This window comes from Uranotaenia lowii, chromosome 2 (genome assembly GCF_029784155.1).
Source record: "Uranotaenia lowii strain MFRU-FL chromosome 2, ASM2978415v1, whole genome shotgun sequence".
Lineage (NCBI taxonomy): Eukaryota > Metazoa > Arthropoda > Insecta > Diptera > Culicidae > Uranotaenia > Uranotaenia lowii.
Genome location: NC_073692.1, coordinates 330,968,069 through 331,040,157, shown reverse-complemented (window position 1 = coordinate 331,040,157; position 72,089 = coordinate 330,968,069). Strand labels below are relative to the sequence as shown.

The following is a 72,089-nucleotide window of genomic DNA, read 5'->3' as shown; positions in this document are numbered from 1 at the left end:
TAAAATTGAGTTCGATCACTTAGGGCTTTCCATGAACTAACTTAATATCTCTCTATAATCTCCTTCATTCAAGTACTGGATCAACGAATATACGACCTCAATTGGCCTAGGGGTGTTCCATTCGGGCGTGGAGGTATTCGGGACGGAATTCGCCTACGGTGGTCACCCGTTTTCGTTTACCGGTGTGTTTGAGATATCGCCCCGGGAGCACGACGAGCTGGGTGATCAGTTTCGTTTCCGGTAAGTGACCTCAACCCCAAGTTTATCTTCTGCTTCCTATGAAGCAATTTTAAATCTCCATCCACAGACAAAGTATTCAGATAGGCTGCACAGATTTCACCGAAGAGGAAGTGCGCCGGATCGTGGAAGAACTGGGGAACCAGTTCCGTGGCGATCGGTACCATCTGATGAACAACAACTGCAATCACTTCTCGGGAGCGCTCACACAGGTTTGTTTTGAAAAATAAAAATAGAGTCAGAAACGTGTATGGTGCTAACAATTGGTTTATCGTTTCAGATTCTCTGTGGACAAGAGATACCAAGTTGGGTGAATCGCTTAGCCCATTTCAGTTCGTGTGTACCCTTCCTGCAACGCTGCCTACCGAAGTATGTGGATCCATTTTAACGTTTCATTTGAATGTTTTTTAAACAAAATTTTCATTTTTTCCAGGGAATGGTTGACCCCGAATGCCTTACAACAATCAATATCAGCCATACAAGATCGTGACTCGGACACCAGCCCGTTTTGAGAATAGCTTCTATTAGATAGTGCTAGTAATTCCGATAAAGCCACAATAGCACCCCTCGCGTCTGGTTTGACACCAGCAGCAGTAGCAATCGAAATCCCTAGTGATCCAATGGCGGAAATATTCAGAAAAACATCTTCACGGCTCGATCAGTAGCAGTAACAATGACAAAAGCAAACTTTTGACCTAACAAACAAAAAAAAACCACCATCAGGAACCGAGCAATTCCGGAGATATAGCGACAATGAGTGTGTTCGCGTTCTTGTAACATTGATGATATATTTTACGTTTTATCTTTTACATTTCTGTATGTGTGCTAACAACCCACGTTTGTGTCGGATTGAAAAATCTATTAAATCGATAACTAATTACATCTAAGCGCAGTAGCATAGTCCTGATTTCAGTTAGTTGCACCAATAAATAGTTGGTTTATATGCTTCGTGTCATTTGTCACTGAGTTTCCGTAATCTCCGTCGTGTTCTTTTGGACAGTTTCCGGTAATTTGTTTCAAATGATAATGGTTGATGAAATTTTGTAAATTTACCAAACCAAAAAGTGTACGAACAGGAAAAAAGGTATTCGTAGAATTGAAACCTGATTGACGAAGAAGTGGTTAATCCAAATTTAAACAACATCCAGTTATAACGATTCAAGCATAAAACCTTATAAATAAAGTTGGTAAAGTTTATATTATACTAAAAAAAAATTACGACTACATTGGTTGATGCAAAGAGTAAAGATTTAAACACTGTTTTCAAACGGCAACTAATATTAACGTTATAAGTAAAAAAAACGAATCTGAGGAAGCATAATAGATGAAAAACTAGACAAAAAGTAAGAATATTGGAACTCATTAGTGTATGTTGTAATAATAATATGGAAAACAAATAAAAAGTCTAAAGTAGAGGATAGATTTATTCAGAATACAACTGTAGACAATGAATGTCGTTCTTTGATAGGGTAGTAAATCTACTGGAACGACATCTCTTGCAAAGAAGCTATACAGTGAGGAAATGGGAAAAGCTATGTTAAAGAATCCTGAACAGAAAATCCTTATACACTTCCTGCATAAAAGAAGACTAAATACGAACACTAAGCTGCACAAGCAGTGTTATATAAAATTCCCAGGACGCGAACATTTTAACCTACAATGCAGTTTTGCTCCACTTTTAGAATCTTATTTGTTTTCTTAAATGTTTTTTTTTTAAATACAAAGATTTTTTACAAACAAATTTATTTTGCCAATATGCTGTCGAACAATATAAGGAATTTAAAAACAAGAAAAACAAAAACAATATTACAAGTAAGAAAATCTGAATCCAGCACCAAATGAAGATTTATTTTTATGACGACTCAAAACTTTTCTCCGAAACGAAATTTCACAAACTTTGTACTCTGAAGCTACTGTTTATTCTTCATATGGCAATACGAACAAAAATTAAAAAAAAAAAATAAACAAACGATATTATACGTTTACCCTCCCCCTCAAAGGATAAAAGAGTGAGTGCAATGTTTTCCTTTTGTAAAAAGTGATTATTCCGAGCGCGAAATAAGTCAACTTGAAGAACAAAAAACAAAAACAAAAGAACACAATAGCAGAACCTACTAAAATGCCATTTTCCTCCACTCTCTGTTTCACTATTGAAAATGTAAAAAATAAGTGAAAAAAATAAATGATATTATTGAACATAAAAGTGTTGTTTTTATTTTTTTTAACAAAAGTAACAAATTTGGAGCTTCCCGTAAATAAATTAATCCGTTTCAGCGTTGCATCATATCGCTTTTTTAAAACTTTAATACATTTTTGATATTCCATGTGATAATTGCAAATTTTAACGGCTTTAAACTTCTGAGAGTAATTTGCGTCCTAACAATTTATTTGGGGCAAATTGTATAATCTTCATGAACGTAAAATGTTTAATTCTTGTGTTTTATCTGTCTTTGTGTTTATAATTTTGAAGTAACTTATCTTCTTAATTTTTTAAGACAATATTTTAAACTTTAAATGAAAATTAGGATTAAAATTTTTTATCGACCAAAACCGCCACTTTTTGAGGTGAATTTCAACATAAAGGTGCATTTACAGTTCTTTCGAACGTGAAAATGGTAAAACTTATATTCTTCAAAAACTCGACTATGCTGCATTTCATGGCTGCGAAACTAGATGGAATAGATGCGGAATGGTTGGAAGATGGTTTTTGAACTGATTCCCTTGTTCAAAACCCCTTAAAATTGGTTTTATTTCAATTCCCCCGATTTTCACTGCGGAATATTTTTTCCGCGTTCACTGCCATTCCGCTCGAAGTGTAGACGCACTGAGCGAACGTGAAAACGGAAAACGAACAAGCGAATGGCAATGTGCATTCTGAAAACATTTTTCACCGATGACGGAAAAAATTTTGCTCCATAAAAATTAGTTTTTAAATTGCAAGCACATTTAGAGGCAATTAAAGGCCTAAAATAACGAGCCTATAGTAAACAAAGGCAGACCTACAGCAGGGTTGCAAGCACATTATTTCGAAAAGGATCAGATTGCGCTTCTTTGTTTACTATAGTTTCTTTAGCCTAAAATACTACGAGTTTGAAATGAACGTATACGATATTTTTTTTTTAATTGAAAATCCGCTTGGGCATAATTTAATTGCACCTGTTGGAAGAGTTTCTTGACGAATAAATGTACCTGTTGGAAGAGTTTCTCAACAAATAAATGTAAATGAGGATCATCGAATGGCCAGGGTCCATAATGAAATTTAAAAAAAACCTGGATTCCGCTTTGTTCAAATATGTGCTTTAGAAAAGGTATGGAAATAATTGGAAAATATAATAACGTCCTTTCAATAACCTTTTCAAAATAAACAAATCGCTATAGCTCGTTACTCCTTCATTGATAAATACTTTTTGAGAGTACTTTAAATTCATAATTTAAATTTAAATTCATTGTATTCATAAATAAGGATTTTTGGATTATTTTCTTATCTTTTTCAAAGCTGAATATGTTTTGAAGAAGAACAATATGTTTTTTTATATTTTTTTTTTTTGAGAAATTTGAATTTAAATTTGAGCACCGATTCGACTAGTATCGATCAGAACATTGGTTGAATGATCTGTCATTTACCGGTCGAAACCATATTTCTACCTGTCATTGAACAAACCTCTGGCTAATTTTGAAGATTTGACCGATTTGACCGATTTGACAGTTCACTGCGGAATATTTTTTCACTGTGGTGAGTTCACGTTCACGTTCGCGTCCGAGTTCACAGGAACTGTAAACCGGGCTTAAAAGGTTCGAACTTGGAGAGGAATGATTCAATACGAATTATTTTGATCGAAATCGAGCGATGGAAGTGGAGTGCAAGAGTAACTTGTAAAAAAAATAATTTGAAAAGTTGTTGCAAAATTTTTTAGTAACACCCTAGCAAAAAGCTCATTTCGCATCGGATCCCAAAGCTTTTCTAAAGCCTCCAGAGAGCTTCGGGATTGACGGACCCCTTGACATTTTTTGCATTTGTGTTGGTTTTGTTTTCGAAGCCTGCAACTTTTGAAATGTCAAAACAGCTGGCTGCATGCTTCCAATGGTGTGCGTGAGTTCGAGCGAGATAGGTAAAAAAGAAACGTCACATTTTCTGTTTTTCCGCTCACACTCGGCTGCTGTTGGTGTTGGTGCGTTGGTGTTTTGGTGATGCGTACGTTACTTGTTTGTGGAGTAGTCAGAAAAATATTGTAATCTGTTCGTAAAAGTGACTTTCCCAGTTTTGTAAAACTTCAAAATCTTTTTATTGCTTAAAATTATAATAAGGGTAAAAAATTATGATCAAAAAAATTTAAATCTTCTTTTAAAAACAAAATAAATATTTGAAAAATTAATCCTTTACATACTAATGAGTAAGTCACGCTCGTTTTGAACCGCTAGGAATGTATCGATGTGTCATGTCAGCAATCTCTCTGGCGAAGGGTTTCAGGGAATAAGAAGTCTAGAAACAGCAGCAGCAGCAGACATTAGTCCTGGAGGAAAGTGCCAAGGAAAAAACCCGAACAATATTGTGCTCGATTCGGGAAGTAAATAAATGGCAGCTGGTTTTCCAAGCTGGTCCTGCGAAATCGACTGCCATTCGGTGTTCAAATCGTGTGTTCGGAATTGTCGAATCTGAGCGAGATCAGACACGACATCGTCGTAAATTCCGGAAGTGGTTGCGTGTTTTGATAATCGCGTGTGATTCCTTTCTATTTTCTGCCGTTTGTTACAAACCCAAAAGTTTTTCGTTCTTCCTTGTGCTCTTACCTGATATTCTCATCGACTCCTGTTGCTTCCACCAAGGTCAAAATATTCAGTTTTTGAGAACAACTTTCGGAGATCCGGGTGCAAGTGAATGGTTACAAAAAAAACCTACTTATCCGCTCTATGCTATATTGTCTAACTGAGCTCAAAGGTGAAATTAGTGGTCGTGGCATTAAAGTGCTTCGGGGCTCCGGGGGTATCCTTCGTTTTAGAGAATGGTTCAGAACCACACTGTTGTCCGCTAGTTCGGTTTCTTCACAAATAATATTTCACTGACAGCACGAAGTATTTTTAAACTAAACTCTTAACACCTTATTTCTGCCACACACCAAAACCCTCAGAAGAAGATGAGAAAAACGGACAATCGGATGAACATGGGTGAGCCGGAAGTGCGGGAGCTCAAACTCGGTGCTTCATTCACCAATCCTGCACCCCGAACCGTGTACCATACGCTCAAGTACGATTTCAAACCGGCCAGTGTGGATGTCAACAAGACGGCCACTCTGGAGGTTAGCACCAACAAACAGGTCACGGTAACGGTGCCTCATCTCGGTAAGTGGTCCACAAAATTTTTTGTGTCCACTTCTTGTATTGTACAACTCTTTCCCCTTTCTCCTTCCGCAAAACAGATGGTTCCGGTGTGCCGAATACAGTCTTCAAGGGCAACCAGAGGGATTACAGCAAGAAGGAATGTGTGCTCATTTACGATAAGATTACCGGCGAGTACACCCTCGAGCGGCTTCACAGCAATGTGCAGGTGAAAAAGACTCGGTAAGTGGAGCGGAATTCGATCATACTAAATCAGAGTTGTTAACTCAATTTCTACAAATTCACTTTCTCTAACAATGTTTGATAAATATTTTTATTTTTCAAAGAATATCCCATCACTTTTATAAATCATCTTTTAGATAACAGATGTAAAACCTTTAAAACACATATGTACATCGATTTAGCTATGAGTTTATTTAATAACTCTGAAGAGGTTTTAACGAGAAAGAGAGAGTCGAGGCCGTTTCAGTTAAAATATAAAAGTTTTCTGCATTCCATTTGGAACATGTCACTAGTCATGAAACTACATGAAAATGTACCAATCCCCCAACTGCAGCGGTAAAATACCAGTTCTTTCTTGTAATACAAAAAAAGGAACGAAAGGCATGAAAGACTGATAAATTAAAATTTACATTTTGACATTTTTGATATTTTGGCGTATAATCAACTCATTTTGATATTCCTTCTGAGAATATTTCATAAAGTCATAGAGTTTGATCCGATAAATTTGTTTTAAAGAAAAACATAATTTTATTACAAGAATTTTTATCGTAATCGGACGATAGGCCCAAAATTTGGCACATGTTCAAATTTAATATGTGCCATTTACGCGTCTAACAGTAATAAATTGTTTTTAGATATTTTTCAACCATCTTTGTTGCTTTTGCCCCGCAATCATTCAGATTGATAACTTTTTCTAAAATATTGAGCATTTATTGTGTTCTTTTAAATGCATTTTATTTTTATTTATTGGCAAAACGTAATGTTTGAGTCTTTTTTGTTCCAATTTTTGAAAACGGATCGGGAGAGCAAACATAAAATCGGAAGGCTACAAATGATCACAGGAATTTCGAAGTTTGTTAGTGCGATCTTTTTTTTTCTTTTCAAGCAGGAATAAAGGTGAAGGATGAATATTCTCAGCAGTTTTTTTTTATTTAATTATTTCATCAAATTTGGAAAAAGACTAGTTCTGAAAAAAAAAATGAAGGCCATAACAAGTAAACAATTTTTTTTGAATATTGATTAAAATGAGGTAAGTTGAATAAAAAAACGAAGTTGGCTTCAATTTTTCGGCAAAAATTTTTTTTTTCGATTTTTCCTGGTCGGGGGTCTGTGAAATTAGGAAGGGAAAAGATTTTTTTTACTGGTTGTTTAAAAAAACCAGGTCTTCAAAACAAAATTTGAATTTGAATGTGTACAGAAAAAAAGGATTTTAAGTCTTGAATTTTAATAACGATTGAACGTCCAACGCTGAGGAGACTGTGATTTCCTAAAAATATATTTTTCTCACTTTAAGCTCCTGAAATTTTTTAATTGAATTATTTTTGACGAATAGTAACAAAAGTTCGTACAGAAAGGGGCTTATCCTTGAAAACGGTTAAATTATTTTTACAAACTATAGAAAGACCTTCAAACATTTTCGTTTCGAATAAAAAAGGGAAACAAATTATGTTTCTGTTAGTAAGAATAAATATTCGTAGCAAAAACTAATTAATTGAAGTAAATTGCACAAAAGCTTGTATGCAACAAAATTACATACTGTATCATTGCACAAAACCTATAAATAAAGTAATTTTTCATCGAAAAATTAAATAAAACAAATAATACAAAAAAAACATGAAACATCCATCTTCCGCAATTTGTATTTTGCTTTTGTAATTTTTCGGATATTTGATAAATTCTTCGAAATTTCCATAAAATACTTCAAACTTTATGTACTCCCCTCTTCTGGTTTTCCGGTAGTTTCGAAGGGGGGGGGGGGGATGACAAAAGAAGAATGTGATATTTGTTCCGGCCTTAATTGAAAAGTGTAGCGGAATTGAGGGTAAAAACAGCCATAGCTTAATTTTCCAGAGCGTACGGTGGCTCAAATAGCCTTCATTCGATTTCTCAGAAAAATACATAACATTAGTCTCAATTGGTTTACAATTTTCAAGTCCGAACATGCTTTTCTGCAATTTTTTATAAAAAAAAAAGGAATTGATGTTAAAACAGCCATAATTCCATTTTCCGATGCGTGCGGTGGCTTAAATAGCCTTCATTCGATTCATTAGATAAAAAATTGAGGGCATAGTAAGCACTCCTCTTTTCTACAAAAGTACGTATTTTCTTAAATAAATTTTCATGAGGATTAGTCATAAGGTTTACCACCCTTGAAAAAGGTAGCTCATTTTCGAAGTCTAATAACTTTTCTATCTTAACTCAAATCGAAATGCAGTCTTAGAATGAAATATTTGTCATAATGTAGTTCTCGAGAAAATTTAAGCCTGCAGCGCATAACATTTCACAAGTTTGAAATTTCCCATACAAATTTGGGACAGTCCAATGTACACATTGTTCATCACTTTTCACCATCATTAAATTTTTGATTTTTCATTGTAATCAATTTTAAAACGCGTGACTCGGGGCGTATAGAGCACCATTGATCGGGGCACGATGAGCATTTTCAGCCGTAGAATCTTAAATCTAGCAGCGAATTCAACTCGATGAAGTCAACTGAATTATAGAGCTATAGCTTGACTAGTTTCATCTGACGATTTGGATTTTGGCTTTTTCATTTACTAACAAGCTTTTTCTGAACTCTATTAAAAATGTAGAAAAATTGGAGGTTAAACAGTCATAACTCCAGTTTCCCATGCGTGCGGTGGCTTAAATAGCCTTCATTCGATTCCTCGAAAAAAATCACCCAAAATAAGTCTCATTTTGCTCCAAATTTTTAAGTCTGAACATGCGTTTTATAAACTATATTAAAAATGTTGAGGAATTTAACTCCATTTTTCGGTACGTGCGGTGACTAAAATAAAAAACTAAGGTTCAAAAATATGAAATCCGAATTTCATAGTTAATTGAAAAATAAAGGGGAATCAAGAATAAAATCAACCATAACTCCATTTTCCGAAGGAAGTGGTGGCTCAAACAGCCTCCACTTGATTTCTCGAAAGGAAAAAAACACAAAAAGATTGATCTATTTTTGTAAAAAAAAAACTCGTGTGGCGTCTGAAACTATGTCCAATTGATTTTCCGGAAATTTTCACTAAAAGAAAGTATATTTTCATATATAGGGTGTGTGTAGGAGGGAAGATATTGAATTTCGTCGCGGTTTATTTACTTTTTCTCCCCTGCCTTGCTTCAAAAGGTTGCTCACTAGACCACTGCAAGCTTTGTATGTAAAATTCAAGTTCTTAAATTGTTACACCTCCCATAACTTTTTTTTGTTGTTTTTGCTGCCAGAAATAGCATTAAAATTTTTGAAAGCGATCCATTCAGTTCTGAATTAGCGCAACGAGTTTTAATTTTGTATGGAAATTTGTATGGGAAAACCAAATTTTTATTCAAAAATCGCCAGAGATGTACTGAGAGTTCCAAAAAATTTTACTTTGGATGGAAAATATTTCTTGATTCTTGCAGAACTATTCATGTCAACAAAGCAAAAACCTAACTTATACCCCAGAAAAGTTATTCGATGTTATAAAAAATATTTTTCAAAATATTTTTTTTTTTAATTTTTGCGTTGTTTTCTGCTTATTTGCAAGCTGTGTAACGGTAGGATGGAAATAAAAAATTCCAAAAAACTGCTTTGCATTGCCAGAGAATTTATTGCAAAAACATTTCATGCTATCATTAACAGCTCTAGCAAGCGAAATCCGCAATTTTTAAATACTTTTCAATGGATTCAGATTTTTTATTTTGAAATGGTTATCACTTTTTTCATAAACTCTGAGCTGTTAGCAAAAAATAAAGCTTAAGAATAGTCAAAACCAAAAATCAAATACCGACTTCATTTCAAGCTCATATGAATTTAAAGAAATTCGACCCCTCAGGATATACAGTCGCTTCCAAAATCTCATTCAATTCCAAAATCAAACACCATGATATCCTTAATTATCATATTTTCGCGGAATCACTTTTCCGATTTTTTGTCCGCCTGATCTCCCACAGTGCAACGGTGCCAGCCACAGCTTATCAATTTGACTGAACCATACGACGCACGCAGGAGTATTTAACCCCAAACCCTGGCCAAAACTTCGAAATTAAACTTTAAATTTTTTTAGGTTTTTTGGTTGTTAGATAGTTGTTGCATATTTGTATTGTCGATTTTAAACCCACTTTTCCTTTTAAGAGATCCATTTTTAGTTAATGGATCTCTTAAAAGGAATATTCTTCCACTGAGATTCATTTTAACAAATATTGTTATATTCCTTCATTACATTTCCTCGCATTAAATAATCATTTTGAAAGTTCTCAGCATTATTAAAACTTTGCTCGCGTTTTCAAGTATATATTAAGTTTTTTCTTGTTTTGCTGCCAGACATGCTGAGAACAGTTAGCGTCCATTACCAGGGGGCTCAAATCGAGCTTTTTGGTGTGGGGGAGTGTGGTGGGCCGCTAAGAAAATAAAAAAAAAAAAAAAACCATCGGTATAGTGAGTTCGTAATGGCATAATTCGAAACATTGATGTTTAAAAATTATAAATTTTGTCTTCCAACAAAATTTGGCATAAACACGTACACACAAAAAAAAAGCATAGTAAAATTACTAAATCCGTGGTTTAAACGAACAACAGGCGACCATATTTTTGAGTCAAATATGTTTTGTTGTTTATAATACCTTACGCATAGCTATTTTACCATGTGCTCAATTTGGCTGCGTATAGTAAATTCGACTGCGTTTTAGTGAAATTGTCAATGAAATGATGCATTGTTTTACTTCGTCCCTAGTAAAATTAATATGTTTCATGATGAAACTAGTATGTGTTATGATAAAGATTAGGAGGAGCGAGGAGCTTGATTTAAATAGTAAAATTACTATGTATGTTTGTTTGTTTATTTGCATGCATGCATTATGACATTATTTGGAACATGAAAATTTACACTTCCGACACACGTCGGTCAATGTTAGTGTGTTCTCCCGATGCTCTGGAATGATTTTCAAAGTTATGTAACTATAAAGCAGCTCAAAATTAGTTTTTTTACAAACGGGTTTGATGATTAATGATCCTGAATTAGTGTAAACAACAAGAATGTTTACCATAGTAAAATTATCTTACGCACTTATGTTTTTGAGTCAAATATGTTTTGTTCTCAAAAGTACGATGTGCGTAGTATTTTCTTGATATGAATTGGTGCCACAATGTCAAAATTACTATGCGGACGGTAGTTGTGATAGAAATTATGATGAAATTATCATGATCATAGTATTTTCGACAACAAACATTGAGAGTTATCGAAAATTACCAGGTACATAGTAATTTCAATATTGTTTCATGCGCACTTTCACAAAATCGATGTTAAACTTTTCGTGGTTGAAAATACTATAGCGCTGAAATGGTAAAATTATCATGACAGCGTCTTTGGGATGACCACTCAATTTTTTTCCGTGTACAATCACAGACTGCGTAGCACGCAGAGAATAATGTGACAACGAACAAAATTTCTTCCTCAAATCTTCAGTTTTAATATGACCAACGAATTGTGGCTGAAATTGCGACTATTTCTTTATAAACACATGTAGTAGAGCAGCTGAACAAAATTGTGTAATGTTTTTTAACAAACTCATATTGTTTTTTTACAAATTAGTGTTTAAGTTTATCTTCCGGGCTTCGCCGGGAAAAATTTCACATATCATACGAATGCTTCTAACTTCCTTAAACACGTTTTTTATTGGGTTTGATTTCTTTGTTTAAAGAATGGTATTTTTCATTATTTCTGAGAGTTGATCGGCTGGTTTACTTCGAATTTGCTTGAAAACAAACATTTTATAAGGGTGCAGCGAATGATCCGAAAAGGGCAAAGTTATGAAATCTGAAATTATCGTTAAAAATGAGTTGTGTATACTTGAAAACAACGAAAAAAAGATTTTAAATCATTTTAAAAAGAAAAACAGGTTTTGGCCAACTTTTTCCATAGAGTACACCTATGTGCGACGCTTTACAAACCAATCTGGGATGCAGAGGACACATTTGATCTGGAGTTACTCAATAAGGCCGGAACAAATATCAGTTTCTTCTTTTGTCACCCTTTTGGGGATGAATAACACGAGAGTGTTAAGATCCCAGAAAAAAAATCTTTTGTTTGTGCCATACCCCCCCCCCCCCCCCCCTCTCCCTTCGAAATTTTCAAAAACACGAAGGGAGAAATAAATGAAATTTGAAGTTTTTTATGGAAATTTCGAAAAATTTATAAAATATCCGAAAGATTACAAAAGCGAAAGACAAATCACTTTTTATTTTCTTGGTTTTACCGAATTTTTTGATAAAAAAATACTTGATTTATAGGTTTTGTGCAATGATATAGTATGCAATTTTTTTGCATACAAGCTTTCGTGAAATTTTATTAGTTTTTTGCATTATTTTTTACTATCCCCCCCCCCCCCCTTCGCGATGTTCCAACTCCGAGTGACAAAAGAAGGATTTGAAATTTGTTCCGGCCTAACTAGTTCGACTTAAACAATGGTCTTAGAACAGGACTCAATAGTAAGTTATAGCAAGCTGTAGGTAAAGTTTTTATTATCGTTTAAACGAGAGAGATGCTGTATATGAGGCTAGCTAGGGCCAGTTCTCGTATCGTTGTTCCGCGTTCCGACACCTTCTGAGGCGTCCATTGCTCAACATAATGATGAGTACTGTTTTTATTCCGATTCCCCGGAGTTTTCTTCATGGCGGGGAAAATCGGAATAAAAACAGTTCTAGGGGGTTTTAAACAACAAGACCAGTTTGATTTTCATCTTTCAACTATTGCCCATCGATTCCACCATGTTACAAAATGTAGTTTAGTCTTCTTGGCAATCAATGCGTCTAATGAGGTATATGGAAATTCATCGGTCGTGACGTGGATGAGTTGCGGGTCCAGGATAAGCAACTACCAGCTAGGCGTAGAACATCACGATTATTGGTGAAACCGACCTTGATTTGCCAGGAATGCAGGTCTCAAATGAAGATATACTTACGCAAATTTCAGAGCTGATATACACAGAGTCGATCCTAATTAGAGGACACGATCACTTGGATAACGGTCTATAACTAATACCGTATTTGTTTATTTCGAGTGTTGCACTAGTGCACCACTAAGTGCTGTCATCTTGTTTGTTTGTTCGGACAGTGTTGCATTGGTTTTGACCAGGTGTCGCACTGCCATCGGACGGTAGTGCCCCGAAAATTTTGTCAATGTTGCGAGGGAGCGTGTGAGTGAGTGAAGTAGCAATACACTGGCGACAATTTGTGTTTGTTTTTATCAGGTTAAGTACAACACTGAACGAGGGGATAAAACAAATACGGTATAACTTTCCTGTGTTGGTTATTCTTATCAGCAACTTATTATTACCGCATTCGTTTATGCTCAGTTTTGCACCAGGTCACACCAGTTATGCATTTTTTGCTGTATTTTTGTTCGTGTATGCGCTCAGTTTTGCACCGATAGTGCCTTAGTTTTTGGACGGTGCATTGTGTCTTGAGCACTTTTTATGTTCGAAGTAAGATCTGTTCTCAATATCGTCGAATTTGTTAATGGTCAGGTCCTCGTATTGATCAGACCTTAAATCAGTTGCATGATTCTATTATGTTGATTTATTATGATTTATTATTATGATTTATTATGATATGCGTGTCTGACCTTCATTTCCGGAATAAATTGACGAAATCTTCTGTATCCTTAGTGTTTCATGTAGACTTTTGTACGTCTCGGTGGTCGAGTGGTTAGCTGGTCCACTGACGGCATGGGTTCGATTCCCATCTCGGTACTGGGTGTTAAATGTTAATATTAAGTTGCCCACGTCATTAATTCAGTCTGTAAAGCCTATATCGGCGTAGACGGTGTATGTCTTTTTAGACAAGGTTTACTAAATTTTCAACCCGTTTCATGGTGAAGGGAATGATATTTGCAAGCTGTATCCAAGAAGACGAAACTTCAGAGGCACACCAAAGATAATATATTCTGTTAACGAATGGTTTCATTCTATCTACTTGAAGTCATTAAACTAGCAAAGCAGTTTAAAATGAAAGCCAGTTTTGTTTTTGAGATAGAAAGGAGTACGTACATAGGTACAAATTTGTTGTGGGATTTTTGCATTTGTAATTGATTCAAAAGATATATTTTTTTTTCATTTTTCTGTTCCTTAAAGTTGTTGAAAGCTGATGACAAATCATACTCTTTCAAAAACGAAGTTCTCAACTCTTATCAAAATCCTTCCTTCTTTCAGAACCGAAAACAAAGTGGTTCAACCTCCACCGCCGCCGCCCCAGATCAAGGTCGAAAACTCCACCGCTCGACAAAGTTCCAAAACCAAGATTACGACCGGCTCCCGCAAGAACACTCCCATCAGCTTTGTGCCAAAAAATTCGCCATTGCAACACTCGCCTTCCTATCCGAACAAGAGTCCCCTGGCCGCGCCAGCGTAAGTTTAGTTGAGTTTTCAATTCTTATAGATTGAAATTTATATTTGTTTTGTTCTTGTAGCTGGAATGCTAATAATACTCAGCAAACTTTGCCTAGTATCCCTATTATCGGGCTAGACGATGGCAATGATTTTATGCCGGTACCCACGTCTTCGCAGTCCCACGGAAGTGGAAGTGGTCACAATACCAGTGGTGGCAGCAATAGCAGCGGCAGCAGCAGTAGCATGAACAACCATCATCATCACCACCAATTGAGCAACAACAGTAACAGTAGCAGCAACAGTCACAACAACAACAGTCATCAGCACAGCTCTATGATGGCAAATAGTAGCAACAGCAGCAGCAGCAATAATATCAGTCATCACAACAGTGCAGTTGGAGGTGGAATGGGTGGACTTCCGGTACTGCATGGTTCTGGAATCGGTTCCTCATCGGGATCCGCCAACAGCTTGGGCCTCGGTAGTAGCAATAGCAACAACAGCAGTGGCAATGTGGGTCACCACAATCATAACCCGTACAATAATCATCACGGGGATAACAACGTGGAGATCAATCTGCCCACGAGGGCACACAATACATCGCCTAGTGATACTGGATTCGTAAGTTGATCCATTGAAAAGATACACAAACTTTGGACACTTAACTAAATTTGTTTTCAATCTTTCAACAGTCGACTGGTTTGTTGAGTTCGTCCAGTTCGGATTCCAGCGGCTCAAGTGGCTCTAGTGATAGCGGTTCGGAATCGGATAGTTCCGCCGACGACAGCAATGTTATGCCGGGTAAAGGTAAGTGACATGTAACTTGCATGATTTCGTACCATTAATTGTATAGCACATCCTAGAAATTCTAATCCTATTTTTTGTTTGGTTTAAATATAGACTTCTATATTTTTATTTTTAAATCAAATATTGAATTTTTACATGATTATGATTTGAAAATGTTTGTACCTTTTACAATCAATCTACAATATTCAGCAAAATTACACTGTGCAACATTTTCGAGGTCTCGTCTGGATACAATTTGATTAATTATTTCCATTTTTGGCAGCTGTTTTCGGAAGAAAATAAACTGGTTCGGTTCAGGGTGGATAACAGGGAGGGGTAATTTCTAAAAGTTTTTTATCTAATGTTTTGATGAGTACCAATCCAACTTTCCCCCTTAACGGTGGCCTGTGATGTATGCCTTCCAGTTTTGAATGTGACCTTTCACCATATTGTTTTTAATATTTGTTGACAATATTCTACTATTTTCTGCCGTGCGAATCCGTCTAGAGAACGTAAATATTTATTTACATGGTTTTCCGCCTCACGAAATAACCTGATGAACAATATTCCTCCAATTCACTCGGTCCATGGCAACCGTTCTCCAATTCCTCGGGCACCCCACGTTCGCCAGATCACGCTCCACTTGGTGTAACCACTTCGCTCGTTGCGCCCCCGCTCGTCTTGTTCCTACCGGATTCGTAGCGAACACCTGTTTTGCAGGACAGTCATCCGGCATTCTCGCAACATGTCCCGTCCAGCGTATCCGGCCAGCCTCCACCACCTTCTGGATACTGGGTTCGCCGTAGAGTCGCGCGAGCTCGTGGTTCATCCTTCGCCTCCACACTCCGTTCTCCTGTACGCCACCAAAGATGGTTCTTAACACTCGTCGCTCGAATACTCCAAGTGTGCGCAGGTCCTCCTCGAGCAATATCCATGTCTCGTGCCCGTAGAGAACAACCGGTCTAATGAGCGTCATATACAGGTTACACATCGTGCGAGGGCTAAGTCTTCTCGACCGCAGTTGCTTGTGGAGTCCACGATGTAGGCACGATTTCCGCTGATAATTCGCCTCCGGATCTCACGGTTGGTGTCATTGTCTGCGGTCACCAGTGAGCCGAGATAGACAAAGTCTTCGACTATCTCCAGCTCGTCGCCGTCGATCGTGACCTTTTACTACTGGACAAGCGGGTTCGGTCGGTCTCGGATCCGCAGGCCAGCATGTACTTCGTCTTGGACGTATTAATCATCAACCCAATCCTTCCTGTTTCGCGTTTCAGTTTGCGGTAGATCTCCACCACCGCCGCAGATGATCTGCCGACTATATCAATGTCATCAAAGCAGATAAGTTGACTGGATCTGTTGAAAATCGTGCCCCGCATTTCGCCCACCGCTCGTCGAATAACACCTTCTAGCGCCACGTTGAACATCATATAGGATAGACCATCACCTAGTGGAGGACCCCTGTGCGATTCGAATGAACTCGACAATTCACCAGAAATCCGAACACAGCACTGCGTTCCATCCATCGTTGCCTTGATCAGTCTAGTCAGCTTCCCGGAGAAGCCGTTCTCGTCCAAGATTTTCCATAGCTCGTCACGGTCGATCGTGTCGTATGCGGCTTTGAAGTCGATGAATAAATGATGTGTAGAGATTTGGTGTCCATGGCTTTTTGGAGGATTTGCCGTATTGTGAAGATCTGGTCCGTCGTAGACCGTCCCGCCATGAAGCCGGCCTGAGGACTTCCCACGTTTTTTTTTTGCTTGTGGCGTTAGGCGGCGAAGTAGGATTCGGGACAGTACTTTGTAGGCAGCATTTAGGATAGTGATCGCTCGGTAGTTCTCACAGTCCAATTTGTCGCCCTTCTTGTAGCTGTTCTGTGTCCCAGATCCGGAACATCAACCGGTCGACCAACTTGTCCAAGCCCATTTTGATGAGTTCAGCTGTAATGTCATCCTTTCCAGCCGATTTGTTGCTATTCGTTGGGAGTGGCTCCTCTACGTCGCGCCGGCGAAGTAACTGTAGTACACTTTAACACTGTAGTAGCTTAAGTACACCTTAGGTCAGATTTCTTCGAATAAACCTGTTTGAGTTCTTCAGTATAGACATAAGAAGTAACACGGAATGAGTTTTCGCTCTCCTATCATTTTTGTGGAATATCCCCTTAGTCCTAGTCATTTACTTGTTGAAGTCGAAATAAGTTTGATCTACTTGTTCGAAAGTAATCAACCAATCGTCCAGCTTCAGCCAAAATCGCTAATAATCGAAAGATGGTTTAAAGAACCTCATGGCTGAATGAAACTATGATTTCGATTAATTCCTTTGAAAAACCCGAATACTATGTAGTATTGTACTAGTTACTCGCTAGCATCCTCAGAGGATTATCGACTAGCAAGTAGCTAGTGAACTACTAGTATTTGGTTTTTTTTGTAAATACTGTGACGCTTTACTGCATCCATTTGATGAATTTTAGAACTCAACTGGTAAAGAATCAGTTGGGGTTTGAGTTGAAAAATATCTAATAACAAATCGAGCTTTGTAGTTTTGTAGTGACCAAACGGTGTTTGATCAATTTACACTTTAAAGTCTTCCTCCCATTGCTTGACCCCCTTTAACAACAAAACGGTAATGCTCATACCACCAACTGAGAATTCGTTGGCTTTGTGATGCTATAGATACAGTTACAGCAGATTATCGAGTCTTACATGGGAGCTGTTTCTGATCGAACGGCGCGTGTCGGCAATGGCACGTTGAATTATTCTATCATTCCTGACAAGGTTTAGTTTAACCTTGCCAAGTTACCTCGATCGACATATTTACTTGTTGATGCATTTTGAACATCGCTTACTCAATCATTCACAAACACCTGCCCTTGGATCATTGTGTATAATGTTCGTTGTTGATATACGATCATGAATGTATCGGAAGGAAAATCTGTAGAAATATCAGGATCACATGTTCAAAAAGCCGTAGCACAGGGAATGCATTTCATTGTAGTTACTCAGTAATGATGGGAGCTTCCATAAATCGCTCCGAACTGATACATTAGACTAAGTCGATTTAGGGTGATTTTTGAATTTCTCAAACCCTGGGGTCTCAAAAGCTTCGTTTTGGTTCAAAACTCATCCATGATTTGCCATGAGCTTTTAGGTTTGTATGTGAAAATTGAATATTTTGTTCTGAAAAATCAACATCACTTTTGATTCTTCTGAGGAATCGAACCCGCTTATGGTTTTTGTGCCAATTTATAAATTCCCCAAAGGACATTTTCCGCTGAATAACTTTGTCGAAGACCTTAACTTTGTATCTTATTAGGCAATAAAAATATTAGTTGTTTAGCCGGGGACGCACGTACCGGAACACGCTCTCGTCCCTGTTGCAACTCGATCACCTTCCATGGCACCAGTTTGACGACCTCCACTGGGATCTGGCACGACGATCTCCAGTGGCTACCGGCCCGCCGACCTCCCAATGTCTCTGGCCCGACGACCTTCCATAGCTTGCTCTGGTCGCAGTGCTCTTCCTGCAGCTCGAAGTTTCCCTTCCACCTCGACATCTTCCCTGAGGCCTGACTCTTCTAGTGGTCCAGCTCGACTCGACTTCACTTGGCTTTCCAGTCCGACGATCTTCCGTGGAATCCGCTCGCAAGTCCTCCATTTTCTCCTGGTCCGACGACCATGATGGTCTGACTGGTTCCTGACTTTCCATGATACCGGCCCGTCAACCTTCCAAGACTTCTGGTTCGACGACCTACCGCTCCTAATGGCTCCAGCCCAAAGACCTTCCATGGCACTGATCCGACGACCTCCAAGATGCTTCGGTCCGACGACCTTGTTGGTTGCAGCTCGACGCTCTTATTTTGGCCCAACGCCTTACCAATGGCACGACGACCTTCCGCTGGCTCCTGACTCGCCGACCTTCCAAGGATCCGACCAAACGACACTCCATGACACCTATCCGATGACCTCCCGTGTTTCGTGGCTTGTCGACCTCCATCTGGCTTCCCAGTTCGACTACCTTCTAGTTGGCTCCTGGTTCGACGACCATCCAGTGGACCCGGCTCAACGACCTCCATATGGCTCTGCATCGAAGACCTTCCAGTGGCTCTTGTTTCTGCCTCGATGACCTCCCGATGGTTCCTGGTTCGTTTTCCTTCTATCGGCGCTGGCTCTTCTTGCCACTGTTGATTCCGCGGATTTGTTTCATCGTAGCATTCGTAGGACAAATAACAACAGTTTCGTAGTGGACAGTTTTTGGGTATGGTGGGCGGCGGTGTCTTGTAGAGAGGGGATATAAAGAAAAGTCGTGTTGTGACAATTAGGGACAGCTCAGATAATTTTGGGTGAGGAATTTGATTTTTCCAAGGCCTCCAGCAAGATTTCTCTCTGTTAAGAAGGTCTTAACGAACTAATCAACTGCTTAGTTCACAATTCAGTTGTTTCATTCTCACGTCATACTAGGTAGTTTGCTAGGTTGGTTTTTAAGGTAGGTTTAACTGAACGTTTGAGGCTGGCCTCGTTGATTGTGATTTTCAGAAATCCTGGAAGAGCTTTGTACTTCATCTTGTTGAAGTATTCAATGGACTTCTTCATTTTCTCTGTATTTACTCTTCTGTGCATCAGGTTTCGTTTCGACCTCGTAGGACTTAAACTTAGGAGGATCTTAGACGTTCATCGAAGCTAAGACCCAGGTATCTAAAAATTTTGACTTGCTCTATGATAGTCGTATCAATTAGTAGCTGACTATAGTTGATAGGAAGCCGATGAGTTGACTCAGTTGTGAGGTTGAAAATCATTAAGGAAGGCAACCAGTATCGAGATGCTCGATAGCTGGTAGTCTGCGTGCTTCTTTACCATATCATGTATAGAAGTACCTACATATTCCAAATACAGAAGCGTCCTTGTCATGCATGATTGTTTGTAAAAATTTCGTTGAAAATGAAAAATTGACTGCTACGATTATTTTGCCTCTCAATGTAGTAAAGCATGGCTCATTGAAAATGGGTAATTTTCGGACCTTTGAATTACAACCGTTGCGTCCTCTTTGAGCGAGTTCTCGAGGTAGCTCAATTTTATGACATCAGAGTCGTAAGACAATTGCATCTGATTTTTCACGGATGTGGACTTTCTACGACAATTGATTAGGAACGATTTAGCTGGGCAAGACGAATATTTATTTTATAACGAACGAATAAAAGGTACAGCGCGACGGTTCGGATCAAGTAGATTTACTCGCCTCCTGGAGAGATAGAAAAGTTGATTGATTGATTGCGTTGACCGTTTGTAGGGATTGCAATGACACCGGATTTTCAGACTAACAGCATCAGATCTTGAAATGTGTCCTTAAATTGTCAACCACTTTGGCTAGCGCAAGTCGATGTATAGCAAACCGGTGTAGCAACTGAACAACCTTTTATCTAAAGGTGTATCGCATGAACTCTCAGTGCCGGTAAGGATAGCTTCTTCCCCCTTTCGGTCGTCTTCAGTTGAGAAAGTTCACGGCCTTCAACTTGCCACATAATCCATTTTCCGGACAGGCTGTAGCATCTTTTTAGGCACAGAAGAATGCTACTTGCTTATTGCTTATTGCAAGCTAAAAGAGAAGTTTTTCCAGACTATGACCTCCAAAAAAATTTGCACAGTGATTTTTAGATGAAGTTTTTTAAAAATAGGGTTTTAAAGTTTATTACTCATTAATATCAATTATTATAAAACCTTTCTTTATGTTGCACATTTAGATTGTTTTTAAATTTTGATTCATTGATTTTATTGAGTTGTACTCTTTTCTGAGTAATCGATTCGATGACTTGGGTCTTTGTTTCTCACCATTCATAACGAATTTTGGACTCCTCTCTGGTTAAAAAAATCAAAATAGAATAGTCTAATGTTATTATTAGATTAGTTAAATAGCTACAACTATGTTATGTATAATTGGCACATTTTCTAAGACATATTTCTTTATTTCTATTTTTGATCTTTCATGCGTCTCTTCCAAATGGTCCGTGGTTCAATTCGCGAATTGGATTTCCATCAACTATAATGCACCTTGTAATAAACCACTGTTCACCTATCGGGTCACATGTATATTGTTGCGTTACGGTTCACACATTGCCAACATATCAATCACCACAGTAACAGAATCAATTTTCGACATAGGTCCCGCCCGGTCGGACACGCTCAGCACCGATATTCTTACGAAAGATCTTTGCCTTTCGGAGTCCAACTCCGACTCGGATTAAACGAGGAAATAAAAATAAATCCTGGCACAATACCTTTAAAAGTCCCAGCTCTCCCAGCTTGTTAAAAATTGTTTTCCAGTTCTCACAAGGCTGTAAGGCTCCTCATTATTTTCGATGTGAACAAACTACCAGCAACTATTTGACTGGGACTCAGTGAAACCGAGCTATGTGTACATCTAGGTGTTTATAATGAGAACAGGTTGCGGTGGTTGTAAAACGACAATCGACCCAGGAAAAAAAACGAGAGAGAAAACGTGCGGATTGTAAAGACATATAAACCGATTTAGAAATAGTCTGCAGATATGGGCCAGAACCCAAATTCTGGAACAATATTTTTGTAGCGAAATTATTTATATTGAGATGATAATATACAAAACGGAGCTGAAGATTTGGATCCTAAACTCTGGATGATTTGGAGGCTCTGGCTCAATGAGTTGATCGATCGTTGATGGGCGAAAAGCCATCGTCCGTCGACCAGGTGTAGGGGCTACACAACCGTGGCGCGTGTAACAGTTTTATCCGAAATAGGTTTGTTAGAGTAGTCGCTGCCAAATAAAACTGAGAAAAAAAACGGAAGAAAAATCGTTGATTTTGTAGTCAGTTTCCACTTCTTTCGCTAACAATTCTCTCATTTTCTTTGGACAGGAACTCATTTCGTTTCATGTTATTTTATTTTAGGCTTTTATTTTATTGTTTTCCTCATTCTCTTAGTTCACATATTTCTCAAGCTATTTACGGCTAGTTTTTTTTACGTCTTAGTTACTAAATATTTAAAAAAGAAGTTTGTTTGGAATTTCAATCCAGTTCAATCAATATTTAGACTGTCAGTGTTGTTGTTAATCTTAGTGATGCAAATTTCAGCATGAAAAAGTTTACTCTTACTTAGTCAGCAAAAAAAAACGGACCATACGATTTTCTATTAGTGATTATATAGCTACATCCACAAGTCGGATTTATTTCGTTAAACTTGCACATTGCGCAGCAAATGAAGAAAAGAATATTAAGAAGGCTTGTACGAGTGAAATTTGTATTGTCAAATGCTAAATTTATTACTTACCATGCATTAGTAACTACAAGACAGCAGCGAATAAAATATGTTAACAAATTTGAACACATTTTTATGTTTTAAGAACAGAAAAGAAATCAATCATTGGTAAGGTTAGATCCTTCTCCATTTTGAACGAAATTGGTCGGGTTTAAAGTGAATCCGCAGAATCTTTGAGGAGGTCTGCAATATTTCTCTCAAATTCCGCAATTGTAAGAAGATTCGTATAGAAATAAACTAGAATTCCCGGGAAACTATTCATCTTGTCACGACTCGAGTGAGTCGTTCGGTGACGACGTGTTCTAGTCTGTAGTGACAACTTCATGAATCATCCGTGGCCAGTAAAGAATTACCAGCGTCATGTACCTAATAGTCCTCATTACTTTCTTTTTTGCTCATCCGATTTCCGACGCTTAGGATCATGGGTTGGACCACCTTGCTAACATTTAGTTTTCCCACAATTGCTGCCAGCTGGCCAAAGCGACCTCCCTGCATAAGTTACTATTTTTACTCTATCCCAACTTACATAACCTCCTTAAAACTATAGCATTAAAATGTTTTAATAGCCAATGCGCATTCTATGCTTTAGCAAAGCTGTTGAACTCCTCCGGCCGAACATAGGATTCCACTCCGCATCAATATGCCCATATTCCAGCAGTCGTCAAATAACAACACTTGGGTAAATCGATTTTTTCCGAAACTTGTTGACTACTAACGAATAAGGCTTTGTGATAAAGAAAAAAAAATTCTCCCTACAAAATAAAAGATTTCAGTTCACTTTTCTCAATCGTATTCTTTACCATCGAATTGCGTTTTTTTCGCACATAATTTTACATCATCTAGAATTTTTATTGAGATCTAATTTTCACATTCTCGACCTAATTTAAAGCTACGCGCATGAAATATAGGTGTAAAACAAGATTCTTTTCAATTTAGATCTAATAAATTTAGGTGTTTAACCCTCCAAAGCTGTTCGGGTCAATATGACCCGAAGCGCTCATTTCAAACCTCTTTATCATCATTCCAATATACTGAAGAACTGGGAATTTTAACAGACCAAATGTGTTCTATGAAAATAATGAATAAATTAACGACAAAAAATTAAAATTAGAGTTTTGAAAATTGGTTCATTGGTAATTGAAATACAGCTAAACAAAGCCAAAACTGGATGACGTTTTTTTAAAGCAAGATTTTTTTCTACCGGAAGATCTGAGATAGCGATCAAAACTTTCATTGGACCCCAACATATTTATACATTGTCGGATAGATGGATTCTTGACGATTTCAAACATCAATGAAGCACTTAAATACAGAAAAACTGTCAGTAGTTATGTGTATTTGAAAAATAAAATTGATTTTTCGGACATTTTACTTTCTTAACCAGTTTCTGATAACCTGGTAATACTTTTCGACTTTATTTTGAAATGTTGAGTAATAAAAACAAATTACCTACACAATGAACATAATTTCATCAAAATCGGTTAACATTTACAGTCAGGAGAACGAAATCAAACTACAATTCAAATTTCCCCGAAACGGATATTTTGCGAACGGCTTTGGAAGGTTAAGCATTTCAGGCTGGTGTTCAGCTTGGTGTATACTAAAGGGTGTTCGGATCAAAAAGTGGTCAGACTAAATTGCATGTAAATCGCCAAATATTTTCCGATTGGGCGAAGTTCTGGTGTGTTGGAAGGGTTCTCTTCCTTGAGCACAACCTGAATGTTGTTAACGGCATACCGCTCCAAGACCATTTTCATAATGGCAGGCGGCAGGATGCATAATCCGGCTAAAACAGCATAGACAAGTCATGTTTCTTCAGGAAAGGCAGCAAACGCTTTTGAAAACACTCTTTCACGTAACTTCCGTGAAACATGTCAGCCCGATTGTGTATTCACAGTACACAATCCATCCAACTGACCTGCTGTGTTTAGGAATGTGTGATCAAAAATCGATCATGCTTCCTATACAGAGTAGTCTGTTGTACGGCAAAGGCGTATCACCACACTTTCATGCTTGCCAATTCAAAATGCCCTAGACTTACAATTTTCAACTGCTATCCAAACTTTATCATACGAAGCTCATCTGATGCTTGCCTATCCGTCTGTTCTTCATTGCTTTACAAATTCTTTTAACTAGCATTTCATTTCGCCGCACAATGAACATACTTAAATTAATTTGTTTGATAAGTTCTTGGTTTAAGCATGAAAGTTAATGACTAGGTCATCCACCTCCGGCCAGCTCAACTCAAATAATTACGCTCTCAGGGTCGGCGCACGTTCTCAGGGAGGACGGGAACGACCAATCGCTGCCAACAAAGCGGACAAATCCAATCGAACAAGACTAATACACAAGGGCTCATTACAAAAGGTTAAATTACAAGAGGTGGGAAATACGATTTTACATTTTATTTAAACTTGCCGTTTTTCTGCCGTCATCGGGGAATCTCATCGGCACCTGGGATGGCCATCCGTGCAGTCTCGAACTCGTATGCTGTTGCCTCCTTTTAATCCGTCAGAAATCGTAGATAACCTGGCGACGATAATGTTGCTCTCGGTGGCTGGATCGGGATTGTGGGTGGTTTGTTTACCGATCACCAGACCGAAGTACCGGCACCCCGGCCGTAGAGATGTAGGCCGCGGGTCCGGTAGTGTTGACGGGTCTTACCAAAATTTTACACCGCCCACAGGGGCGTCGTTCGGAGCTGCTTCTGGTGATGTTAGCAATGCGGATGGAACACTTTAAAACCTGGCAAAGCGTTTGGAAACGGCTTGACGCTTCCCAGAACGGTTGGGGATTTCACCGGGCACTTCGCAGCGTTACACAAGTTGACGGAAGTGTAAAAACTGACCTCACTTGATTCTGGCCACGGTTCCTCCCTTTTCCTCGGCTCACTTGGCCGGACACTCCGCACACTAAAGTACTCCGAACTACTGTGAAATCTTCGGTGAGGATTTCGACGTGCTAATCGTTTCCGTGTTCCTGATTAAGTGCACGAGCCAATGGCTTCCGTTCACGCATAAGCCCAGGGTTCTCGCTTTTTCCTTTTGGGCATATTCTGGATCCGGTGTCAGATGTGTAAATTGACACCTGTCATTTGACGATCAACCCCGATTCCGACATATTAGGCAAACTGCTTTATTGCTACTTTAAATTTAAATTTTAAACATATAATGAGCCAAAACTAACAAAAACAAATTAACAAACACGCGCAAACAAAACATTTGTATTTGTATTCCTCCATTGAATTGGTACCGAATGTTGACTTTGATGAATCGGTAATAAGCAAAACAATTTTATGTGAGCTCCCCTCTTCCCCAACTTTATCCCCAATTGAAAGAGAAAGGAGTCTCAAATAAGCATATTACCATTTATCGATTCCAAATGTTCTCCCATATCAAATTTGTTTCCATTCGCTCGATTAGTTCTCGAGTTATTTGAAAAATGCGGAGCCCCCTCCTCTTCTCCAAATCATCCCACTGGAAGGAGGCAGTAGTACCAAATATTCATGGAAACATACCTCGTAACTAATAAAAAACCTTACCAAGCGGAATTTGGTTCCGCCTGCTGGATAAGTTCTCGAGTTATGTTAAAAATTGTATGAGTGCACCCTCCCACCTTAAAATTTCCCCAAAGGAAGAACTGAGGGTTTTCAAAGTATCATAAAGACATTTCTCGTATTCAAATATCTTCCCATGTCAAATTTAGATCCATATACTTTAAATGTTTTCCAGAAGCGCCGATGTGGTCTAGCGGATAGGCTGGCGCGAGTCTGGTTTTGGTATGCTAGGCCTACTGGATTCGATTCCCGGTATCGACAAGAAAACTTTTGGGTTCAAATCCCATAAGTGCAGGGCTGGTAGCGGTTTGACAATGAAAAAGTAGGGACTTTAGTGACCAAAATTTGAAAAAAGTGACCAAATAGTGACTTTGAGGACCGAAAAAAGTGACCAAATAGTGACTATGTAGAACGAAAAAAGTAACTTTGAACTACAAAAAATGTATCAGGCCCGTGCGAAGGACCCGTCCAGGGGGGGGGGGCTGGGTTTCGAAATTCAAATTTAGATAAAAATAATAACAATACAACAAATAAAAAATTGAAAAGGAAAAGGTTTTCTTACACCGTTTGTCACTCATGTTCAACACACAAACTAAACAAAAGACTGATAAACCAAATTTTGGAAACATATTACAATGAATGTTTCAAATTTTCGATAAGTCAAGAAAGTAAGAAATAAATTAGTTTCTAAAGAATTTCTTAGCAAATTTAAAATTAAAAAAAATCTGAATTCTAAAATAAATGTCCAATCTTGTACAAAACTTACCATGAATAGATGTTAGGAAAATGATAATAATTATTAATTTTTATTCATCTTAATTTGGAATTCTTTTCCTCATTTTCAACTGGAAGTTTAGTGAGAAATTCCGCTGTAATTTTTTAACTTGAACAAAAAATATTTAATCACGATTTAAAATGTGAATTTCCGATTACTGAATAAGAAATAAATTTTGAACAGAATTTATTCAATGTTTGATGGTTTAATTTAATTTGATAAAAAGAAGAATATATTTATGATTATTTTAAAAGTGCCAGTTATATAAGCCAGACATAAAACCTTTAATAAAGTAAAATTCTCCAGTTATCAAAATTTCTTTTTTGAAGCTTAAATAATAACTTCATGTTCCACTACACTGACACAGAAATGTTAGAAAATGAGTAATTACGTGAATGATAAAAACTGATGAAAATAAACAATAATGAGTACAAAACTTTTGTTATTAATATTGAAAGCACAAATCAAGTACAAATTTAGTTAACATTGCGTATTAAAATTTATTTTTAAAGTTGCTACTTAAAACAATTTTTCAAACTTTTTAGATTAATTTAAAAATCATGATCGATCCAAAAAACATGATTTCATATAAAAAATATTAACAAAAAGTTTTTAAATATTCAATCGCAGGTTTTAAGGCTTTAAATTACAAGCTCTGAGTATTTTGTCTCTTTTGATTAAAATATTGGGTCCTGAAAGAACAGAAGATTGAAATTATGTTTTATTATTAAAAATTGGGAGTTAAAGGCTTATGGTTGAAGAACACGAAAATTCAGAATTTAAAAACAAGGAAACAATATTTAAAAATATGTCTTAAAAATTTAAAAAGTTTGATTAAAAAAAATTCGGCAAGTTGATTAGAAAATTGAAAAAAAAAACTGTTCAATAAAATTCGGTAAATTTATTTGAAGATTGAAAAAAACAACATGGAAATAAAAAAGATAAGTTTTTAAAAATATTTCAGGAAGAGTTTTTTCAATAAACATGTTTCACTATAACCATTTTGGTGCTTATTTTTTTTTTTCAAATTATTGATTTGGTAAATAGTGTCCTAAACCAGAAATTTTGTCAAATTCGGCCGAAAACATTTAGTTTTGGTGATAAAGAGTTTATTACTAGTAAAATCAATCATTTATAGATAACTGATTATGGAAAAATGTCATTACAAGTATTTTTGACATCACAGCAGAAAGTGTAAAAAAACCTGATTCTATTTAAAGCTCATCAATTGATTCAATGATTTTGATTTGAGTTTTTGTAAAAAAAAAGTGCAGAAACTTCTCTAAAGATTTTTAATTATTTTCAATAGTCATTTCAATAACAAAAGCTGATAGAAATATTGCATACATATTTAGATTCGGAGAACCTAAATTAGTTGAAATTACCGTTTAAATTCATTGCACCTAAGAAAAATGTAAATTTTGTGGCCTTGTGTAAATTTTTAAACCCTTTTTTTAAGTATTTAGAAGACACGAAATAAATTTGAGTATGAAATTGTTTTTTTAAAGAATATTTCATATAAACATAACATTTGTTATAACATAAAAGATTAAAAAAAAGGGTTCGTTTCAATCTCAAACTTAGTTACACTTCTTAATAAAAACCCATTCTAAAGACGAGATAGGATTTTTTTATATAAAGTTTTGAGTTCCAATACAAAAGGTTGATTGAACTAAAAAATAAAATCTACAATCAAAGTTAGTTTCAATTCATGAACGTCAAATAATGTCGTAGATCGAAATGTCTCAAGCCAAGGGTGATTCATGCCGAAATTCCGCCGGAGGCGAAAAAAATTTCTAACTGACTGATCAAGTAATTAACCGTTACTACCGTCAATATTAACACGCGCAATTCAAATGACTCTTTCATTGGTTTATTTTCGGTGAAAAAAGTGACTTTTGGTGATAAAAGTGACCATTTTTCGGAAAATAGTGACTTTAGTGACCAAATGATGAAAAAAGTGACTTTTTAGTGACTGACCCAAAAAAAGTGACCAAGTCACTAAAAAGTGACTCGCTACCAGCCCTGTAAGTGGCCGACAGGTAAGATGTGTTTTCTCTTATAACTGATTATATAATAAGAATGTTCAATCAGTTGCCAGCTGGCCAGGTATATACACGAGTGCGGAATACCTGTCGTAGATTCATAACACTGAAAATGTAATGAATTTTATACGGTTGAGAAACTCAAACTGATTGTCTCGACATACACAAAACACATTCATTACATGACAGTTCACACGAAGCCATGGTGTCGGGTATGTGATGGTTTGCATTCAAGATTAGCCGAACTCATGATCTAAAGAATGTAATTCAGCGCATACGTTGGCAAAACTGCGGTGAATCCGAGCACCCATGGTGGATTTCTACATACATACATACATATGCTTTAAAATTTTTTCAATTTGGAAAATGTATAGGAGTCCCCTCTCCCCTTTCTGTCTCTCCACAAAAAGAAGAGAAGGGTATAAAATATTAATAGAACCCTTTCTCGTACCCAAATACTCCTCCAAGCCAAATTTGGTTCCATTTGCTCGAATAGTTCTCAAGTTATGCAATTAAAATGTATAGAAGCCCCCCACCCTCCCTGCATATATCCTCACTGAAAAAGGGAGGGGTCAAAAATAACCATAGAAACATTTCTTGTGTTGCAATGCCCTCGCATGCCAAATTTGGTTCCAATATCTTGATTAGTTCTCGAGTTATGTAGAAAATTGTAAGGTAGGTCCCCTCCCCTTCCTATCTCCCCACTGAAAGGAGGGAGGAGTACCTAATATTCGTAGAAGCATTTCTCGTATCCAAAAACCACCACATGTCAAATTTGATACCATTTGATACCCCCTCCATAAGAGAGTGAAGGGTTTCAAACCATAATAGGAACCTTCCCCTGCCTTCAATACCTCCACCTGCCAAGTTTCACGCAAATTGGTTCAGTAGTTTCCGAATCTATAGGGAACAGACAGACAGACAGACACAAATCCATTTCTGCCGGCCAAAAGTTTGGGATCACCCGCTAAAAAACATGCAAATTTTTATCGTTCATATCTCAGCCGTCTTAGGACATATTACAAATCTTCTAATCTCATTTGAAAGATAATGAAAATTTAAGAATGTTCTTTTAATTAACAAAATAGACACTTAAGTTATCGTCCAAAAGTTTGGGATCACCCCTCAGTATGGTGTATCGGCCAAAAGTTTGGGATCCTTTTTTTAAAAACATGCAAATTTATCTCATTTATATCTTTCTCATCTAACATCGTATTGCAGATCTGAAGGGTTCATTTGGAAGCTTAGAAATTGTTGTTTTATAATAGATTAATACAAAAATAATATTTTGAAGTGCTAACCATAAAATATTTACCTGAAATCAGTGTTCCGAAAATCACTCGGAAGAAACGCTCATGATAGGTTTCTAGTTGGAAACATTCAAAGATGATTGCTGCTGCCTGTTGTTCCCTAAAGATTCGGCAGAGCGACAATGCGAAGTCAATGTAAACAAGATTCAAAAGCGAGAGCGGATCCGCATCTAAGTCGATCTCTCAATCTCACTACCTGGTGTAGGTATCGGTATCAGAAGTGATTGAGACACTGACTGATACAAGATCCAATTCGAAAATCTACTCACTCACTTACTCAAACTCAATCAATGCGGCCGTGCATCGGTTCATACTGCCTGCGTACTTTCTGGCAAAGCGGCAGATACATATGTTCATAGATACTGCCTGCGTGTTCGAATGGCTATTTTGGTCCTCCCCAACAACAGCAACAACAAAGCAAGACGTATCAGGCAGACAGCATTCGATCATCGATCAGCAAATGAGTGAGTGAGTGAGTGATTGAGCAAGAAAAGTTATTGACTGAAAGAAGAAACTGAAAATCAGGTAGCTCCTCACTCAGTTGAGAATTCCAACTGGAGAAGAAACGTCTCTCTTTCAAATTTTATTTCTTTGATTCTCGGAGCAGCGCTGTCGAACATAATCTTTGCCCCGCTGGGAGATAAAACAACCGAAAATTTAGGTTTTGCTTTCGCTGTTGAAAACGTTTCAGTGTCTCTCATGAGAATTGAGTGATTTTCGGAACACTGCCTGAAATTAATTGTTTTTTGAAAATTCTCACTTATGATGATGATTTTTTTTATGGTTATCGATCTAAGATATAATTTTTGGATGAATTTATGAAAAACCAACAATTCCTAAGCTTTCAAATGAACCCTTCAGATCTGCCATACGATGATAGATGAGAAAGATATGAATGATATTAATTTGCATGTTTTTAAAAGGATGATCCCAAACTTTTGGCCGATACACCATACTGAGGGGTGATCCCAAACTTTCGGACGATAACTTAAGTGTCTATTTTATTAATTAAAAGTGCATTTCTAAATTTTTTGATCATGTTTTGAGAAGTATAAAATAAGGATTCTAATGCAACTCAAATTTTGAAATTTGGTCCACCCTATCCCAAGATGATCGACTTTGAATATTGAGTGCGATTTTTTGAAAATGTTCTAACTTTAGGTTAAGTTTTAGGTGCAAAACTAAAACATTATTTCTGAGCAAACTATTTCCGAATTAGCTATTGCACATTATCTTTCTAAAGAGATAAGAAAATTTGCAATATGTGCTGAGACGGCTGAGATATGAACGATCAAAGTTTGCATGTTTTTTAGCGGGTGATCCCAAACTTTTGGCCGGCAGTGTATATATAGATGTTTCGTACTCAAATACCCTTTTGATGCCAAATTCGATTTCATTTGCTCGAATTATTCTTGAGTTCTGCATAAAATTTGTATGGAAGTCTCTCTTCGCACTTAATATAGTTTCGCAGAAAGAAATGAGGGGCTTCAATTTGTAATAGTAACATTATATCCCCACATGCCAAATTTGGTTCCTTTAGCACGGTTAGCTCTCCAGTTATACTGAAAGCTGTAAGGGAGCCCTCCCCCCTTTCATTCGCCTCTTTGAAGGAGTGAGGGATACCAAATATTCATAGAAGTATTATTCGTACCAAAAAAACCTTCCATGCCAAATTTGGTCCATTTGCTGTTATAGTTCTCGAGTTATAATGTAAGAATTGTATGAAGCCCCCCCCCCCCTCTCCTTCTCTTTCTCCCCGCTAGATGAAAGAAGGGTCTCAAATAACCATAGAAACATTCCTCGTATCCAAATACCCTTACACATCTAATTTTGTCTCATTTACTTGATTAGTTCTCGGGTTATGTAAAAAATTGTAAGAGAGCCTCCTTCCCCCCTTGCTATCTGTCAGCTGGAATATAGAAAGAGTTCCAATCAACATAAAAACATTCCTTGTATCGAAATATACTCCCATGCCAAATTTGGTTCTATTTTCATGTTGTTACTTTTGTTGTTGTCGTGAGACGGAATACTATATAAATAAAATAATTTTGTTTAAGAGACTCCCTCCCTCTTCCAGTGAGAGAGAGGGGTCCCAAACTATAAAAGAAATCTTCCTTGGCATCAGAATCCTCTACCTGCCAAGTTTCACGTAAATTGGTCCAGTAGTTGTAGAGTCTATAAGGAACAGACAGACGGACAGACAGACAAAAATTCTGTCTGAAATTTGAAAAAAAAACGATGAAAAGGATTTTTAGTAACCATTTTCAAACAGCTTTTTTCACCATCCTCGCCTACGAAGCAGTTTGAATATCTATCCTTTTTGCGCCAAAATTATGTTAAAAAAATGTTTCGCCATATTCCAAACTCGTGGACATGAGACATTATAGCTTAAAGTTTTCCCAAACAATATTTAACATGGTAATAAAAAATATATTAAATTTGTTATGTATTAAATACAGTGCAAATTTCTTTTTTTTTAAATAAATTTACTACGGTGAAAAATACGAATATTTAAAAAAATATCAGTTGCATAACTAAATAAGTTTTCAGCGTTTTTTTTATTTTCTTTTTGAAAGTCAAATATTCAAAAATGTTGGCCAAATTAAATTTGTAAGTTTACATTTGTCCCGTATATTGGGGCAAGTGTCAATGCAAAGCTTATTTACAGATGCGTCAGAGTAATGGCTTTAAAATGGATTTAATACGTATTCCTGTTTTTTGTTCTATCAAGTTTCACTGATATATCTGCAGTATTCCTGCAGTATAAATTTATGTTTGTTACTTCACTTTTAACGAATGCTGTTCAAAGGGAATGACCTTCATTTACAAAGACATTAAAGAATTGTCAATATCCGCTTCAGTTTCAACAACCCCTTCTGGTCTTTCCAACATATTGAATCATTTTGAAGATGAATTTCTTAAAAGTTCGACGTTTGCCCTTGCCCCACCGTGTAAGTTGACAGGAGGAAATATTGTTTTTATCACTTTAAGGGTTTACTAAAATTTTCTCATAAAAATTTTGCGTCCAGTTGAATATCAGTTCTAAAGTCTCACTTTTCAAAAACGAAGCGGATCAAAAGTCTCTTTTATGCAGCCATGAAACACAAAAACACTTTTCATTTTAAGTACGTACTTGAATTAGTATGTAATCAAAAAGTACGATGGTTTTTTCAGAATTATTTGAAATTAAAAGCTCCCATATTCATTTCTAAATTCGTTTCCGTTGTGTATTTGGGCCGAAGTAACAATTTCTAGAAGAAAACATAGTTTTTAATTTTTTTTTAACAGAAAAAGTTGAACGTTTGAACAAGTTCTAAATAATGTTCCTTGAATGAAAAGTCGAATTACATTAACACGAACTAAATATGGAAGTATTTCTGCAAATCTTTCAATTGGTTTTGATTCGATTGATAAAATACCAATCCGTATCACATCTATTCGTTATTTATTACCACGTGCAATTAAGCAAGAAAAAACACATCTAGGTTGCATATCGCCCCCATGTGCATAAGAAACATAGGTACTTGGTTGAGAAACAGGCGCCTGTTTGTTAAATTAGTCCAGCGATCAATGAACAGTATGCTTTAGTTACTATCCACTTGTGACGACGTTTGCTTGACCATAGAGACGAAAAAAAACCCCTCAAATAAAAGAAAATCTCTAAAAATGGATGCCATGACTTTTCTATTTCAGATTTTGGCGAAAAAAAAATGTATAGGTATGTTTTATTCGATCGGCAAAATGTCAATCTGGGTCACATCTAGGCGTCATTCATAACCATGTGCTGTACAAATGAGCTAGGAATCAAGTAGAAAAAAAATCATATCAAGGCTTCATATCGCCACCCCTTGCATTGAAAATATTCTTGGTTGAGGAATACGCGCCAAAATATTCCCACTGATCAGTATGCTATGCCATGGTTACTAAATGCGACGTTGGCTCGCGACGCCCCGACCATGGAGACGAAAAACAAACCGCCCAAAGGAAGAAAAAATCTCGAGAAAATGGATGTCATGACTTTAATTTGTTTCGAAAAATTACAAATTTTGTATGGAAGCCCTCCCTCCCTTAAGTCGGATGGAGTTTTGACTGTTACAGAAACTATCCCCGGCCTCAAAAACCCTCAGATGCCAATTTTGACGATGATCGGTTCAGTAGTTTCCGAGTCTATAGGGAACAGACAGACAGACAAACATTCATTTTTATATATATAGACTAGCAGACCCGGTAAACTTCGTCTTACCATGTTCAACTGGGCATCTATTTTCCATTTTTCTTTACATTTCCTTTCTTTCCCTTTACTCGAATCGTCCCGCTTACTTCTATCAAAATTAAACCTAAGAATTTTAACTCAACGGGTCTTTTAAAATCCAATTTTTGTAACTTGTTCCATAAATATCTGTATTATTATTATTATTAATTAAATTTAGGACATTTTACCAACTTTTGGCATTCGTGTCCGAGAACATAAATATCTGTATGTTGATAATAGGTAAGTTTCATTTGCTGTATATATTCCATTTAGTAGATTTATTCCGTTTTGTTCGAGTTCACATTAAGGTTTATACCGAAATAAAAAGTTTCTCATATATTGGATTATATTGCTTATGAATCTTTTTTTAAATAGAATTTTGAATATCGGGACAATTTTCGGAGTATTTACCGAATATTTTGCCTAACGCAGCGCTTTCAGCTCCCAATTAGCTTTGGATGGTGTATTTTTTAGAGTTGAAGAAATGAAACACAAATAAAAAGATTTTTTACTAACCATTTTCAAACAGTTTTTTATTCACCATCCTCATGCTTCGAAGCAGTTTGAATTAAAATCCATCTTTCCACCAAAACCATTTCCAAAAAGTTTCGCCTGATACTTAAGTTATAGACTTTACACATTTCAACTTAAAATGTTCCTAAACAGCATTTGTCATGGCATTAAATCTGACGATTTTGTATACTGCAAATTCCTTTTTTTTTATTCAAGCAAAAAATGCAAATTAATTCCTTTGAACTTTAACCCAATGAATCAACGAAACGATTGGTTTTGAAAATAGGAAAACATATGTTTAGATATATTCACCCATTATTTTTAAGATTCTAGTTGAAGCATTGGGATATCTGATTTCAAAATTTCCTTAACATTGTTGGGTGTGATCTGTAATTTCATTTAGGATTAAGTAATATTTTTTAGATTTAATAAAATTTAATTGAAAAGCAGATTTTTTTTAAATTTAATAGATCGAAATGAAATAATCTGTTCAGGCTCCGATGGTTTCGTGAGTTCATTTCAAAAATGAAACACTGGGGCAAATGCAACGAATATCACCACAGTTCAACTTTCATTTTTTCTGAAAAAAATAATATTTCCAAAAAAAATATTAGTTATGTTAACAAAAAGAAATATCGAAGCATACATTTGACCCATTTATTGGGGCAAGTGAAAACACATAGTTCTTTTTCAGATGCGTCATTGAAAATACTTTAAAATGAATTTAATACGTGTTCTTGTTAGTCTGCTTTATCAACTTTCATTGATATATCCTAAGTTTTACTCCGGAATAAATTAATGCTTGGTACTTCAGTTTCACTGAATGCTGTTCAACCAAAAGATCTTTATAATAATTTTGAATATCCGCTTCAGATTCAACATTCGGGATATCCTTTCTGGCCATTTTGGAGATAAAATTCTTGAATTTGTAGATGTTTCATTGCTAAATGGCGCGTTTTCACTTATTCCACCTCAGAAATTACAGGAATTTATATTACTTTTAACACTTTTAGGTCATATTAAAAGTTCATCATAAAAATCGGTTACCCCTGGAATATTAATCACAAAAAAAAACTTTTCAACAAAAAAGTGAATCAAAAGTCTCTTCTATGTAGCCAAAATATGTTAAACAAAAACATACTATCCATGTTAAGTTCGTATTTGAATTGTGGGTAAACAAACAGTAAACGTGTAAACAGTTTTTTGATGAATGATTAAAAAAAAGAGTTGAGTTCATTTAATCAGACAGTTTTTTGGGCCCACCAATTTTTAGATGAAGAAATAATGTATACATTTTTTGTAAAAGTTGAAAGTTTGCACTTGCTCTAGTTTACCTTCTTAATTGAAAATTCTTCCGGATAATGCATAATTTCACTTTTTGTTATTGAAAAGTAGATTATTTTATTGATAACTTCAACTTACGTTTGCAAAAAATCATAAAGTTCATACGGCCTTTAAAAACTTCAATCCTATCTAATCTATTTTAAAGAACAGACTCTCGTTCAGTTAATGTGTCTAGCGTTTTAGGCGTATTGGATTATACGAAATTGAATGTAAAGCTTCCCAATTTCTTAATTTCAAACGTTCGCAAAGTGTCATTTTTTCATATTTATCATTACCAAGTTCATATTTCTTGGACAACAATTTACTACTTAACCTTCCCATGCCGTTCGCAAAATATCCGTTTCGGGAAAATTTGAGTTGTAGTTTGATTTCGTTCTCCTGGCTGTAAATGTTAACCGATTTTGATGATATTATATTCATTGTGTAGGTAATTTGTTCTTATTACTCAAAATTTTAAAATAAAGTCGACATGTATAACCAAGTTATCAGAAACTGGTTCAGAAAGTAAAAAGTCCGGAAAATCAATTTTATTTTTTAAATGCTCATAACTTTTGACAGCTTTTCTGTATTTAAGTATTTCATTGATGTTTGAAATCGTCAAGAATCCATCTATCCGACAGTGTATAGATATGTTGGGGTCCAATGAAAGTTTTGACCGCTATCGCAGATCTTCCGGTAGAAAAAAATCTAACTTTAAAAAAACGATATCCAATTTTTGCTTTGCTTAGCTGTATTTCATTTCCCAATGAACCGATTTTCAAAAATCAAATTTCAATTTTTTGACGTTAATTTGATCATTATTTTCATAGAACATACTTGGTCTGTCAAAATTCCAAGTTCTTCAGTATATTGGAATGATGATAAAGAGATTTTAAATGTGCGCTTCGGGTCATATTGACCCGAACGGCATGGGAAGGTTAAATTAACACGAATTAAAAATGGTTTTATTATTTGAAATCGTTTATATGGTTTTGATTCGATCGATAGAATATCAATCCGTGTCGCATCTACGCGTCATTTATTTCCACGTGCTGTGTACAATTAAGCAAAAAAACATATCTAGGTTGCATATCGCCCTCACGTGCATGAGAAATATAGGTAGGTACTTGGTTGAGAAACAGGCGCCTAATTTTAATTTTTTTCCAGCGACCAATAAACAGTATGCTTTGGTTACTATTATCTTGCAACGACATTTGCTAGCGACGCCTCGCCCATGGAGACGAAAAACAAACCCCTCAAAGAAAAGAAAATTTTTAAAAATGGATGCCTGTCTTTTCAATTTCAGATTTTGGCCAAACAAAATTTATTTGTTTTATTCGATCGGCCAATGCCAATCTGAGTCACATCTAGGCGTCATTCATAACCATGTGCTGTAGAAATGAGCTAGGAATCAAGAAAAAAAAATCACATAAAGGTTTCATATAGCCATCCCTTGCATTGGAAATATGCTTGGTTGAGAAATACGCGCCAAAATATTCTCACTGATCAGTATGCTATGCCATGGTTACTATCCTCTCGCGACGTTGGCGCGCGACGCCTCGACCACGGAGACGAAAAACAAACCGCCCAAAGGAAAAAAAAATCTCGAGAAAATGGATGTCATGACTTTAATTTGGTTCGAAAAACTACAAACTTTGTATGGGAGCCCCCCATCCCTTAAGTCGGATGGGGTTTTAACTATTATAGAAACCATCTCTGGCCCCAAAAAACCTCAGATGCCAATATTTACGATGATTGGTTCAGTAGTTTCCGAGTCTATAGGGAACAGACAGACAGACAAACATTCATTTTTATATATATAGATATATTTAAACTATACTATGTATACGTCTAGTAAGCTATTTTGCATTTTCCCTACCTATTGGCCATGAGTTGTGGCGATCGATGTATGGGAGAAATTTAATCATCGAATTTCGCAAACCGACCATGTGCATTTTGTAGATTGGCCTAAAAACAGACCTGTGCAAAATTTCAGCTCAATCGGACGTGCTTGAGGGGTGCCGCAAAGCAAAAAACACCAAAGGAAATCGAAATTTTAATTTCGATTTTTAATTATGAATTAAAAATTGCATAAAACATCAAAATCAAGTGTTATCTCGAAAACAAAATTATCAACGCCTGTTATAGCATGCTCAGGGCACACTACTGGGAATTGTCTCGTTGGTCAGTTCGTGTTCGTTGAACGAGCGGCTTTAGCGCCACCTCTTTGATCGAGGACCGCTCGTCGAGGTTAAATTGCCCGGCGAGAACCGTGACCTCAGGGCGGGTCGTTCTAAAAGGATCCAAAAATGGATACGAAGTGCCCAGTTTGACTGGATGAAGTAACAAGTAGTCCCGTAGCCACCTCTTCGGTGCAGAAGAAGACAAATGGACACGGCGTTCTATCCCCTAATGAAACACTCGCTTGTGCTTCTCATCACTGGCTCAAAAATACGCAATCAAATCTCCCCCAACACGTGATCGAAACAGAAGCGAGTGGACTGATTTCCCGAGCAGTCCGACCCAGAGTAAAAAAACTCAATCTAAAAACTAATCGGATAGAACCTGTGAACCACCGTTTAACCCAAGAGCTCAATGTTCGGGAAAGCACAAGAAAAAATACTTAAAGCATGATTTTGGGAGTAACTTCAAAGAACATGTATTGCATTTTCAATGATAAACTAAATATTTGTGGTTTAATACAGCATGCTTAATTGTATTGCGTGAACTTATCTCCTAGGATTACATAGATAACTTTTTAAAGCGTTCCTTCCCTCTAGCTTTCCCTAATCGTGTGCGGCGTTACATTTCGTTGAAGCTTATTGGCGAGCTTTCAAACGGAGAACCCGACAATCGTTGGCGGTTCTTGGTAAAACTGTGTGTTTTTGGTTTTTGATTGTAGTATGAGTAGAGTTTTTATGGAGTTATTTTTAGATGCGCATCATTACTCTCTCATAGGTACCTAGGTATTTTTATATTCCGGCCGATAAAGTAGGCCTGCTAGCAATGTTGCGGAAATAATGATGTTGGGTGTAAGTCGTAGCAACAAGCCGGAAGTATCGGGCCGGAAATGATGACTGGAGATGAAATAGAATTGTGCTTTGAGCACTGCATTGTCCCAAGCTTTTTCAAATGGTTACATACCTTCGGTGGAGTTGAATCGAACACGTGGATACTCAACACCGGGAAGACTGATGGCGGGATCGGCGTTCGCTGAAGACGATGGCGGTTCAACAAGCTGCTGGTGGCTGGAGCATTAGAAGATTGGTCGTCAAAGGTGACGGCGGACGACCCATCCGACGTTGTAAGCCGGATGTCGGACCCTTCCCGTGGCTAGTACCGGAGTGGTTGATGGAGATCCGGTAGCTGGTTATAGATCGCTAGATATGCGACGGTCCAGAATTCCTATTTAACGGCCACATTATAACCAATTATAATAATGAACACACAGAACACACATTTTGGTATAAGGTTTTACCTTTGCTTTTTTTGTTAAAACGCACACGAATTCTTTTTACCGCACACTTTATACTAGCTTCTAATAGGATAACTAATAATTCTGGGAAGGAAAAGATAACATTTAACGCTTAAATCAAACGGCACTTAACGGGTTCTCTTACAACTTAGACGCGGAACAAGACAACCTCGCTATCTGCTTTTAGCACGGGATGAGATCGAAGTGATCTTGTAGATTCAAGGGAATCCTCAGGTCGGGCCCAAGGCATTATTTCTGGTTTCAAAAGGCGAGTCAAAGAATTCCCGAAGGATGTCATTAACCTTTGGACACAATTCCATAAATCTTCAACCAACCCGAAGAAGTGACCTCTCTTTCCTTCCTACAACAACCAAATCAACCCTTCTCATGACGATCCACCCTTGGACCCATATTTTCTAAGATAATCGGGTCAACTCGAGAGATGACGCTAAGCGCTTAACTTCTCATTGAGACAATCCCCGCTGAGCGTAAGTTTAATCCACTTCCTTTTAACATGTGCGTTTTGGCATGGAGCTACATCCAGGCGTTTCAATTTTTATGGCTCATCGTTTCCTACCACGTGATCGAGAATATGATTGGGGTGAAATCTAATCCTAAACGTACATTAACGGAACAACTTTCTCTAGCGAAATCACTAGATGGCGCTTAATTAATAACTACATTACTTCCTAAATAAATAATAAATAAATAAGTTAATATCCGATTCATAAATGAACACAACTTTCTCTAGCATAATGGCTAAATAATAACTTACTAAACAATTAATAATTCTATAGGTTGTACACACACTTTACTAAACAAATCGGATAACTAAATAAATAACAATTGAATAAATAAACAATCAACTTCCTCTAGCTAAGTAGCTAGATAATTATAATTATGATAATTATAAGTGACATAACTCATAACAAAATAAATACTACTTTAATAATTCTTATGACTAGATGCACAACTTTTTCTAGCTGAATAGCTAAATAGTAATTTGACAAACAATTAAATATCCAATAAACGAAAAATGGACGAATAATTAGATAAATAAATAATCGACAGCAATAAATAAATAACAAAATAAATAAATAATTAATTTAATCAACGAATATATCACAGTTTGTAGTTGAATTTATTTACAAAACGATCCTAAATGTAACCCTGTTACAAATTTTTTCGAAGTCGATTTCTGGCCAAGAAAATCGATTGTTGGCCAAAATGTTTTTGTTGAGATAACATCAGATCTCGATGTTTCATGCATTTCGAAATCATTTGACACCAAAATTCAAAATTCGCTTTTGAGCCTTTCCTTTTGTTCCCCTTTGGGCGATTTTTGTCCTTAGTCCTTAGTAAATAAAGATCCAACATTGACTTAGTCTGATGCCTGCCATAAAGTGCCATGGGATAAACTTTGTTTTTTTGTCTGTTGCCATGCTCCTAAATCGTTTTAAAAGCTGTTTTAAAATTGTAAAATTGCACATTCAATCTATTGGTCGAAATTTGTTAAGTCCCTATTAATGAAATTTTTTCCTTGATGTGGTCACTTATTTTGCCATAATTTACTGGATTTACTTTTGTCCCCCCTTAGGTAATTTTTAAGGGTAAAAAAAATCGAAACTATGAGCGCTTTAAGGCACCCCTAAATCAAGTCTAATTGAGCTGGAATTTTGCACATGTCAGTTTTTTAGGCCAATTGACAAAATGTATATGGTCGTTTTACGAAATTTGACATGACCCTTTTTTTTATTTTATGAGTATGTACTTATTTTCCCAGTACCTAGTCGCTTCTTTTGAAAGACTTTGGTTGAAATCAGCGATTCAGAGCTCTCCACTGACAGGACAGGATGAATCCAAAATAACTCTTAAAATACTCTCTAAACAATTTTTTTGCTTAAAATCTCTCTTCCATGTACCCCTACAAACTTTCATGTTGTGAGCCATAAAAGGTCCCCTTTGGCTCTCTGTCACTCTATCGAAAACCATCATCGTTTTCTAAGTTATTTTGAAACTCATTGGTGTTTTAACCCTGGTTCTAAATAGTTATTCATACAACAAGATGCAAAAAGTGGATTTTTTCAACACGAGGCGTAAATTTATCCATTGAAACTTGCCGAATTTTAAAAAATTTGAATAAAATCATTCAAAGGACTTAAGCTTTTTCTGTTAATTTTCATTGCTAGCTAAATCGAAATTTTGTACTGCACAAAGAAGCGGTCTATGATTATAACTCTAATGCACTACTGTTCTAGATGACCCCATAAAGATGTTCTCAAATTAAAATGAAATGGACAGTTTTTTTTTTTATTAAAATTGTTATCTTATGTGTGTAAAATATAATATAGTACAAATAACAGCTAACACTTTCTTACAGCTTTGTTTATTGCTATCAGATGAAGCTATTTGGAATTCACTGTAGTCGTAAAAATCTTTCGTTATCACATTATCTGTGATGTATGGATCCTCGTTTTCCTCTGTGTAGTCCACAATTTCCGTTGTCTGAAAGCCATTGTTATCCAGTTGGACTGTGGGACAAGAAAAATAATTAGAATAGACCATTGAAAAAGGGAAAAACATTCGATAAACCTACTTTCTCCACCGGTTGCAAACCGAAGGATATTGCTAGATTCGCTCCATCCATATCGATTACGAGCCAGAACGACCACTTCGTAAACGCTAGCTGACTGTAAACCTTGCAAAGTATAGCCGGTACTATGCAACTGCCCAGCAGAACCATCGGACGGAATTATCAACTCACTCCAGGCCACATTCGGATACCGCTTGTTCGGCGTTATATCTCCGGAAGGAATCTTCCGGAACTTCAATTTGTACTCTATAACCGGCGAAAAGCTTTCGACCTGCCAGATTAGATTGTGTTTGTTCGGCGAAGTCAGTTCGGTAGAAGGTTTGAAGGAAACCGTCATCGGTCGTCCTGTCAGTTCGATGTGAGCACCCCGAATTCCGACCTTGTTCTCTGCCTTGCATTCGTACTGGCCAAGATCACCGTCTTTGACGTTGCGTATCGAAAGAATGTGCCGGTGAATGTTTTCACTAACTGGATTGTCTTGTTTGCTGTATCGTCTATCCGTGGATAGTGGGAGATTATTGTGGAACCAGTGCATGGTTGCTGGAGGAACAGAATTGACAGTGCACTCCAGTTGGGCCAATTGGCCATTTTTGGTGTGTACTATGGATGTTTTGGCGCTGACCTCTGGTTCATCTAAAAGTAAAAACTCATGAGCCTCACTTTTTCAAACCTATTTTGAAATGATACACACAATGAACAATGACGTTGAGAGCTGCTCGTGCCTCTTCGCCTACGCCATTTGTGGCCGCACATTCAACCGGCCCGGCAAAGTCCTTATCTTCCACCAGAATGGTAAGGTGCCGTTTGTTTTCGTAGGTAACATTTGCGTCCTGCAAAAATATCGTTCAATTTGGTTTCAGCCAAGGCACTCAAAAAACAAGAGATTTTTTAAATTAACATTAGCAGTCTTACCTTAAAATCCCATGTAATGAATGGTGTAGGTACGCCAGTGGCGTCGCATATGACTTCTAAAATTTGTCCGACTCGTACCTCGATATCCCCTGTTGGGTACATGGACAGAATTGGAGGAACTGTAAATGGAAACAAGTAATAAGTTAAAAATCACGTTGATTTTTGCTTAAAAAAAATGTAAGAATCAATAGATATCATGAGGGTTCAAAAATGTCGAGCAAAATGTTCTTCTTTAAACCCAAAAATTTTAAATTCTTAATCAAATTTTGATGAACAACAATCTCGTACTAAGAACTAAGGCCAACACCTAAAAATCTTATCCCAGGTCTACAATTCTACTACAGATTTTCCAAAATTTTCCCACTTGTTGATAGATATTCAAAGGCTGTTCTCGAAAAACGTTATAAAAATTTATTCACAAACGAAATTAGTGCATGAATTTTGGGTACAGTCCTTTGTCTCGAATATCGAATTTTCAATAAGATTAGACTCACAAAGGTTGCCTTATTGCCCGGATGTTGCCCAAATATTTTTTTATTTATTTGCAAAATTAAAAATAAATTGCTTGATAACAATTATGTATTTTGCGTCCAAAACAATTTTTTTTATCAACGTTTATCCAAATAAACTGGTTGATGTTTTTCGATGATAAATAAAACAACTTTTCAAATATTTTTCCTTCATGATTTTAATTGTAGAATTCCTAAATTTGCCTGGATATTGCCCAGATTTTGTGTTGTTAACTTTGAAATTAAATGCCTGGATTTTGCAAGGTTTTTAGATAATATAGCCCTGCCAGATAAGTGCGGAAAAATATTTGGTGAGCTTAGATTTGTATCATTTCCGAAGTTCTGATTCCATTTTTTATTATCTTGATTTGTTGCCTGTTACCGGATTGTGGAATCTATATCTGGTTTATTCTTCTTGTTTTTCAGTTCGGTTTATCATTGGGACAAAATCCTGTCCCTATCTGTCGAAACTCATCATTCCGGAATATAAAAAAATATTTGAAATAAACCATTTTCAAGATTGGTATTTAAAATTTGTACTCTTAGTTCTTATACAGAATTGATACTTAAAAAAGTTCCAGAACGGTGATCTAGAATTGAAATATCTGAGTTCTATCATTCGGAATTTTCATTCAGATTCACTAGTTGAATTAAGAATAAATAATCAAAGAAAAAAAATAACAAAGAAAACCAAAGATTCAAAACTAAAAACTTTTATTCAGTTTCAAAATGCAGAATTCAAATTTGGAATTCAAATTCAAAATTGCCCAAAAGAAAACACAAAAAAGGTGAAAACCACTATTATAAAATGAGATCTAAACTCATTTTCAAAATCGCGGTGTTTGGAAAATCTGAATTTGAACTTTAATTTTTTTCCCAGGATTTTACTGATGAAATAATGATAATTTATTGTATCATATTCATTTCGATAAAATACATTAATCTTCAGGTCCAGAAAAAATCAGCTGGAAATATATTTTATTAGTCAGTTGTTTAACATTATTAATATTGTTTAAACTCTATAAACAAAGATTTAAACTAAATTCTGATTGTGTGGAGTTTGAAAGAGTTGAAAATAAATCTGGTTTGAACCCCAAACAAGTTTTTCTGTCAAATGTAGTCTTCAAGATTCCTCATTTATTTATTAAATCTTCAAAATAAAACTGAACACTTCTAGAGCTTATTTTCGTACAAATTGATTTTAAATGAACAACTAATAATATTAAAGAACTTAAACCCGAATAAAGAGATACTCTTAGTATCACTTTTTTTTTACTATTCTATATATTTTTTATAAATAAATAAAAAAAAATCACTTTTTTTTAACTATTCTTTATGTAGGCATTTTTTAAAAAAGGTTTTAGGAAAAATTTTATCATTACCACCCCCCCCCCCCCCCCCACCCATGAGGCGGTTCTTCCTGCGGCCCTGATAGATATTAATAGTATAATAGTTATATGTGGTTATATTCCCTCCGAGTCAGGTGGTAAAAGTGCAAAATTTATCAATTTTTAATTTTTAATTTAATTTTTAATTTAATTTTTAATTTAATTTTTAATTTAAATTTTCAATAAGTTTAATTTATCTTAATCTTCAATAGATGTTAGATAAGATTTTCATACCTTTTTGATTGAATTGAAACAATAAGTATTCAAAAAAATATATGAAAAACGAAAACTATGAAAAACGGGAACGTAAGTGGAGAAGGATTAGGCACACGCTGTGAAGAGAGGTGAAAACGAGATTTGCAGAGGTGCGCTGGACTGGAATTCTGATGGGCATCGAAGAAAAGGTAGGCCCAGAAGCTCGTGGCGACATAGTCTAGCCGCTGAAATCCGCACAGTTGACGAAAACCTTGGCTGACAGCAAGTAAAGATGCTAGCTTCGGATCGCTAGCAGTGGAGATCTTTTATCTCAGCCCTATGCGTCGAACAATCGGCCTCGGACCTTTAGGTAGAGTTTGCGCCGGGGGTCTTCAGATCTTCCCCAAAATAAAAAAAAAAAGGTTCTTCTTTATTTTAAGGTTTCTATTGGGGAAGATCTGAAGACCTTCGGCGCAAATTGTCAGATAATAAAAAAATACCATTTCTAAGAATTCCAAACTAACAAAAAAATTACGCCAAGAAGGTTTTCCCAATTTTGATTGCTACTCTCTGGAGCCACCATTAGATCTACGGAGCTAAGCTGACCAGTTTGACCCTGGTACAGTAGCTTTAGTCGATGTTGGGTCATTCCTGAATTTCTCAACCCTGGGGTCTAAAAAGCTTCCGTTTGGCGTAAAACTCATCCATTATTTTTTGCAGAGTTTTTAATAACGTTTACATGGGTAATTTTGAACTTTTATGTTTGTATCGGAAAATGAAATATTTTGTTTCTCCTCTGAAACCAAGCCTGCTTATGGGTTTTGTGCCAATTTATAAATTTTCTAAAGGATTTTTTCGCTGAACAACTGCCGTATAAGTAACTTTGTATCTTATTAGACAAAAAAGTTTTTAGTTGTTAAACAGGAACAGGGGTATGTCTTTCGGCATTGAAAAACAATAAAATCAATTGACATAACTACTTGTGCTTCGCGAAGTATTGCACTAAAAAAGTCGTCATGCACAGGCCCGTGCGAGGGCCCCTCCCATAGGGGGGGGGGGGGGTCTAAATTCAAATTCAGCTTTAAAGAATACCAATACCAAAAAAAATATTTTTATTTTATATTTCTCCCGCTTCCTTGATCAACAAAATAATGGAAAAAAATAACAAATTATTCATGTTGTTTTACTGCCTTTTGGGATGGATTTCACTCATGAAACTCTCATCCAACTGTTCGAAACAAATTTAGAATTATGGAAAGATACCCTAGTATAGGCTTGCCAGATACCTTCAGAAAAAAAGCTGGAAATTTCACAAAGAAAAAGCGGGAAACAGCCGAAAAAAGCGGGACATTAAAGAAAATCTTTTAAAACCTTAATTGTGTAGTCAAATTTATACGTTAACCATCAATTAAAGTTGTTTATAGAAAGTACACTGAGGTTTTCATTTAACGCATATAGATATTGCTCCTATTTTCTTATAGACTTCTATTTACACAGGTTGTTGCCATATGCACAGTTTTTTTTCGTCGGTCCTAAAAAATAAACACGTTATTTGAGAGAAAATATTTCAAGTCGTACATGTGAATAACGAATGTCATACCGCGTGTGTTATTTGTATAAAAATAAGTTTGGTTGGTAATTTGTTTAAAAATTTGAAAACTCAAGAAAACTTTTATCTTTATATACTTTAGACAATTGAGAAGAAATAGGTTGTGGATTTGGGCAATTTAACAAAAATTCCGGCGAAAAAGTTAGTCTCTATTATTGTATAATCTATAATGATTTGGAGACAACTTGTGCCATATTTTTTTCAAAGATTGGTTGAACGTGCTCCAAGAACACTTAATTAAATCAGAATCTTACTGTAATGCTAATAGCTTTAGATATATTCAGTATTGTCTTATTTAAGCGATGAAAAAAATGCTGCTAATTTTGAGAAAAAGACGAACTTGAAGGATGTTCTGTTCATCACAGAATTTGAATTGATATTAAAGTTTGATTTTTTCCAGTGTTAGTCATTAAAATTTATAAAAGTTTTCCATGCAAAAAAGTTGGACATTTTGAGGAACGCTAGTACCCTTCGCATAATTCTAAACTTGTTGAGATAATCCGGCTGGCTTGAATCCATAATCCATTGTATTTCAGTCTTTCGTTCGTTTGATGACCTATCCAACTCCCCACTAATCCCCTTTAATAGAGTTAAGCTATTTTGAATATTATATCAATAAATAATTATAGACATTTATATTCATCATCTTACATTGGAACTATTCCAACCAAATATTTTTTTTTGGAAGGAATAAAATATGAAATAAACGGATACTTAGCTGAATTTTCTGGATCTTGATGCACGCTACCATTTTTCTAGTTTTATCCAATCAAGGCAACCATTGTAATACATCCTCTGCATTTTCACCATGTGAATTCAAATAACATAATGTGAACGTTTTAATTTGGTGCTCCTTTAGTCAACAAATCTAATGTAATTCCCAGCCCCAACTGTATTAACTACATGAACACATAACCAAAATTTCTAATGGTTTTGATCAGAACTAAACTAAGAAATCGCAAAATCACAACTAACATTTACCGGATCCGCTCAAATACATTTCTTCCACAGACCAAAACTTCTCAAACTATGCTCTAATTTCCCCTTGATTTCTCAACTCCCATTCAACATCACATTTTTCACAACACCAGACAGTTCGATAAAACGGCGTTCTACAGATGAAACTATCTATCACGTTAACACTATTGATATGACTGATTGAAAAATCGTCAACCGAATTTAAATTTACGTTAAAATGTTGAAATTTAGGTAATTTAAAATTTTCAGCTCCAAAAAAAAAACATCTGTCACATTCAACCAACGCCTACTTCCCCCATGTTGGTATAACTTTGCTTCACATAACTTTTAATTATAAATAACTTTTAATTTTCACTTCACTTTTATCGCCGGAAATAATTATTGAAACAGGATAGAAAAACATCTGCGCTCTAAAACGTTTTGCTTTTACTTTGATTTCCACAAACATTTCCTGCTCTCTCCAAGAACACTGAATTCTATAGTATTTAAACTAAGTAGGAAAACTAAAACACTTTTAACGATCGCAGCGGTTATGTTCTTGAGAATTTTCCCATTTGAATTTTAGTTTTAAGTAATTATTTAAAATATTATTTCAACGACGGAGGACGAAAACAAACGCGTCCGATGCTGCCAACAAGTCATGGCCTCCTCTTTTGATGATATAGCGTTTATAGATTAAAAAAATGAATCAGATTTGAGTAAAATAAACTATTAGAACTGATATCTCAACAAACCTACATAAAAACATGATTCTGAGTTTGTTTTTCATTCACCATTCAATCAAAAAATAATATTTTGCCTAGATATTCTTATTCCAGAGATCAATGATTGAACTCTACATTTCTAAGACATTTGAAAAGATATCATGACATATATTTTAGACATTACTAAAGAAAGCTTAAAAAAGGTTTTATTATTTATTTAAGAATTTTGATGAAACTGCACGATTTGATTTTTTCTTGTAAAAAAATCAATTTGGTTTAATACTTTTTTTTTTAATCCGTTAAAAATTTCTTTTTTTCACAAGTGGGAAAAGTAAACAACAAAAAAATCTATAGCTTTTTTACAAAAATCAAAATTACTTGCGGACTTCGGGAAAGTTGATCATCGATTTAAGACTTTATGCCCTTCATGCCCTTTTTTCCTAACACACTATAAAATGAGGCTGGAATTGGTTTATCAAAGAATATTTCATATAAGCGTATAATTTATAATTTGGGTAGGGATGGATCCCGGGTGAAAATCCCATAAAAAGGTAAAAAAAATTGCAATGACTTAAGCGATATATTTTTTTAGAATCAAATTGATAAATAATAAAGTAGAGAATACTAGGTAATAGATGTTTTTTTTTGTTAATTCTGTTGAGTATCATGAGTAGTAAAGACCTGTCACATGCATACCAACTGGTTGGCGTGTTAAATAAGTAGATATTTGATGAATGAATTTTGAAGTTCAAATGATTGCTTTAAAAATTCCGAGCATGTTTAGTTACACTTCTTTAGGAAAATTCATTCTAAAAACGAGTTAGGGGTTTTGAGTGTCAAGAATTGAGCTTCAATACAAAAGATTTGTGGAATTACAATTCGAAATTTATAATTAAAAATAATATAATATAATATAATTTCTGAACGTTTTATAATGTCTTAAAATGAAAAAAGCTTAGGTCTAAAGTGGTATCGTACATGTTTGTTAATACTTATTTTCAATACCTTTTGGGAGTAGTTTCACGTTACTAAGGAAGATTTTGCTTGAAAAACATCTTCATGGGGATGGGGGGGGTTTAATCCTCTAACAACCCCCCCCTCCCTTTTCGTACGGCCTGTCATGTATTACATCGCTAGGTACCCAGCAGGGATGTCAATTTAGTTTATTGTTGTTCAATGCCAAAAGACATCCCCATTCAACACTTGAAAACTTTTATGTCTAATAACATACGAAGTTACAGTCTCCGTCAAAGTTGTGCAGCGTAAAATTTCCATAGCCAATTTATTAATTGGCACAAAAACAGAAAGAAGAAGAAACAAAAATAATGTTGATTTTTCTAAACAATACATTAAATTTCCACATACATACGTAAAAGTTCAAATTAAATCATGTAAACGTTTCCTAAAAATTCTGCAAATAATTATAGATGAGTTTTGAATCAAAACGAAGCTTGTAAGATCTCAAGGTTTGAGAAAATAAAAAATTACCTCAAATCGACTCAGTCATGTCATTACTGAAGCCACATTGGAGCGAGTTAATCATTCCTGACGGTCGCCAAGTCTAAAAGTATTATTGTATCATCGAATTGGTAATCAGAAACGGAGATTTCCTATTTTTTTAAGTTCTGTGTATTCAATAAATAAAAAGAAATACCTATTACTTTTTTTAAGTTGCTTAGGTTTTAAACAAGGCCGCATTCAAGCAGGTCATACAATAAACTACATTTGTGAATATGCGATGAAATTCTGTCGCTGCAAATACGATTTACATGGCCCGTATGACCCGTTTCAGGCACAATAGAAAGCTGTCAAATGTTGTACAGTGTTGCCAGAAACATCTTTTACTTATCTAAACCAAATAAAGCATGAAACAAATTTAAATCCTTTTTTTGTCACTTGAAGTGGTAACATCACGAGGGGTGAGGTGTAATAAAATATTTATCTAAATTTTTGGAAAATTTGAGCAAGTTGAGTAAAATCTTGCATGCAATAGACAAAATTTAAAAATAGATTTTTTCAGAACAAAAAGATGATAAAAATGAAAATCAAAAGGTGATACATTTCCCATCTTCTGTATTTTGACCTTCAGTCTCATTTTATTTCAATTTTCGAAGAACTTTTCAATAAAATACCTCAAACTATATTTATTCCCCCCCTTCTGGGTTTTCGGGAAAACCGAAGAGGGAGCTGACGAAAGAAGAATTTGGAATTTGCTCCGGCCCAATGCGACCCATAAATGTCCATACTCACATTGAACCTCGATGGCATGATGTTGCAGCGCCCGCCCTCCTTCGGTGATAATTTCACAGGTATAGTCCCCAGTGTCTTCCGTTTGCACCTGACTAACTTCAAGGCTGCCATTTTTCCACAGCTGCACCCTCGGTGGTGGAGTCAGATCCGGATACCTCGAATCGGTCAGCAGTAAATCGTCCCGGGACCACCGGACGTACCTGTAGGGGGCTAGTCGAAGTTGTTTTGTTATTTTTTTTATTATAATAATCTTGTTTTCGAATTTAAAGCAGGAAAGGTGATATAACATTATCTTTAAATGTTAGGAACAGAATTTCCAAGAGATGTGAAACAACATTACAACAACTGTTCCCTAGGTCACCCATTTGTCATAAATCTGAATGACCAATTGAACAGCGGAGGGCACAATAAGAAATACTAGTTCAATGTTGAGCGCGCGGCTTTTGTCAAATATTTGTCGCCTGATTAAGGCGCTGCTATTTACTTCTAGCACTCCGACCGGTGCGTCTTTCTATTTCCCCAATTGTTCACCAGTTTTGTGGTTATTCAAATGTTCTCGCGCTCATACCAGCGCGTCCATTCATCGTGTAGATGAGAGATAATTGAGTTAAAGAAATTGCCTTTTCATTGCTATGTTTAGTCGAGAACCTCAAGCATAGTCACTACTGGGGTATTTATTAGTACAGATTAGTGTTGGAGCATAATTGACAATAAATCCATTACAATAGATCGGAGCATGGAAATTTTAAACACGATGCAGATTTGTTTCGATTAGGTACGCTACAAATATAAACATTCTGGAAGTGGGGGATATATAGCACTGCAGTTTATGTAATTATCGAAAAGATCAATTGATCTATCAGAAGAATATCTAATTCAAAATTTAAACTAAATTCGATGTGAACGACTTTTGGTTCAAATTTAAATTTCGCGATCAGAATTCACTTGTTGGTCTGTTATGATGATATACTGAGTGTCTGTACTGTAATGTAAAAAAATCAAAATTGATATTTAGAAACATATTCATTTACATCATACCTTTTTAATATAATTAACTTTCCATCGATCTGATCAGTGCTTTTCTACTTATTAAAAGTAAAGTTCAATGATTGACCTTTTTACCCTGAAGAATTAACAGTGATATACGTTGGGAAGCACAAACTGGATTGATTCTCTTAATTGATAGATAAACATTGATCGAGATCATAGTTCACAAGAGCTGTCTAGTCAAAAAGCATAAATCAAACGTTAGAGACTTACAGTTGTGATAGCAGGGCAGCAGCACGGTTTCGTTCTCGTAGGTTTTGACCGTGGTGGGGACACTGCGAAATTGTTGCCCTAAGACTGTCGAGCAAAGCTGTAGGGCTGCAATCGGAATTATAACCAGGCAGCTGTTGAACATCGCACTTTTGCACATCTTTCTCTCGATGGGATGAGCTTCCATTATTGTTTTAAACTCTGGACTGGTGCTGGAGTGATCGCTCTGTAATATAAACAAAACCAGACGATTATGTCAGAAATGGATGCCTTCCCCGAGGTGCATCTGATATGGCACATGATGCGTGGAAACTTGATCCTGTAGAGGAAAAAGGTGTTAGTTTTTCACACATGACACGGTTAATGTAAACAAGGTCTTGGATCAAATTCATATTCGCAAGGTTTCGCTGCGCGTGCCTTGATAGAAATTTCAACGGGCAACGACAAGTTGCATGGTCAACTTGTTAAAGGGGTTTGGATCGTTGAGCTCTATAATATTTTTCTATCAAACAGAACTTTTTTTTTATTTTGTACGGGATTTTCATCCTCTGGGATGGTTCATCCCTACAAACAGAACTAAAACCTTTTTTTTCTCATTTACACAGTTGGAAACAATTTTTTATTAAACTAGCTGACCCGGTAAACGTCGTGTTACCTGTTACTTGATAAACCGTTAGTAAATGTTTACATTGCTTTAACTTCTTCGTCTTCGTGAATCAGTTTTCATGAAAATCGTCTTCAAGTTTTATGAGTTGTGTCCCATTTCCAGTTGATTTTGTATGGGAGCCCCCCTTCCATGAAAAAAGTTAGATTCTTGATACTATTATACAAACCATCTCTGGCCCGAAAAACCCTCGGATACCAAATTTGACTTCATTCCGACCGTCCGTTTATACGTGATGGTGTTACAAAGAAAACGCCTCCATTCTTATTTATAACATTAGCTGACCCGGTGTGCTTTGCTACACCTTCAAAAACAAATGATGTTTGCAGATATTATTCAAATTTCATTGTTTTGTTGGATAATTTTAAAACAAATTATAGCATAATTCATAAGCAATCGCTATAAAATAAGAGCTGCAGCTGGAGTTTTGAATTGCAACACAAATGTGACTTGAACTAATTTTCTGAATCTTGATCTATAAATTTGTGTTAAAGATCTGATAATTTTCATTTGTATCTATAAGCTTCGCCCTGAAAAAGGAGGGTCTCAATTAATCGTACGCAAGCTATCTAACTTATAAAATACTAGCTGACCCGACAAACTTTGTTGAGCCTGTATTTTTGAGATTTTTTTTATATTTTAGCACTGTTCCTTAGTAAGCCTTCCTTTTGAGTGGATAAAAGCAAGTGGATACCCTTGTGTCAGAAAAAAAAATCCAGAATTATAGTTCAATATACAAAAAAGTTACGCTAACTTTTGGTTAGCGAACTTATTTTCTTCCGGTAACTTAAGAACTCCTATCTGATCAAGTATTTTAAAATTGCTGAAGATTGATTTAAACAGAAAATGGATCTTTTTTGCTGGAGTCGTCATAAACTGAGTCTTTTTCGATTTGAGTTTACCTCTGTATTTAAATACATTGAAGGCATGATCGTCAGAATAGAAAAATAAAAAAATGAATTGGACAAAACCAGAACATTTAAAGAATAATGAAAATAAACTTAATTTTTAATATTTTTTTTTCATTATTTCAAATGTCGTTTTTTCGGACTTTGTACTAAATACACTAATTGAATCTTATTGTGAATTGACAGAGCTGAGTTTGACAAATATCGAATAATTCAGGAAAAGTCACTATTGATCTAATTTTACAGCAACAGTTGTCTAATCAATATAGGGTAAGGTTGCCAGAATTTTTTCCACTTCCATCCGGGCCTAGCAATTCCGGGCATTTTTTCAAAAAATCCTGGCAAAATCCGGGCATGGATTTCAATTCTTCAAATCCAAAAACCGGGCAAAATTTAGGTGTTATTGTATATAAAAGCAAAGAAAAAATGCAAAAAAATTAAATTAATATTTCATTGATGTTATTGCAGACTTCCGAAAACTTTTTGGAACACTTAAATATTTAAAGGTTTATAAAAGTAAATCAACGAAATTATTTGAAACAACCGTTCAAAATTTCCATACCGTTAATCGATTTTGCTGAAACTTACTCAAAAACTTTGATTTTTTTCTGGTTTCTTAGTGAAAATTGTGAAAAAATCCGGGCAATATCCGGACTTTTTTCACGATATCCGGGCAACCGGGCCGGACCGGACTTTTTCGAAATTTTGCATCAAATATCCGGGCAAACCCGGATAAAACCGGGCAATCTGGCAAGCTTAATATAGGGCCTTATTACATAAGATGAGTCACGAGTCATTTTACTCGAGTGAGCCATTTTGGTATTTTAGAAGTCGAATCGAGTCGAATTTTAAGTCGATAGCTCGACTGAATCGACTGCTTGAAGGTTCGTGACTCAGCTGTTTCACTCGACTACACCCTTAGAAAATTTTACACAAAAGTAAGTGAAAAGAAGTCAAAACGACCCGTAAGTGCAGGAAGCCCCCAGTATGTAAAAATGGTGGTACGAAAAATTATGTAGCAAAGACTTTACGTACCAGTATGTAGAAAGTACGCAAAAGCAAGTAGAGCTCTGTGAACTGAAAAATATGTTAAAATCACATAAAGAAGGAAAATTCCTGAATTAAAATTAGAAATTTAGAAGCAGGGATATTATTTTGTTTTAAATTGATTCAATTTTTTTTTAGTATGCTTGTTTATTGTCTATTAAATTAAACCTATGGACCTAGTAATGATCACCTCCAACGTTTCCGGGCCAACTTTTTGTTTATGCAAACTGTATTCGTTGGTTCGATGAGAATTTTTTCGCTGGAGATCCTGTTGAATTAGCCGTAGTATGATGGATGAACTGGAAGACACGCTGATTGGCCATATCGGGACATTTACTTAAGGTGGTGGCATTGAGGCAAAAATCTGGGACTGGATGTCTATGAGATTCAGTAGCTGACTGGCCGGAGAAGTTAGAAATCCTGTAGAAGCAAAAAATAGTTAGCAAAATTGTTAAAAAAAAGTAATTAAAAGTACATACCCTTTTTTTTTGTTTTACTTGACTGCGGCCGGAACTATATGAAATTAGATTGCGGAATCGTCCGGTTTCATGTCGCTTCTGTGTCCAGAGGAAACCAACCACTATCCTAAAATTATGGAAAAGAATTATAAAAAAAACATACAGCAGATGAAAATGTTTCTAAACTTACCGAAAGAAGCGAACAATTTTTGAGGCTTCCGCATAGACACACCGGGCAGTTTTGCAAAAGATTGTTATGTGCGCGCAAGAAGGATGCAAATCATAGACTGACTCTTGGTGGTGCGAGTGAGAAGCAAAACGCCGTCAACAACAAATTAACTGAAATTGCAGTTCTTTCTACAGAGAGGGGTTTGTAGAACAGAAAGAACTGACAAAGTATGTAATTTCTGAAACTCACTTCTACGTAAAAGTTGTCGATCTTCAAAGTATGTACTTTTTACATAAAAAATATGTACAGTTTTCTTAGCGTCTACCGTAATACGATATTTCGCTCGACACGACAGTAACTGGAGTCGAGTCGAGTTACTCGACTCGTCTTATGTAATAGGGCCCATAATGTTAGAAAATGTCTTTAAAATTTGTGTCATCATTATTTTTTTTTTAATTTTCAGTGAGGAATTGGCAAATATTCTTAAACTCACTTGTGCTTGATAGATTGTTTTTTGATCTGATATCTGGTAAGAAACTTTTTTTTGTATTTTTGTGTATTGGTTCAGATTTTTCTCTATACTTAAATGTTTCGAAATTTTAGGTGGCATGCTTTTGACCTCAAATGTTAAATTTTTATATTCTTTGAAGTTTGATGATATTTTTGATTACGATCCTTTTTTTTTGACTTTTGAAACTGAGAGTTGGATCTTATATCAAGTTAAAGTCCTATAAAGCTAAACTCTGGAAAAGTTCCCTTTAACCACTCCAGGTAGTGTGCATTTTTCAATGTTTCCTGATCCTCCAATCCGTTCTTATGATAGTGATGCAATTTACTTGGAATCACAAAATTGATAACTTTCAATTCTCAAACTGACCGGATAAAATTCTAACATCTTCTAAAAATCAACCAAAAATAAATAAAGGTGATTTTTTATCAGTTATATGACTTTCTATTGGTGTTATCAAAACTCATCAAAAATGATTTGGCAATGGTAATGTTTTTAGTCTATCGAAAATTTTACATCCATATTGCTTGAGTTGCTAAAAGAATATGACATTTCAAAAAAAAATAACGGTGCACGAACAATCATCTAAGAAAATATTAGAATTGCCTTGATTCTGATGCAACAAAAAACGAATTTCGTAAATATGCTTCTTACCGGCTAAAGCATGGATCACTACAAATCTGGACGCACTATTTATTTTACCATAGTGCTCCTAGTTGTCGGATCTGGAATGTTTTGGCAGCACTTTGTAAAGGAATGTTTCTTCTACCAGTGCTGAAAATTTCATTACGATTCGATTTGTTTCGAAAAAGTTACACGTGATGGAAGCCGCGAGATGAAAATAAATTTTGAACAACCACGTCAAAAACCCGACGTGGTCGGGTTCAAAAATCGCGAAATCGTTAAAAATGGTCAAATCAACCGTGTGTAGCATTCTCAAACGGGTCTGTGAGATGCGTACTATAGATCGGCAGGTTCATACCAAGCGTTATTATAGTGGACCTAAGAATCAGAAACTGCATTTGAAGGTGTTGAGAACGATCAAGGAAAACACAGGGTAGTCGGACTATGACATTACCAAGAAATTCAACGCCGACCGGTGCACCGTCAGCAGAATTCGTCTACGCGAAGGAATACGATCCTATCGGACCAGTAAGCAACCAAACCGGACATTGAAGCAGAATTTAGTAGCTTGTGGTGATGTCCCCGGCAACTTAAAATTCGTTTTTGCTGATAAGTTTGCAAGAAAGTGTTTGATCTAGCAAGGTATTTGCATCTGCTGACGAAAAATTCCGGTTTTTTGTGAAAAACAAGACCATGGACTCCGAAATTTACAAGGAGGAATGCCTGAAAAACTTTTTTTTTGTACATTAGATCTCACAAAGCACTAGTTAAGTTTTCGCCAGATTTGGCAAGCTGCCACTACAGCTAGAAGGTTCTACAGTGGTATTGGGCCAACGGGTGGATTTTGTCGAAAAGGACATCAACCCACCCAACTGTCCTCAATTCCGCTCTATCGAAAAATTTTGGGCAATTGTCAAGCAGAAGATGAAGAAGAATGGTAGGACGACTCGGGATGCAACAGAGATGAAGAGATTGTGGAACAAAATGGCCGCTGAGGTCAGCGAATAGGGTGTTCAAACTATAATGAGTGATACTCAACGAAAAGTTCGAAAATTCATCAAAACAACATCGGAATAATTTTTTTATTATTTTTCCTTTAAAGTGCAATAAAAACCCTACATTTCAAGTACAAAACATTTGTATTTCGTTTACATAGCTCCGAGATAGACCCGTTTTAATGCGTCCAGATTTGTAGTGATCCATGCTTTATTCTATCAAAAATTCTATTCTCTGTTTTTTTTTTAATTTGAAACAGCTATCAATTTTTTTAGGGAGAACGGTAAACTTTAAAATTTTTGAAATGGGCAAAGTTTTTTTTTACATGAATTTGACTGAATGTCTATTGTCATCACATTGTTTGACGTTTACCCACAGAGAATGTCCAACGATCGTTTTGATCCAATTTTAGTTTTTTTTGGCTGGGCCTCCAGATGTCTCCAAACACACCGAAGAGAACTGTCAAAACCAAACTGAGAAAAAAAACAAAATTTTGGTTAGTTTTGAACAGGTCGTATGATAAAATTTGCATAGTTTTGTACCTAACACTTTCGTCCGGTTGCATAATGGAAAAATATCTAAAAAGTTAATCGCTATTTTTTTCATGCTAGAAGTGCTAAATTTTGGACAATGGGATGCAAAAGTGATATTTGAAAGTAATCCGCTTTGAGATGCCTAGAATCAGTTCTGATGGGTAAGACTGATCGCCAAGAATGTTCTTAATTGACTGGATATAGCCGATTCGTCCTCTGACGATAACCGTTCAATAATGCAAGAACTTATTTTAAAATTTCTTAAAATTAAAATTCTTTCAACTGCCTCAGTATTGCAAAAATAAAGGAATGAATAAAAGTTTATCACCGGTACTTTTTTTACGATTTTTATTTATTAACTTTTTTCGGTGAGTGGAAAAACTTATTTTTATTTTTAAATTAACGTAACGTTTTGGGTTACACTGGGCGACATCTGATGATGGATGAAGAAAAGTAATCCGAAACGTTATGAAAATAAAAAAAAGTTGTTTTACTCACCGAAAAAAGTCAATAAGTAAAAACCGTACCGTAACCGTAAAGTAACTCTGCTTGCATTTATCTAGCAATAAATTTAATCTGTCTATTTTAGATCGTCATAAGTTAAATTATTAATGAGTTCATATACGATTACGCCTTTTCGAAAACTGGGCTCTTGAAAATTTGATTTGTCATTTTTGAACGGCGCAATAAATGGCACTATTTCTAGTCAATTTTCAACTTATTTTGTGGATGTCAGCATTTGAAATTGTACCTACTTTTTGAAGATTTTTTGTTTGAGCTTGTACGTCCGTTCTCTGTGGTTTACCTACGAGGTAAATAATAAAGGTTTTAAATCCCTTGAAAAAAAAATTGAAAAAATTATATTCAGTATGCATTGCGCTTTAGTTGAAAATGCATGGAACAAAAATTACTGAATACCTTGAGGTCACCCAGGAATATGCAAGAAAAAGTTTATAGTGTACATATGCAAAAATGTTTGTCTGCTGTTATTTATTTTCCTAGAACAGCTGCCGGCAACCTTTTGAGACAGAAGAGCCAAAAATAGCAAATTAAGGAAATGTCGAAGTTTTAAAGAGCCGTAATTCAATTTATCCTTTCTACAAATAATGGTGATCGCTAAGATACATTGCATCCTGATGTTAACTCAGTTTTATTATCATTTTTCACAATGCCACAGATTTTCGTTGTTTTATTGGCAAACGGAAGCGATTTTTATTCTTCTAAATCAATACATTTTCATAACGGGTACAGCTTAGTAACGTTGAAATTTTGGCGATTTACCATTGTTCAGTCCGACAAGCGGACTGAGAAATGAGAATAGACGCGAGAGTAACACACCGAGAGAGCGAAACGGTTGCTCTCGCTGAAAGCGTCGAGAATGTTCTACGCGATTCCATCTGGCGCAAGCACGTGGTTGTGTGCTTGCTCGTCAGCCTATTTAAGGGCGCATTCTTTATGCGCCTAGGAGTCAGTCTATATCAAACCGTCAGACCGTCGAGATGGGACGGAGAAAAAGTGTATATAAAAAGTGTATATAGTAGAATATAAGTAAATAGAGAAATATAAGAAAGTAAACCGATACAAGTGCTTCTTTCTTCTGGTGCTTCGCTCCGATGCCTTGCTCCCGGGTCCAGCTGCCACAATCGGCTCTTTTCAGAGCCCCCTTCCATCTGAAAGAGTTTTGGATCTCGGTCAACCAGGCGATCGAGATCCCTCCGAGCCTTGGCCGCCAGGCAGCGTCAAGAGGACCTGCCTCCACTGATGGGACAACCATGCGTGGTTGTCTCTTAAGGTCCAATCCCACGAGGGGAGCGGACCATCAGTGGTTGTTTTCCCAAGCGCTCACGTTGACGCGGCCTTGGCCTCCAGGTACAGTCCGAGGACTTGCCTCCACTGGTGAGACAGCCACCAGGGGTTGTCTAGGAGAGGCTCACTCCCACGAGGGGAATGAGTCCCACCAGTGGTCGTTTTGCCAAGCGCCGCACCCACAGTCCACCAATGGCTTTTCATGGCCACAACAACCATTGTGACCTGATAAAATTTATCATTTTAAACTTTGGTTCAATTCTTTCCTAACACCTATTCCCAGATAAAAAATAGACTTTCGATGTGTTCTGTTGAAATATTAAAAAGAAGCATTGAAAATTTTATATAATAAAAATGCATACTACAAGATGCAGATTTAAATAAAAAAAACTATACGAGGGTTTGTCACTCTTATTTTTTCTTAAAATTCTACAAATAAGCCTTCAATTTTTTTTTGGTTTTGAACATCCGTTAAAATCCATTGAGGTTCATTTGATTGTTATGCGCATAAAACTATCATTTTAAATAGACAAATATTTTTCGAGCCTAAGAATAAATAAACCAACAAATTTTAATTCGGATTGAAAAAATAAGTCAAAATTTGACAAAATTTAACAAGCGGTCGCAAGATGTGGTCTATAAAATGTGGTTATAAAATTTCTTTTATTTTTTTTTCATTACAAGCATTCCGATTCAGCTCTCTAGTTCTCATTTTGATTTCTGATAAAATTTAGAAGAAAAAGGTTTCATAAATTATATTTTTCGATAACGAAAATTTAAGTTAAAATTCTCAATTCTGTTCAAAATAGTAACCCTTCAAACTTGTTTCTTCTCCATACTAATGAAATCTTAGAAATAATGTCTAAACCTCTGAGTATCAAATATATCATGGATTCGGATTGATCCTTCTGTCAAAGTTTCTATGAATACTAATCACAAATTCATGTTTTAAATTTTTATACAACTAGTGATTTAGAATTTAATCTATTTGATTTTTTCAAACAGATATTTTAATTTGTTGAATGAATTCTCAGTTTTCACTTGCGAATTTGTAATGCTAAATATTAAAGTAGTTTGTTGGCGGTTCCCTGGTCGTTAGATAACCAATTTTAATGATATAAGATTCGTTGTGTGAATAATTTATTCTAATTTTTTAATATTTCAAAACAATTTGAAATATTTCAAACAGTCAAAAAATATTTTAAAATACTTTTAATTCTTGACAGATTTGCTGTATTTCAGTGTTTCTTGAATTTTGGAATCGTCAAGAATAGAATCAACCGAAGATGTAGAAATATGCTGGGGTCCGATGAAAGTATTGATAGCTATCTCGGATCTTCCATAACAATAATAAATTTTAGATAATAATAGACATCTTTTTTTTTTTTTTTTTTTTTTTTTTAAATATATCTTTATTAGTACCAATTCATCATTACATTTATATTACATTAATACATTAAATTAGGTGTTCAGTTCAATAATGAACTTTCAGAGCCCTATAGTTTATTAATCACTAAAATTTATTTATTCGACTTAAATTTGCTGAGCACAATCAAGCATTTTTATAAAGGAGAACATCCTGTAGTGAAAAAAAAAAATATTTTAAACTAAAAACTAAAGCTATCCTAAAATTAAACTAATTGTAGAGAGAGCGAATCTCTGCGATGGAAGACTGCATCGATTTGCCTCTGAAGTTGGAGATGATTTTGTTGGCCATCTCTTCGATAGATTCAATGCCTGCAATCCGATGAAGATCTTCGGTGCTGTGCCAAGGTGGAAGCCGCAAAATCATTTTCAGAACCTTGTTCTGAATCCTCTGGATGGCTTTCTTCCTCGTCGCGCAGCAGCTAGACCAAATCGGAACTGCATACATTATCGCTGGTCGGAATACCTGCTTATATATAAGCATCTTATTCTTCAGGCACAGTCGGGATTTCCTGTTGATGAGAGAATAAAGAGATTTAGTATATTTATTACATTTAGATTGAATATCTTCAATGTGATTTTTAAAAGTAAGATTCCGATCAAGTGTAAGTCCTAAGTACTTCACGTGATCAGACCATTCTAAAGAAACCCCATTAAAAGTTATGGAATGATTTTCATTAGGTTTTAAAAAATTTGCTCTTGGCTTATGGGGAAATAAAATAAGTTGAGTTTTGGAAGCGTTAGGAGAAATTTTCCACATTTTCAAGTAATTCAAAAAGGAATTTAAATTTTGTTGCAATCTACTGCGTACCACCCGTAAATTTCGACCTTTGGCTGAAAGCAAAGTATCGTCAGCAAATAATCTTCTACCTTTTCCTTCTGGGACATCAGGAAGATCAGAAGTAAAAATATTGTATAAAATAGGCCCAAGTATACTACCCTGAGGGACACCAGCTCTAATGGGTGTCCTTTCAGAGCATGAATTTTGATAGCTTACTTGTAAGGTTCGGCTAGTCAAATAATTCTGAATAATTTTGGTGAGATATACAGGAAAATCAAATCGAGCTAATTTAGCTACTAAACCTTTGTGCCAAACACTGTCAAAAGCTTTTTCAATATCAAGAAGAGCAACACCAGTTGAATAACCCTCAGATTTGCTAGCGTTAATCATATTAGTTACACTCAAAAGTTGATGTGTAGTAGAATGTCCATGACGAAAACCAAATTGTTCATCAGGGAAAATAGAATTCTGATTAATGTGAATCATCATTCTATTCAAAATAACTCTCTCAAATAGTTTACTTAAAGAAGGAAGCAAACTAATTGGTCGATAACTTGAAGGCTCTGAAGCACTTTTTCCAGGTTTCAAAATTGGAGTTACTTTGGCATTTTTCCATTTATTGGGAAAATAAGCCAAATGAAAACATTTATTGAAGATTTTAACTAAAAAATTTAAAGCGCTTTCAGGCAACTTTTTAATAAGAATATAGAAAATCCCATCTTCCCCCGGGGCTTTCATATTTTTAATTTTTTTGAAAATCAATTTAAGTTCATCAATATTTGTCTCACAAGAACTTTCAAACACAATTTGCTTAGAAAGAATATCATCAAATTCTAGGGAAATTTGAGCATCAATTGGACTTACAACGTTTAAATTAAAATCATGAGCAGACTCAAATTGTTGGGCTAATTTTTGAGCTTTTTCTGAATTAGTTAAAAGAAGTTTATCCCCATCTTTCAAAGTAGGAATTGGCTTCTGGGGCTTTTTTAGAATTTTAGTTAATTTCCAAAATGGCTTTGAGTAGGGTTTTATGTCCTCTACTGCTTTAGCAAAATTTTCATTACGAATGAAATTTAAACGACGTTTGATCTCTTTTTGAAGGTCGCAATAAATTAATTTCAAATAAGGATCCCTAGTTCGTTGAAATTGGCGTCGACGAATGTTTTTCAGTCGTATCAAAAACTGAAGATCATCATCAATTAAAGGTTGATTAAATTTATGTTTAACTTTAGGTATTGAAGCGGCTCTAGCATTGACTATTGAAGTTGTCAAATTTTCTACAGCCAAATCAATATCTTCTATTGAATTCAATGGAACGTTTACATCTAAATTACGTTCAATAAAATTCATATATCGCTCCCAGTTAGCCTTTTGAAAATTAAAAGTTGATTTTAAAGGGTTTTCAATGGGACTTTGGGATAAAGAAAATGTTACTGGAAGGTGGTCTGAATCGAGGTCCGCATGAGTAACTAATTGACTACAATGCTCGCCTAAATCCGTTAGAACCAAATCAATTGTGGAGGGATTTCTAATTGAAGAAAAACAAGTATGCCCATTAGGATATTCAACAGTATAATAACCTGCAGAGCAGTCATTAAACAAAATATTCCCATTTGAATTTGATGAAATATTATTCCAAGATCGGTGTTTTGCATTAAAGTCACCAATAATAAAAAATTTAGATTTATTTCTGGTGAGTTTTGTAAATCTCCCTTCAAAAAATTTTTCTGTTCACCGCTACATTGAAAAGGCAAATATGCGGCAACAATTATAATTTTCCCCATAGAAGTTTCTAATTCAATTCCAATTGTTTCTAAGACTTTTGTATTGAAAGAAGGAAGAAGTCTAAATTTGAGACGACTATTGATGACAATAGCTACACCCCCACCTTGTCGATCAAGTCGATCATTTCGTAAAATTTTAAAGAAAGCATTGCTTTTCAAGTTATTGTCTGGCTTTAAAAAAGTTTCAGTGATGGCAGCAATATGTATGTTTTGAGTTTTCAAAAATAAAAAGAACTCGTCTTGGTTAGCCAGCAAAGATCTAGCGTTCCAATTCATAATATTTAAACATCTATTTGGATCCATGAGGGAATCGTAAAGTCATAATAATTTTGTTAGCATAATTAAAAGAAGTTTGGAAAGCTTCAAACATTGAATTTGCTTTCAACATAAGTTGCATCATTTCCATTAAATTTTTATGCAAAAATTTTAATTTTTCCTCAGTAATCTCACCCAAATCAACAAAATTGTTAGAATCAGAAGAGGAAGGAGAAGAAAAAGTATTTGAATTTCGGGGATTTTCCCAAGCCTTCGCATGAACGTTGAGACTTGGTTTTTTCCCATTTTTATTAGTTAAACCTGAAGAGGGCAACCCATTTTCAACCACCTCTGAGAACGATAAACAACGAGTCTGGGGCGCAGAATCAGCCCAGGTAACATTAAAATCACTTCGGGTATTACCCAGCCGTGATTCCAATGTAGGCCGAGGCTGACTGCGAACAGGCAGGTTGTTTGCCGATCTGACGTGTGAAGACGAAAAAGAGGAAGGAGGAGAAGAAACTTTTCTGGGAACTTTGGGGTTTTTCCTAGAAGCAACAATTTTTGCCCTAACGGGACAATCTAGAGAATTCGAGGAATGATTACCTGCGCAATTTGCACACTTAAAAAATTCTGTTTTTGGCTTATCACCACCAAAAAGGCATTTAGATTTTTCATGATCGAATGAGCCGCAAAACATGCATCTGGCATTCATTCTACAATTTTTAGTGCCATGACAAAAAGCTTGACAACGACGACATTGCGTAATATTTTGTAAAAAATTGGTATGGGATTTACGAAAAGGTTCAAATTTTACTCGACAATGAAACATAAGACGAGCCTTTTCCAAAATTTTCAAATTATTAACCTGATCCTTTTTAAAATGGATCAAATAAAGTTCAGGAGCAAAACCAACACTACTGGTATTATTCGTGTTGGTTCGTTTCCTCATTTGAATTACTTGAATTGGAGAAAAACCTAACAAAGAATTTAATTCATTTGTGATCTCATCCGGTGTCTGATCGCCGGTGAGACCACGAAGTACAACTTTAAAAGGACGATCACCTCTAGTGTCGTACGTAAAAAATTGGTGTTTTTTATTATTCAAATAATTTAAAATTTTTTGAAAATCATTAAAAGATTCCGCCAATATACGAGCAGTTCCCCTTCGACCGATCTGAAAAGAAATCTTCACATCCTTGACGGAAGTGACGATTTCTTTTCGAAAGGCATTGAAGTCAGGAATCGTGACCGTTATTGGTGGAATCTTTTCGTTTTTAAGAGTATAAGAAGAAGAAGAAGGTTTCTTAGTACTCTTATCAGAATTAAATATGAATATTTCCTCATCACCGATGTTATGAAGGACATCGAATGAATTGGAAATTTCAACTTTTTTGGCAGATGGCCCTGGATTAGGTTCAGTAATCCGTTTTCTTCCGGCCCTTGAGCCGGCCGAAGACTTCCCCATGCTGGAAAGAAAAGAGAAAATATGAATAAAAGAAAATGAAAATAATTTTAGCACTGAAAGTGCTGATTGAAATACAGGTAAGGAAAAAATAAATAATGTAAAATGTTCCTGCAGGTACACAGCAACGATACGATGCTCCGGCGTACGTGTTGACGGCTCAACGGTACAGATGGAAGTGATAATAGACATCTAATTTTGGCATTGCTACGCTGTATTTCATTTTTCAACGAACCGATTTTTTAAACTCAAATTTTAGATTTTTGACATTATTTTGATCATCACTACATAGAATAAATCAAAACCAAAATTCTGATAAAGACTTAGAAATCAAAATCAACTTTTAGAACAGCCATGACGTTTTTAAAAAATAACTGCAGAATTAGGAATTAGGTTTAGAATTAAAAAAAAAGGAAAAAGTTGTTAGAAGATATATTAAAGTTTATGGAAGAAAATGCTTTATTATCAAATAAAGTTTCTCCTTCGAATAAATTCCTAAAATTATTCATATAATACATGAAATTCTAAATAGACCAACACTCAGTTTTCGGTTTACAAAAATATTTTTTAACAAACTTGAAAATTTTGTTCACTTGAACTCATGTTCAAAATTAAAATGAAGAACTTGATTTTTTTCATGGATTTGAAAAGGAACATTGAGAGATGGAATTCAATATTTGAAAAAAAAAAAATGAAACAAAATGTTTTAAGAAAGAAATTTTAATGCACAAAACAATTATTATCAGTATCCAAAGCATTATTAAAATCATCTTCTGATATTCATATTTGATCAGAACGGTGTTAAAGCAAATTTATTTTTAAAATATTTAATTCAAGAAAATCAAACTCAATTTCTAATCTTAACAGTTTATAATCTTTATAATATTAACAGTGAGGACTCTATTTGATAATTAAAAAATGCTCGGGTTTTATCCGATTAAATCAGATAATCAAATTCAACGGAAAACTTCGCGTGCCAGCGAAGAAAAATTTCTCCAGGCTTCCAAATGCTGTATCAGACTTTTATGAAGAACGTTAACTGATTTCTAAATCTCAACTTGGTTGCAGTCTGACAAGATGCTGTTAATTTGTTCTATTTATAGTAGTTTTTTGGTTTCTTTTTGAATCCTGGGAAGTATTATCTGAACTGAAGGAACTTATGTTGCGTCCGTTTACTCTAGAAAATTTCGAGGATTTCCAAAATTTTCACACATTGAGCTAAAGAGCCGCAGTTATACATCCAAAGAGCCGCATGCGGCTCGCGAGCCGCAGGTTGCCGACCTATGTCCTAGAATATAAAAAAAAATGTGTTTGGTCCGCGAGCTAATCTCATTTCTAAAACTTGGTCCGCCTGTTGAAAGTTTTGGCCACCGGTGTAGACGAAAATTTGGACAATGTATGGGTAAAATGTTTCCCAAATTCTTCCAAATATTTCATTCACGTTTCAATGTCTGAAAATCATGAGATATTATTTTTAATGGTAATTGATGAACTATTTGTTGGATCATCGATGGCTGACAAAGAGTATCTATCTGACGTCGATTTTAAATATCGAGCGACAGCCGTAGAGGAAGCACGCGGCAAAATAAGTTGTAAGTTTCGCGACTGCACTAGAATAGTTTTTAGAAATTTTATTAGAAAATAAATAAATTGTGAAAAAATTGTGAAATCAATTGGTTTTCTTTCTAATTTAAACATAGTTGTTCCGAGGATGGCTGAAATTCAGTAATCCGAAACGTAAAAAAACAGCGGTTTTATTTTTCGTTGTAAATCTCCGAAAAATATCAATTAAAGAAGACCACATAATTCAATAAATGTGCCTATTCATTTGAGTATCATTTGAATCTAAATTTCAAATCTTAATTTGAAAGCTGAAACTCAACCGTTAAAGAAAGTACAATTTTGAATCAGAATTTAATGATCTAATATTGAAAAACTATTTGAGATAAGCCCATTATTATGATGTTCCATTTTAGTGTTGAAATTTCTAATATTTTTGATGACTTGTGATATAGCTCAGTTGGCAAGTCAGTTGCCTCCTGGGCCGATGTCTGTGAGTTCGAGCCCAAGAGTAAACCTCGAACACAGTTGTACCGGATAAGTTTTTCAACAACTGTCCGCTAATTACAACGTTGATAAAAAGTCGAGTTTTCCACTAATATGGTAGAACGACTATAATCGAAACATTTTTGAATTCGGTTTTCGTGATAAATTTTGTTCTTTAGACAGAGCACCGGTGTTTTTGAGATTTTAAGTCAATGAGTTAACACAATAAGCCCAGAATCCCAAAGATTTCATTTCCTTGGATGTCTCATTATATGTTAGAATCTGTAGACTTGTTTAAAAAAACATACTTTAAAATTATGATTTTAAATCGGAGCAAATTTCAATTGGTTTTGGCATGACACATTTTGAGCAAATAAAACTAAAAAATTTTGGTGAGCGGTTTTTTCTCTCAATTGCTCAGCTCCAACAAACAGGTTTTAATAAATGATAAATAGGATTTGTAAATCAATTTCATAATTGTGTTTTTTTTTGTAATTTACTAAATTAAATCAGGATCTCCACCTTATTGAGTTTACATCATATTCAATTGTTCGTTTTTATGTAGGGGAGAGTGGGGTATCATGGGCTACTTTTCTATAGCTTTATTACTTCTTTATTATAAAAGAAAAAAAGAAAAAAGAAATGGAATGGTTTTTATACATTTTAAGGCATCATTAGGCATTTTTGTTTATTATGTTTATTAATTTATTTAAACATTAATTTCCCGAGTTTTGGTTGTTTAAAAAATAGTATTTTTTTTTTGGATGTTGAAAAACTGTGGGGAAACGTGGGCCACCAAATCCAAATTGACAAGATAACGTGCAAAGTTTATGAGTTGATCAAAACAGAAATTTCATAATTCATTTAGTTATTTTAATGCAAATTCAGATGAGGAAATAAAAAAGAGAATTGTGTATGATCAAATAGTTCCTAATTCTTGGTCTCTATCGCATTAGAAAAAATAGACAAAATATTTTTCACAACTCTTTATTTGTCATAAGAAAACTTTACAGATAAGAAAAACGTATTTGAAGTTCATAATGTGTATAAAAACACGAATATATAGGTGACTCAAGATACCCCAAAAAATGTGGCCCACGATTCTCCAAAAGCTATAATTTGCAAATTGGTTGCGTTTGTGTGACTTATTTATGTTTCATCAAAAATTTCTTTTCCACGTGAAAGAACATGACAAAACTAAGATCCTAAGCGTATGAGCATATTTTTGTTTTGTACTTTAGGTCTCCCACATTTGCAATTTGCGGGTGCTTATTTAATTATGTAAGTACATTTTTCTAGACTAGTTAAATAAAAGAAACATATGATACGTACATAAGTCAACAACATTTTCATTCAAATTATGGAAACAAAAAGAAACGGATTTTTCATACCTTTTAATTTTATTAAGTTCTACTTAGTAAATACATATCAAGATTCCTGCACCTTTTCAGTCCAAACTGAATTGAATTTGTACTTCAATATATATTTAAAATAATAATCAGGGCTATACGTTAACCTTTTTAATTATCTCATACAATAAAAAAAACATGTGAAAATGTCTCGGTTTTAGATTGGAATTTAACAAAAACAACAAACAATTTGTGATGAGCGAAACAAAAAAATCAATTTAAACCTTTAGCCTTTTGGTTTTTTGACACCATTTTTATTTTAGTTGCTCTAAAATTTAAATTGAGCTGATTTTATCACATCATGATGATGTCCATCACTGCATATTTTTAAAATACTTTCATAATTGATTAAATTTGTTAAAAATAGTGGAGTATCGAACAGAAATTTAAACTGTTGAAAAACACGATATTAAGAAGGTTGCATTAAATTTGTTCTATTATAAATCTTATTTTTAGATCTATTTATTGGTGTATCAGTTTTAAAACATATTATTATGTTTTTTTTTTATTTTTAGTAGAATTCTCAGATTTATTTTGAAAGTTACAAGCTTTTATTAATTTAAAGAATTACTTATACAGTGAAATAAAAATGTTTATTTTGGTTTTGTTAGAAGATAGTATATACTAATGTTAAAAAAATGATAATACAAACCTCAGACCTTTATTCAACTGTTGCTTGTAGTAATCTCCAAATGTTTTCAAATGTTTTCCTCCAGCTTAATTTTATCATATCACGAATGCTGAACTCTTTTTGTTATTTCTTTCTATCAACTTGTCACTAGCCGATTTAACCGCCAGGAAATTGATCCCTGTAATTAATCACTACCGACGATGACGACGGCCAATTCCGGCTATTATTCCCGGTTCTGTTGATCGAACACGCAAAATAAACAAGAAAACTTCGAACCAGGGTCTTTGGCCCCGGTCTGCAACGAAAGCACTGGCAGATCAAAGCAAATTATACGGGTTCTTCCGAAGGTTTCACATCAAAATCACGCAACCGTTTAATCCCTGCGCCTGACTGCGCCTGCATTCGATCACTTTTGTCGATGCGTTTTAGGCATTTGTTAAGATTTCCTTCGAAACACTGATGTTGCGCCCGTGTTCATTGACACGCATATAGGATATCCGTTCCCAAACTTTAACTTTTTGTTCACACCGAATGGCTTCTTGCCCTTTTGTTGGAGGATGTTGTTCAAACTTTGCGTCACTATTAAGTCACATTTTTGTTCAATTTTACTAAAAAAAAACGAATTGAATCTGAAATGCTCTCGAATCACTTAAACACTGTCTGAAAATATCGTTAATTTTGGCTTTGAAACCTAAAATGTAGCTCTCCGGAAGAACGCGCGTGTTGACCGTTGGCTGGCAAGATTTGTACTGACCGATCGCAGCTCCCATTCATCTGCCGGGAGGGCCGGAATTTCCCATTCATGTACGGCGGAGAAAGCTTTGAGGCGGCCAGATGACCGATGAGTGAGAGGCCAAGCGCCGCCCTCATCGACACCCTCGAACGGCATTCTGACTTTTGTCAGTTGTCACATTAGGTATATCCATAGAACGCTATTCCGCTTTTTTTTTCATCGGATAGATTCAATGGATATCGAGTTTGTTTTTTTTGGTTTCTGTACGCTGGAGCCTTCAATAACTAAAGTGACTATTGTGAGAGCTCACGCGGGCGCACAATTGTTTATGAGCCATGATGGTAGTGTTTCTTTAGGTTTTTTGCGTGTTGTTCCGGGAACAATCGGAATGGCTGCATTTTTTCTACTGTAACGGGAATAGTGCCCCCTATTGAAACATTGCTGAATCTGGATATTGATAACGTTTGAGTTAAAAATTGTTTGGTTTCTCATCGAGCTTTTGCTGAGTTTGATGCAGGTTTTGATACATTCGTAGGCAAAATCGCAAAAAATAACATGCCATTCTCCTCGATTGATTTTTCTCAAAATAGGTATGTATTTATCTAATATTATCGCTAAGAACGGTGTGCAAAGCCTAGATACTGCAATTTTTTTTAAGCTTTGTATATAAATAATAAATTACATTTATAATAATAATACCTAGTAATATAAATTTCTGCCTGGTGGACATGCGCGGTCCTTACAGCTACAGTGATAAAAAATCCCATAGAATGAAAATTTCGTACAAAAAAAAAGCGCGGTCCTAAGTCATAGGTCCCAAACTGGAATAATGTCTCGATTCCGACTACAACTGGCATCTCTATCAATGATGACAGTATTGCGTAATCAGACAAATAATAAATTGGGTTATTCCACAATAGATCACAAAAAGTTGGTCGCAGTGGATCTTCTCATACAAAAAAAAAAAAAAAAAGTCATAGGTTTCCCTAAAATGTCAAAAACCCGTTACAAAATACTCGCAAACTCAGGATTTCTATAAAAACTTAGTACTTGATGTACATTCGAATTTTCAAAATTTTCCTCTCCGTGTTTGTTAAATACCTATCAGAGTTTATTAATCACTTAAAGGATTTAGGTTGAAACAAAGTTGGTCCGCCAAATTCAAACATCTGTTACTTGCAATTTTGTTGAGAGTGTTGAGCTCGAATTTTCTGACCATTTGCTGCTTAATACTAATACTACTCAATTTTAAAAAAATCTTCCTAATGGTTATGAGTTTTGTATTTGCTTCAACTTCTGAGCTTCTGAATTCTTCATTTACTTTTGAATTTTAATGGAATGACAACTTTAAGAAATTCGACTTCTGATTTTGTTTCATTAAGCAACAAGTCCCTAACAGATATGTATAACCTAAAAAAGGTGGCAATTTTTTTCTCATTTTGTTGTTGTTTTTGTAGGTATAACATTTCCTATTAAAAATCATTAATATAGCAAAATTTAAAACTCTAAAACGAAGGGTTTAAATTTGACTATTCCTTATGATAACTTTTAAATAATGTTCAATTTTCATTTTCTTGGTTTATTTTTTATTACAAGTTCTGATTTTTACAGAATACATCCGAAAAGCCCATTCATTTTCTTAATTGAAGATAGCAAAACTTTAATTTAGATTTCAAAATAACAATAAGAATGGATCAAGAAATCGATCTGAAGGAATAACAAATAAGCTCTAATCGATCGAGTAATGCGCTCAAAAACTAATGAAAGTTTCAATTTTCTGCCACAAAAAAAAATCTAGTTAAGTTTTCTATTTTGAAACATTCAGCTTGGTTTGTATTTGCTTTGACTAATGTACATATGTTTATAGCCTTCATTACAATCAAACAATTTTAATATTGATATACAGTTTTTATCAAAAATTGCTGTTTTGAATAAAAGAAAAAAAATATTGAATTGAAATAAAAATAAGAATTTCAAAAT

At 35.4% G+C, this 72,089-nt stretch overlaps 3 protein-coding genes across 9 annotated transcripts in view; 2 read left to right on the top strand and 1 right to left on the bottom strand.

Moving 5' to 3' along the window:
- LOC129744577 (deubiquitinase DESI2) overlaps window positions 1-2,440 on the top strand; it is an 11,366-nt gene extending 8,926 nt beyond the window's left edge. For all 5 annotated transcript variants that reach the window (XM_055737179.1, XM_055737178.1, XM_055737177.1 and 2 more), the window contains exons 3-6: window positions 74-240; window positions 308-449; window positions 518-606; window positions 671-2,440. In XM_055737179.1, the coding sequence (XP_055593154.1) occupies window positions 74-240; window positions 308-449; window positions 518-606; window positions 671-749 (477 nt within the window). In that variant the 3' untranslated portion in view covers window positions 750-2,440. The remainder of the gene's footprint in view (window positions 1-73; window positions 241-307; window positions 450-517; window positions 607-670) is intronic.
- Window positions 2,441-4,691: 2,251 nt separating this feature from the next.
- Window positions 4,692-22,283, top strand: LOC129744576 (ell-associated factor Eaf). Of its 2 annotated transcripts, none has more exons than XM_055737176.1 (6): window positions 4,692-5,574; window positions 5,652-5,793; window positions 13,984-14,178; window positions 14,241-14,778; window positions 14,850-14,964; window positions 21,096-22,283. In XM_055737176.1, exons 1-6 carry the CDS (start codon window positions 5,370-5,372, stop codon window positions 21,176-21,178), a joined length of 1,278 nt encoding a protein of 425 aa, XP_055593151.1. In that variant the 5' UTR covers window positions 4,692-5,369; the 3' UTR covers window positions 21,179-22,283. The 2 variants fall into 2 exon arrangements, with proteins under 2 accessions (XP_055593151.1, XP_055593149.1); XM_055737174.1 differs by having other exon boundaries at window positions 4,694-5,574; window positions 21,072-22,283.
- A 19,496-nt stretch (window positions 22,284-41,779) lies between these two features.
- Window positions 41,780-70,139, bottom strand: LOC129744575 (hemicentin-2). Of its 2 annotated transcripts, none has more exons than XM_055737172.1 (7): window positions 69,398-70,139; window positions 51,871-52,093; window positions 50,611-50,820; window positions 42,978-43,096; window positions 42,757-42,895; window positions 42,069-42,698; window positions 41,780-42,003 (listed from the first exon to the last, which is right to left on the bottom strand). In XM_055737172.1, exons 2-7 carry the CDS (start codon window positions 52,052-52,054, stop codon window positions 41,795-41,797), a joined length of 1,491 nt encoding a protein of 496 aa, XP_055593147.1. In that variant the 5' UTR covers window positions 52,055-52,093; window positions 69,398-70,139; the 3' UTR covers window positions 41,780-41,794. The 2 variants fall into 2 exon arrangements, with proteins under 2 accessions (XP_055593147.1, XP_055593148.1); XM_055737173.1 differs by having other exon boundaries at window positions 69,405-70,139.
- Window positions 70,140-72,089: the final 1,950 nt, after the last annotated feature.

Bases quoted from the DNA above. Each gene is read 5' to 3' on its own strand.
- LOC129744576 (XM_055737174.1), top strand. From the start codon at position 5,370: ATGAGAAAAACGGACAATCGGATGAACATGGGTGAGCCGGAAGTGCGG. The intron at 5,794-13,983 runs GTAAGTGGAGCG...TCCTTCTTTCAG, and splicing joins GTGCAGGTGAAAAAGACTCG to AACCGAAAACAAAGTGGTTC. The intron at 14,179-14,240 runs GTAAGTTTAGTT...TTGTTCTTGTAG, and splicing joins AGTCCCCTGGCCGCGCCAGC to CTGGAATGCTAATAATACTC.
- LOC129744575 (XM_055737172.1), bottom strand. From the start codon at position 52,054: ATGGAAGCTCATCCCATCGAGAGAAAGATGTGCAAAAGTGCGATGTTC. The intron at 43,097-50,610 runs GTGAGTATGGAC...TTCCATTTACAG, and splicing joins TCATGCCATCGAGGTTCAAT to TTCCTCCAATTCTGTCCATG. The intron at 42,699-42,756 runs GTGTGTATCATT...TTTTACTTTTAG, and splicing joins TCTCAACGTCATTGTTCATT to ATGAACCAGAGGTCAGCGCC.